The 72089-nt window shown below is 44.5% G+C and overlaps 1 protein-coding gene across 1 annotated transcript; it reads left to right on the forward strand.

Annotated features, from left to right (window-relative positions):
* Nucleotides 1-12935: 12935 nt before the first annotated feature.
* LOC132898648 (interferon-induced very large GTPase 1-like) lies at nucleotides 12936-46631 on the forward strand. Its single transcript, XM_060940367.1, has 12 exons — nucleotides 12936-13025; nucleotides 27305-27373; nucleotides 27542-27610; nucleotides 27837-27905; nucleotides 28008-28076; nucleotides 33093-33161; nucleotides 33330-33398; nucleotides 33625-33693; nucleotides 33794-33862; nucleotides 35892-36851; nucleotides 41850-43351; nucleotides 43448-46631. The coding sequence occupies exons 1-12, from the start codon at nucleotides 12936-12938 to the stop codon at nucleotides 46629-46631; spliced, it is 6288 nt and encodes a 2095-aa protein (XP_060796350.1).
* Nucleotides 46632-72089: the final 25458 nt, after the last annotated feature.

A 72089-nucleotide genomic window follows, 5' to 3' on the forward strand; every position in this document is an offset into this window, starting at 1 on the left:
TCCACACTCCCATAACTCACACACCCCCATAACCCACACATCCACACTCCCATAACTCACACACCCCCATAACCCACACATCCACACTCCCATAACTCACACACCCCCATAACCCACACATCCACACTCCCATAACTCACAATCACACACCCATAACTCACACCCACACACCCATAACACACACACCCATAACTCACACACCCATCACCCACACCCCCATAACCCACACCCCCATCACCCACACACCCATAACCCACACACTCACACACCCATCACCCCCATAACTCACACACTCACACACCAGTGGTGGCTGCTGGTCTTTAAAACAGGGGAAGCCCATTTTACGCATTCATCGTAAAACCTGTAGGCCGGATATCAAAGTATAGAAAGGTGTGCCCCATTAGCATAGTGAACTAGACAACCCTACCTAGTGGCAGAAAGTATTTTTGCTTGTACATTTCATGTTATAGTCTGGCTTGCCAGGCTAGTGCCTCATATCCTTAATCAAAAATATCAAACATCCAAAAATCACTGGCTATTCAATGAAGAGCCTTGAACATCATACCCTGATATGCAACACAGAGTCTTTAACACAACACCCAGCTGTGCAACACATCCTTGAACATCTTCTGCAACACAGTCTGGAAATTCATAACCAGGTAGGCTATGCAACACACAGAACCTTGAATATTATACCCAGGTATAACCTATAACACAGAGCCCACCATTCTCTTAACATTACTGAACAATATACACACTTCACATTCATGAACATTATATGATGCACACTATTTATACACAAATTCTGCCCTCCGCTCCTTTTCCAGAAAATGGTCTGTGACCCTGTCATACTAGATGGTTGTGCTTTCCAGAGACTTCACCAATTTCTGTTAGCAGCTAGCACTGCAGATCCCAGTAAGGCTCAAGCTAGCCTACAACCAGATTGAACTACAAATGAAATAAACGAGTGAATTCATGAATGATCAAACTGATAGAATGGATGAAAGTTAACGGAGCACAACGAGTAATATTTACATTTATTTACAGAGTAATGTACAGAGACATCAATGAGAAGAAACGTTTATATGAAAAGAAATTCGGACAGCACTTTGGCACACGACTACACTTTCTCGACATCCGCTAGGGACTGACTGATCATGCTTCTGTGTTCCTCGCCGAAGTACAGCGACCCCGCCCTCCTCATGTCTTTCAAACACCACCTCCAATAATCCTTTATCAGCCCGGCTTCTTGCCCCTCCCACTGTCTCGTTTAGTCCCAGAGAAGCCCGGCTTCCCTGGAAGTGACGATTTTGTTGATTTTAACCAATAACAACTAGCTGAAATTGGCTGTTCAGAGCTGGCTCATAGACTGCAATGGATACCCGGCTGCCAGTCAGTGTTGCCAGATACTGCTGACGTTTTCCTTCCCAAAATATGTTCAAAACCCGCCAAAATGCACTTAAAACCGCCCAATCTGGCAACACTGCTGCCAGTCCAAAGAGCCCATTGAAATAAGAAAGGTTACAGCCTGGCAGCAAAGGTGATTCTCGTAGCGAACTGCAAGTTCGTCAGACATCACTCAAATAAGTTACAGGATAGATATGAACGTAAATATAATCTTGGGCATATATTATGTTATGCAAGTTATTGTTTTAATGAGAATTCAACATCGTAGATGCCGCAGTTTGGGGAGAGAATTTTAGGGGAAGCTCGGCTTCCCTTGTTGTCTCTGAGAAATCGCCCCGTCACACAAACATAACTCACACACCCCCATAACCCACACCCCCATAACCCACACCCCCATAACTCACACCCACACCCCCATAACTCACACCCCCCCATAACCCACACACCCATAACCCACACATCCATAACCCACACACTCATAACCCATAACCCACACACTCATAACCCATAACCCACACACTCATAACCCATAACCCACACACTCATAACCCATAACCCACACTCTCATAACCCATAACCCACACACCCATAACCCACACACTCACACACCCATAACCAACACACTCACACACCCATAACCCACACACTCATAACCCATAACCCACACACTCATAACCCATAACCGACACAGTCATAACCCATAACCCACACTCTCATAACCCATAACCGACACACTCATAACCCACACACCCATAACCCACACAGCCATAACCCACACACTCACACACCCATAACCCACACACCCATAACCCACACACTCACACACCCATAACCCACACACCCATAACCCACACACTCACACACCCATAACCCACACACTCATAACCCATAACCCACACTCTCATAACCCATAACCGACACACTCATAACCCACACACCCATAACCCACACACCCATAACCCACACACTCACACACCCATAACCCACACACTCACACACCCATAACCCACACACTCATAACCCATAACCCACACACTCATAACCCATAACCCACACACTCATAACCCATAACCCACCCTCTCATAACCCATAACCGACACACTCATAACCCACACACCCATAACCCACACACCCATAACCCACACACTCATAACCCACACACTCATAACCCATAACCGACACACTCATAACCCATAACCCACACTCTCATAACCCATAACCGACACACTCATAACCCACACACCCATAACCCACACACCCATAACCCACACACTCACACACCCATAACCCACACACTCATAACCCACACACTCACACACCCATAACCCACACACTCATAACCCACACACTCACACACCCATGACCCACACACTCATAACCCATAACCCACACTCTCATAACCCATAACCGACACACTCATAACCCATAACCCACACTCTCATAACCCATAACCGACACACTCATAACCCACACACCCATAACCCACACACCCATAACCCACACACTCACACACCCATAACCCACACACCCACACACCCATAACCCACACACTCATAACCCATAACCCACACTCTCATAACCCATAACCGACACACTCATAACCCACACACCCATAACCCACACACTCACACACCCATAACGCACACTCTCATAACCCATAACCGACACTCTCATAACCCATAACCCACACACTCATAACCCATAACCCACACTCTCATAACCCATAACCGACACACTCATAACCCATAACCCACACTCTCATAACCCATAACTGACACACTCATAACCCACACACCCATAACCCACACACCCATAACCCACACACTCACACACCCATAACCCACACACTCATAACCCACACACTCACACACCCATGACCCACACACTCATAACCCATAACCCACAGTCTCATAACCCATAACCGACACACTCATAACCCATAACCCACACTCTCATAACCCATAACCGACACACTCATAACCCACACACCCATAACCCACACACCCATAACCCACACACCCACACACCCACACACCCATAACCCACACACTCATAACCCATAACCCACACTCTCATAACCCATAACCGACACACTCATAACCCACACACCCATAACCCACACACTCACACACCCATAACGCACACTCTCATAACCCATAACCGACACTCTCATAACCCATAACCCACACACTCATAACCCATAACCCACACTCTCATAACCCATAACCGACACACTCATAACCCACACACCCATAACCCACACACTCACACACCCATAACCCACACACTCATAACCCATAACCCACACACTCATAACCCATAACCCACACACTCATAACCCATAACCCACACACTCACACACCCATAACCCACACACTCATAACCCATAACTGACACACTCATAACCCATAACCCACACACTCATAACCCATAACCCACACACTCACACACCCATAACCCACACACTCATAACCCATAACTGACACACTCATAACCCATAACCCACACACTCATAACCCATAACCCACACTCTCATAACCCATAACCGACACACTCATAACCCACACACCCATAACCCACACACTCACACACCCATAACCCACACACTCATAACCCATAACCCACACACTCATAACCCATAACCCACACACTCATAACCCATAACCCACACACTCACACACCCATAACCCACACTCTCATAACCCATAACCGACACACTCATAACCCACACACCCATAACCCACACACTCACACACCCATAACGCACACTCTCATAACCCATAACCGACACTCTCATAACCCATAACCCACACACTCATAACCCATAACCCACACTCTCATAACCCATAACCGACACACTCATAACCCACACACCCATAACCCACACACTCACACACCCATAACCCACACACTCATAACCCATAACCCACACACTCATAACCCATAACCCACACACTCATAACCCATAACCCACACACTCACACACCCATAACCCACACACTCATAACCCATAACCCACACACTCATAACCCATAACCCACACACTCATAACCCATAACCGACACACTCATAACCCACACACCCATAACCCACACACCCATAACCCACACACTCACACACCCATAACCCACACACTCACACACCCATAATCCACACACTCATAACCCATAACCCACACTCTCATAACCCATAACCAACACACCCATAACCCACACACTCATAACCCATAACCCACACACTCATAACCCATAACCGACACACTCATAACCCATAACCCACACACTCATAACCCATAACCGACACACTCATAACCCACACACCCATAACCCACACACTCACACACCCATAACCCACACACTCATAACCCACACACTCACACACCCATAACCCACACACTCATAACCCTCACACTCACACACCCATAACCCACACACTCATAACCCATAACCCACACTCTCATAACCCATAACCGACACACTCATAACCCACACACCCATAACCCACACACCCATAACCCACACACTCACACACCCATAACCCACACACCCATAACCCACACACTCACACACCCATAACCCACACACCCATAACCCACACACTCACACACCCATAACGCACACTCTCATAACCCATAACCCACACTCTCATAACCCATAACTCACACACCCATAACCCACACACTCACACACCCATAACCCACACACTCATAACCCATAACCCACACACTCATAACCCATAACCCACACACTCATAACCCATAACCGACACACTCATAACCCATAACCCACACACTCATAACCCATAACCAACACGCTCAAAACCCATAACCCACACACTCACACACCCATAACCCACACACTCATAACCCATAACCCACACGCTCATAACCCACACACTCAAACACCCATAACCCACACACTCATAACCCATAACCCACACACTCACACACCCATAACCCATAACCAACACACTAATAACCCACACACTCATAACCCATAACCCACACGCTCATAACCCATAACCCACACACTCACACGCCCATAACCCATAACCGACACACTAATAACCCACACACTCATAACCCATAACCCACACGCTCATAACCCACACACTCAAACACCCATAACCCACACGCTCATAACCCATAACCCACACACTCACACGCCCATAACCCATAACCGACACACTAATAACCCACACACTCATAACCCATAACCCACACGCTCATAACCCACACACTCAAACACCCATAACCCACACACTCATAACCCATAACCCACACACTCACACACCCATAACCGACACACTAATAACCCACACACTCATAACCCATAACCCACACACTCATAACCCATAACCCACACACTCATAACCCATAACCCACACGCTCATAACCCATAACTGACACACTCATAACCCATAACCCACACACTCACACACCCATAACCCACACACTCACACACCCATAACCCACACCCTCACACACCCATAACCCACACACCCATAACCAACACACCCATAACCCACACACTCATAACCCATAACCCACACACCCTTAACCCACACACTCATAACCCATAACCCACACACTCATAACCCACACACTCATAACCCATAACCCACACACTCATAACCCATAACCGACACACTAATAACCCACACACTCATAACCCATAACACACACACCCATGAGCCAATCACCCATAACCCACACACTCATAACCCACACACCCATAACCCACACACCCATCAGCCACACAACCATAACCCACACACCCATAACCCACACACCCATCATCCACACACTCATAACCCATAACTCTCACACCCATAACCCACACACTCATAACCCACACACCCATAACCCACACACCCATAACCCACACACCCATAACCCACACACCCATAACCCACACACTCATAACCCATCACCCACACACCCATAACCCTCACACCCATAACCCTCACACCTATAACCCATAACCCTCACACCCATAACCCATAACCCTCAAGCCCATAACCCAGACACCCATAACGCACACACTCACACATCCATAACCCACACACCCATAACCCACACACTCACACACCCATAACCCTCACACCCATAACCCACACAGTCATAACCCTCACACCCATAACCCACACACCCATAACCCACACACCCATAACCCTCACACCCATAACCCACACACCCATAACCCACACACCCATAACCCACACACTCACACACCCATAACCCTCACACCCATAACCCACACACTCACACACCCATAACCCACACACCCATAACCCACACACTCACACACCCATAACCCACACACCCATAATCCATAACCCACACGCTCACACACCCATAACCCACACACTCACACACCCATAACCCACACACTCACACACCCATAACCCTCACACCCATAACCCACACACTCACACACCCATAACCCACACACCCATAACCCATACACCCATAACCCACACACCCATAACCCACACACTCACACACCCATAACCCACACACCCATAACCCACACACTCACACACCCATAACCCACACACCCATAACCCACACACCCATAACCCACACACTCACACACCCATAACCCTCACACGCATAACCCACACACCCATAACCCACACACTCACACACCCATAACCCTCACACCCATAACCCACACACTCACACACCCATAACCCACACACCCATAACCCTCACCCCCTGCTCTCATCACCCAGGAACAGTGAAAAAGTGACAAAACACTGTGTAATCTCAAAACCCAGAGAAACTGAACAGGAATTATTTATAAAAATGAGAAAATTTGGATTGAATGAAATAAAATGCAGTGGCTCTGCTCTCTTCATTCACTGCTTTACACTTTCAGACAGCTTTGTGTTTGTTTCAGTCCCATCAGGTGGTCCACAGGCCGGGGGCGCAGATGGTCGTGGCGGACTTTCTCTCCCGCCAAGGGGGGGGAGTCGGCTGCAGGCCGGACAGCCGCCCGGCCTGAGTCGGGCGGTGGGGATATGTGGCAGCGGGGGCGTGGTCAAGCGCCGGTCTGTGACAGGAGGGGGGAGTAAGGGAAGGTGAGTGGCAAAATCACTACACCTGAGAGCAATTAACCTGTGTTTATGTCTTCCCAGTGACCGCACCCTACTTAAGGAGGGAGAGTGAGAGCAGAGGAGCTCATCCCTGAACCAGACGCCGGTTGTGTGTGTGTGTCTGTTTGAGTGAATGAATTATTGTTAAAGCTGAAAAGTCTAGCAATAAACGCACTGTCAAACCTGATCTCTGTCCTGCTGTCCTCTGTGCTCCACCCACGAATGCGGAACCGTTACACCGGCCTACAGGTTTTACGATGAATGCGTAAAATGGGCTTCCCCTTTTTTAAAAACCAGCAGCCGCCACTGCTCATCACCTTTATAACTCTCTGCAGTTCTCCTCAGTTCTCCTCCTGTGGGCAGCTCCATTCACCGAGAACCAAAAGCGACTCCCAGAAGTGTCAGTGCTCTTGTCGAGCTCTTCTCCACACATCTTTAGCTTCATTTTCTCACTGAGGAAACACATTTCATCTTTAAAAAACAGCGCGTCTCAGACCTTTGGCAGTCCTGCAAATCCTAAAAAATATCTAAACATCTAAATGTTCTTTATTCTGTAGATCCAACAAGATAACAGATGCTTACAAAAGTCAAGATCACATTCTCCTAAACTAACATCTGCACCTGCCCGAACCCTGCCCTGTCTCTGCCTCCCTGATGATGAGAAGCGGATCTCTGTGATCATCATCACCTGCCCTTATTCATGTTAAAGTGGATCATCAGTGTCCAGCAGTGAACAGGACACCAGGGTTTGGACTTCAATCCAGGAGAGACTCTGTGGCATGAACTGAAAACCTTCTGTTCAACAACATTCTCCATTTCCTTTTCAGAGTTGGAATTTTGCAGTGAGTTATGGAAGAAAATACCAAAATCACAATGTGCAACTTTTCTATATTTAAAAATAAAACAAATCTGAAACATCTCATTAATAATCAGTGCAAAAGCACAGTTCACACTGACGGGGTGAAGAAAAATCAACTGAGCCATTTTTATGTTTTATATTCAAATAAATCTGAGGAGATAATAATAATAATAATAATAATAATAATAATAATAATAATAAGTTCAATTTATATAGTGCCTTTCAAAAAACCCAAGGACGCTTTACAATTATAGACAAAGAAAAAAAAAGACAATAAAAAATAATAAATAAATAAATGAATAAATAATAAAAAATAAAAGTAAAAAGTCCACCAAGTAGGGGTCAAGATGTAATTTCAGTGGTGTACCAGCCACAGTCCCACCAAAAGGCACATGAAAACAAGTCCCACATCTCCAGCACAGCCGCCGTGACGTCGTCAGCCACATCGCGCGAACACCATGCCGTGGATCCACAAAGTGAGCACAGAAGCTCCGCCACGCAGAGCGCTGGTGTCCCAAACCACCTGCACAGCTGCCGCGACCCCACCGAGCAACATCGCTCGGAACATCACGCCAAGCGTTAAAGCACAGAGCGCTGGACAACCACGAATGTTAAATGAGCAACGAGCTCACTGCAGTCCACAGCTGGGAGCGCAGGCATCGCCCACGGCGAACCAAGGCCTGGAGGGAACCAACGCCCAAAACTAGATCCGGAGCTACACCACAACCGGCGGACAAAACACTCAAACAAACATCAAACTACACAAACACACAGAAAAAAATAAATAAATAAAATGAAAAATTGAAAAAGAAAGAAAATAAAAATAAAAAAGCTCTGGTGAGAAGCGGCAGCCAGAATGCGCACGACGTACTCTCAACCGGAAACGGAAACGGAAAAAAAAAATCCAGTGATTTGATAAAATAATTTATTTAATTCTGTTTCTATAGAGATTCATTTCTGAAGGAGCAAGAAAAAAATCCTATACTATAAATTAAAAAGATTAATAATCACAGGGGGTCAATACTTTCTCGAGTCACTGTAAAAGCTTAAAGGAATAAATCCATCCATTATCTATGCCACTTATCCATTACGGGTTGTGAGGGAAGCCGGAGCCAATCCCAGCTGGCTTCATGTGACCCTTATGAAAAAATCCTATAGTTATATACTATAGTTATACTATAGTCATCGTGACTATAGTATTTTGATGGTATTTTCGTCACTATAGGACTATACTATAGTAATACTATAGTTCTGGAGACTATAGTATTACAGACTATAGTTATAGAAACTATAGTTCTCGAACTATAGTAATGCTATAGTTCGCCAGACTATAGTCAGATAACTATAGTATTACTATAGTTCGAGTACTATAATTGTTAGGCTGGGAATTGAACCTGGGTCGCTGGTGTAGTAACCCAGCAAACACCCACTAGGCTAAGCAGAGGAATTACTCAAGTGCAGAGGAGTGAGATCAAAGCTAGCGTTCAATAAAGTTTATTTGCCAAAGTTCAGATGTCCAGATAAATCCACAGCTTGTGATAAAGCAAAATCCACAAAGGTAAAATATCTTCCAGTCAGGCAAATCCAAACACACAGGAGATACAAGAAAAAAAAATCCAAAAGTTCCAACAGTCCAAAAAATCCAACACCAAGGGAGAGAAAATCCAAACGCTCAGAAGATACAAAAAGGGCAAAGTTCCAAGAAAACAAAAACAGTCCAAATGTCCCAAAAGAGCAGTATTCCAAAAATAAAAGTCAACAGACCAAGGTACGCAGTACAAAAGTGACTAACCATTAAACAGCACAAAGACTCAGTGACTAGAAAACACAAAATGGAGTAGTATAAATACCCAAAGTAATAGAACACATGACCAGGTCAGAATTGGCAATTAAGACTAGGCGGGACAGTTAACTAAGAACAGGTGGGGCACGAGGCACATGACTAACAAAACAAAGAAGCACATGGCTGTCAAAACAAAACACAAATCCCCTAGCTGTCAAAACAAACATGACATGACAAAGATACCATAGCGGCCTCTAGAGGCCAGGATAGTTACAAAGCCTAACAGGACCCCCCCCCCCCCCCCCCCCCCCCCCAAGGAGTGTCTCCTGACGTTCCCAGGGTGATCAGGGTGGGCCAGATGGAAGTCCCGACAAAGTCCTTTGTCCAAAATGTCCCGAGCGGGGACCCAACAGCGCTCCTCAGGCCCATAGCCCTCCCAGTCAACTAGGTCCTGGAGACCGCCGCGGACCAGGCGGGAGTCCAGCAGGCGGCGCACAGTGAACACAGTCTGAAAACGGAGGATGCGGGGAGGCGGGGGATTCCTAGGGGCAGGGGCATAAGGGGACGACAGTATGGGCCGCAACAGGGACACGTGGAATGTGGGATTGATTCTCAGAGACCGGGGCAACTGGAGCCGGTAGACAACAGGGTTCACCCTGCGCACTACCTTGAAGGGGCCAACAAAATGAGGGGCAAGTTTGCTGTTCTCCACCCATAGAGGAAGGTCTTTGGCGGACAACCAAACCCGCTGCCCAGGGCGAAAACTGTGGGCAGGCCGTCTGTGGCAGTTGGCCTGAGTCTGGTTGGCCCTGGAAGTATGGATGAGAGTCCTCCGAACCGTGTTCCAGGTCTTGCGACACCGTCTCAGGAAGTGATTGACCGAGGGCACCCCAGCATCCTCCTCCTGTTCAGGAAACGAAGGTGGCTGGAACCCGAATTGGCATTGGAATGGAGACAACCTGGTGGCCGATGACTGAAGGGTGTTATGGGCGTACTCTGCCCATGGCAACCAGGTGCTCCACGATGTCGGGTTGTCCATAGCCAGGCCTCGCAGGGTGGTTTCCAGGTCCTGGTTGAGCCTCTCAGTCTGGCCATTAGACTGGGGATGGAACCCAGAGGAGAGGCTGGCAGTGGCCCCGATCAGCTTGCAGAACCCCTGCCACACTCGGGAGGAGAACTGGGGCCCCCGGTCGGAGACGATGTCCTGCGGGAGTCCAAAGACTCGGAAGACATGAGTGAACATTAATTTGGCAGTCTCAAGGGCAGAAGGGAGCTTGCATAAGGGTATAAAACGACAGGCCTTTGAGAACCTGTCGACTATAACTAGAATGACAGTGTGACAGTGTTACCTTGTGAAGCTGGAAGGCCTGTGATGAAGTTGACCGCCACATGGGACCAGGGACGCCGAGGAATGGGCAGAGGGTGCAGGAGACCCTGGGGACGCTGCCGTGGGTTCTTGCTTCTGGTGCACACTTCACAGGACAGGACGAATGACCTCACTTCTTTCTCCATGTCTGGCCACCAGAAGCGTCTCTTCAAGAAATCCAAGGTCCTCCAGGCCCCCGGGTGAGCAGTGAGAGGGGATGAATGACCCCACTGGAGAACCTTGGCCCGAGTTTGACGTGGAACGTACAAGAGACCAGGTGGACCCATCCCAGGACCAGGGTCCTGGTGTTGAGCTTGTCGGACAGCCTCCTCAACACCCCAGCGGACCGGGGCCACAATCTGGGACACAGGGATAATAGGCCCAACTTCGCTCTCCCTGTTAGTGGAAGAGAACTGTCTGGAAAGAGCGTCAGGTTTGGTGTTCTTCGAGCTGGGGTGGTACGACAGGGTGAAATCAAACTGACTGAAGAACAAGGCCCACCTAGCCTGTCGTGGATTAAGTCTCTTGGCTTGCTGGAGGTACTCCAGGTTTTTGTGGTCCGTCCAAACCAGGAATGGATGTTGAGCTCCCTCCAGCCAGTGCCTCCACTCCTCAAGGGCCAGTTTGACAGCAAGCAGTTCTCGATCACCCACGTCATAACGGGACTCCGCAGGACTCAGACGGTGGGAGAAGTATGTGCAGAAGGGAGTCTGACGTTTTTTCTGGTTTTTGTGGTCCGTCCAAACCAGGAATGGATGTTGAGCTCCCTCCAGCCAGTTTGACAGCAAGCAGTTCTCGATCACCCACATCATAACGGGACTCCGCAGGACTCAGATGGTGGGAGAAGTATGTGCAGAAGGGAGTCTGGCGTTTTTTCTGGTTTTTGTGGTCCGTCCAAACCAGGAATGGATGTTGAGCTCCCTCCAGCCAGTGCCTCCACTCCTCAAGGGCCAGTTTGACAGCAAGCAGTTCTCGATCACCCACGTCATAACAGGACTCCGCAGGACTCAGACGGTGGGAGAAGTATGTGCAGGGGTGCAACCTTCCATCCGAGCATTGAGAGAGGACAGCGCAGATGCCACTGTCTGAAGCGTCCACCTTGACAATGAAGGGTTGCGATGTGTCAGGGAGGACCAGAATAGGTGCAGTACAGAAGCGGTGCTTGAGTCCTTGAAAGCCTTCTCTGCCTGAGGAGACCAGACAAAGGGCCCTCCTGTCCTTTTGGTGAGGTCAGATATGGGCGCTGCTACCGAACTGAAGTTTCTGACAAACTTGCGGTAGAAGTTAGCAAATCCTAAAAACCGCTGAACTCCTTTCACGGACTCTGGGGTGGGCCAGTCCCAGATGGCCAGGGTCTTGGCTGTATCCATCTGAAGTTGTCCCATCCGTAGAATAAAGCCCAGAAAGGAGACCTCTGGGACATGAAATTCACATTTCTGGGCTTTCACAAACAGATTATTTTTCAGCAGCCTCTGAAGAACCTGACGGACATGGTGGCGGTGCTCATGCAAGTACTTGGAAAATATTAAAATGTCGTCAAGGTAAACAAAAGCATATCTGTTGATCATATCCCTCAGGACGTCATTGATAAGGGCCTGAAAGACTGCTGGTGTGTTGGTAAGTCCAAAGGGCATCACTTGGTACTCATAGTGTCCCGATGGGGTGTTAAAAGCAGTCTTCCATTCGTCTCCCTGACGGATACGAATGAGGTGGTATGCATTCCGTAAGTCCAACTTAGTGAAGACTGTAGCACCTTGGAGCAGGTCGAACGCTGTGGACATCAGCGGAAGGGGATAGCGGTTGCGTACTGTGATCTTATTCAGGCCCCTGTAGTCAATACATGGTCGCAATCCCCCATCCTTCTTGCCGACAAAGAAGAAGCCTGCACCAGCAGGTGAGGTGGAGGGGTGGATGAATCCCGAGGCCAGGGCGTCCTTGATGTATTCATCCATGGCCTTGCGTTCTGGCTGAGAAAGGGAGAACAGCCTGCCCTGAGGAGGGGTAGCACCGGGGAGCAAGTCTATGGCACAGTCATAGGCATGGTGAGGAGGAAGAGTGGCGGCCCTACTCTTGCTAAAAACCTCCTTCAAATCCCAGTACTCTGTGGGAACTTGAGATAACTCGGTGAGATCAGGGGGCTCAGCAGGAGACACAGGAGAACTAGAGAGCAGACAAGAGGCATGGCATGTAGGGCCCCATTCCACAACCTGGCTTGTTACCCAATCTATGCGAGGGTTGTGGCGGGTGAACCAAGGAAAGCCTAGAATCACTGGGAACTCTGGTGAATGAATCAGGTGCAGGGATATTTCTTCTCTGTGACCTTGAGCATGGAGAAGAACTGGAGAAGTAACTTGGGTGACTCTTCCATCACCTAAAGCTTGGCCATCCAGAGCAGACACAGACAAAGGAACTTCAAGAGGTACAGTCGGGACATTGATTCTACGGGCAAAGTGAACATCCATAAAATTTCCAGCAGCGCCGGAGTCTAACAATGCTTGGCACGAGTGGATGGACTCACCCCAGGAGATGGAGACAGGGATGCAGACTCCTTGGCCAGGAAGTTCGGGAGAGAGGGTAGTCCCCGTCACAACCCTCCCTCGGCTGGACAGGATGGTCCTTTTCCCAAGAGCTCGGGACATGATGCTCAGAAATGGCCAGGCTTGCCACAGTAGATGCAGCACTTGTCCCTCCTTCTGCGCTCCCTCTCAGATGCGGAGAGGTGAGTACGGCCAACCTGCATGGGCTCCGGACAATCACTGGAGGAGGTGGACGAACTCCAGGTCAAAGCAGTGAGGTAAGGAAGCTCAAGTTTTGGCTACGCTCTCTAATCCTGTTATCCAGGTGAATGGCATGTGAGATCAGAGTTTCAAGGTCACTTGGGCAACCTATAGAGGCCAGAACGTCTTTGATGGGGTCAGACAGACCATGGTGGAAAGCTGAAACCAGGTCAGTCTCATTCCATCCACTGACTGCTGCGAGCATCTGGAACGAGATGGTGTAGTCTGCGACACTTCCTCCCTGCCGGATGGACATGAGCTTCCTGGCTGCACCTTTGCTGATGTCTGACTGATCGAAGACACGAAGCATCTCCTCCGCAAACATCTTGAAATCGGAACACTCGGGTCCCTGTCTCTGCCAGATGGCTGTTACCCAAGCTCATGCCTTATCAGCTAACAATGTTATCACATATGCAATCTTGCTGCGGTCAGTAGTGTAGGTGGTAGACTGTTGCTCAAAGGTGAGTTGACAATGGGTTAGGAACTCCCGGCACTCACCGTGCTTGCCGTCATACCTCTGTGGTGCAGGAAGGCGGGGTTCATGAGGTGAAGGAGGCAGCGTGGCCGGAGGCACTAGAGCTGGAGCAGATGGTGGAGCAGGAGCAGAGGGAGGATCCGGAGGAGGAGATGGGGGCAGAGGAGTCAGCTGTGCAAGGGCATTCCCAATTTGCTGAAGCCGTGCATCGTGGCAAGCAAGGGTCTCTTCTTGGCTTACAAGTGCTTGTCCATGAGCGTCCATGGTAGCTCCAAAGCTTGTTAAAGCAGCCATTATCTTCTATAGTTCTGTCAGGTAGACAGCTGAAGAAGTCTCTGCTGAGTCAGTCATGACTGAGTCTTTCTGTTAGGTTGGGCTGGGAATTGAACCCGGGTCACTGGTGTAGTAACCCAGGAAACACCCACTAGGGTGAGCAGAGGAATGACTCAAGTGCAGAGGAGTGAGATCAAAGCTAGAGTTCAATAAAGTTTATTTGCCAAAGTTCAGAAGTCCAGATAAATCCACAGCTTGTGATAAAGCAAAATCCACAAAGGTAAAATATCTTCCAGTCAGGCAAATCCAAACACACAGGAGATACAAGAAAAAAAAAATCCAAAAGTTCCAACAGTCCAAAAAATCCAACACCAAGGGAGAGAAAGCAAAAAAATCCAAATGCTCAGAAGATACAAAAAGGACAGTTAACTAAGAACAGGTGGGGCACGAGGCACATGACTAACAAAACAAAGAAGCACATGGCTGTCAAAACAAACACAAATCCCCTAGCTGTCAAAACAAATGACATGACAAAGATACCATAGCGGCCTCTAGAGGCCAGGATAGTTACAAAGCCTAACAATAATATTACTAAAGTCAGATAACTATAGTATTACTATAGTTCAAGTACTATAATATTACTATAGTCAGATAACTATAGTATTACTATAGTTCGAGTACTATAATATTACTATAGTCTGGAGAACTATAGTTTCTAAAACTATAGTATAGTTATAGTCTGTAATACTATAGTCTCCAGAACTATAGTATTACTATAGTATAGTCCTATAGTGACAAAAATACCATCAAAATACTATAGTCACGATGACTATAGTATAACTATAATATATAACTATAGGATTTTTTCATAAGGGGTGGCTTATTAATCTATAGTGATGCTATAGTATTTCTAAATAAGTATAGTACTTCTATAGCACTAAATAATACTGCAGTCTTTATTGGGTAACTATAAGAATCCTATAGTTACTAGGTCAGTGTTTTGAATAGCTTTGGTAACTCTACTGTGCTGATAGTAAAACTATAGTAATCCTATAGCTACTACTATAGTATTTTTGTATAACCATAGTATTATTATAGTTTTAATGATAATACCACTGTGCCACGGGCGATTGCTCTAAGACAGCAAGGGAGGCTCAGCCTCCTCTAAAAATGACGAACATCTTGTAGGATGAATTGCGCTAGGCTTATGTTAAAGCCCACCTTATAACATTGCTATTTCAGATCCAGAATCATAGAAATATATGTGCTCAACCCACTACAGTGTGAAATCATTCCGTTATAACTTTCCCCAGTTCGCCTAATGTGCGCGTGAGTTTTTCCCCCTCGTGACAGCGTGATGCAGCCCAGCCTCAGTGGACTTCAATGGCATTTGGGAGCTCTGCGCTTTCAATTTCAAAATGCAAGACGATTATTGGACAAATACTGTGAAAACGCCTGCCCACTGGACTCCCAGCCTCACAGTGGACTTCAATGGCATTTGGGAGCGATGCACTTTTCAAAATCAAAATGCAAGACGATTATTGGACAAATACTGCGAAAACGCCCGCCCACCGGACTCCCAGCCTCAGTGCACTTCAATGGCATTTGGGAGCGATGCGCTTTTCAATATCAAAATGCAAGACGATTACTGGACAAATACTGTGAAAACGCCTGCCCACCGGACTCCCAGCCTCAGTGGACTTCAATGGCATTTGGGAGCGATGCGCTTTTCAATCTCAAAATGCAAGATGATTATTGGATAAATACTGCAAAAATGCCCGCCCACGGACTCCCAGCCTCACATGGGAGGGACATGGCAGTTTCCGCAAGGAGACTGGTGATTGGTGAAAGCGGCCGGATATTTTCTTTGATTGACAGCTCGTTTCAACTATAGACAGGCAGCGGTACAGTGTTGCCAGATTGGGCGGTTTCCCACCCAATTGGGCGGTTTTAAGTGCATTTTGGCGGGTTTTGAACATATTTTGGGCTGGATAACGTCAGCAGTATCTGGCAAGATCAGTTCAGTCCCATGCGTATTCGCAAGTGCCGTGGTGTATTGTAAGAGATCGGCTTACATTTCGATTTCATTCATTACATACGGTTTCTACCAGCTTTTTTAGTTTGTATATATTTTCATTGTAAATAAAGTGTAAATATAGTGTTGTCAAGTTTGCTATCTTAGTTCCAGAAATTTCGTTTATTTGAGTGACTGAACTTGAGGGGGCTAGTCAGCTAGCAAGAAAGCTGCACACGGATGCCAAGCATTGCTGATTTAATTTTGGCGAAGCCATTTGCCAGTCTTCCTTTCGAGGAAAAAATTAAAATTAAAGAGCAGGGTAGACCAACGCCTCAAATTGACTTGGTGAAAAAGGTAGGGAATAATACTCGTTCCTTTCTGCTCTCCTGGTACGAGAAAGTGAATTGGCAAACAGCAAGTGACCCACATCAACAACAGTAAATAGGCTACTTTAGTAATATGTCATGGATGGACCAAAAATATAGAATCTATTTAAAATGTTTATGCTGCATATATTATATTGGAATATATGTTTTTTCTGGATATGAATTAAACACCGCTACAATTTGGAAAACATTTTTAAACAAAAACACAGCCGAGGTCAATTTTTAAACAACATGCCACAATTTTAAAATATAAAATGTTAAAATATAACCCCCCCCCCCCCCCCCCCCCAACACCACCATCATGTATATTGGACAGTAGGGTAATGGGCCAAAAGAACCTGTTATTTCACAGTTTGTGACCCTGCCAACAATCAGCCAGATCAGAGGCAAGAGTATGGGCAAAATTGATGAGTTTTTTCTTTTAAAATCTGGAAATATCATAACCGACCAGCCTCCCCTGTTTGAAAGACTACCAGCCGCCACTGCACTGTGCTGACAGTAAAACTATAGTAATCCTATAGGAAATAATATAGTATTTCTAGAAAACTACAGTTTTACTATTGTTGTTATAGTAATACTATAGTGATACTATAAAAACTATAGTTATACCATAGTATAACTATAGGATATTTTCATAAGGGTAGGGGCGGGGTTCACCCTGAGCAGGTCACCAGTCTGTCACAGGACTAATAGAGACACACAACCCTCACACACACACACACCCCTTCACACTCACACACACACCTTCACGCTCCCTCACTGTCACTCTCTCTCTCTCTCTCTCTCTCTCTCTCTCTCTCACACACACACACACACACACACTCAATAAAACAACAACGTGCCCCTTTAAAGCTGTAGGCATGGTGTGTAAATCAAATGGTGCTAACAGGAAAAACACCGGGGGGTGAATACTTTTGCAAGACACTGTATCTGTTCATTGTTGGCTTGAATTAACCCTGAGGTTAATGTGACCCTGTTCTTGTTCCCTACACCCGGAGGTGCCCTCTGTGGGGGGGCTTTGGCTCGTTTGCCCCAAAACTAAAGCTTACTAAATATCAAGCGGAGCAAAGAAAAGCTGCACATCACGAAACAAACCAAAACACACACAAAAATATAAAATCACCATCATAAAAATACAGATCTCATAACATTCAGCAATAATCCCTGTTCCTACAGCCACACCTGTGGGATTGTTAAAGAGTGTGATGAAGGTGTTGGGTCTGAGTGCAGATCAGTGTTAGTGAGAGTGATTACTAACAGAGAGCACGAGCTGATGGGACTGAAACAAACACAAAGCTGTCTGAAAGTGTAAAGCAGTGAATGAAGAGAGCAGAGCCGCTGCATTTTATTTCATTCAATCCGAATTCTCTCATTTTTATAAATAATTCCTGTTCAGTTTCTCTGGGTTTTGAGATTACACAGTGTTTTGTCACTTTTTCACTGTTCCTGGGTGATAAGAGCAGGGGGTGAGGGTTATGGGTGTGTGGGTTATGGGTGTGTGAGTGTGTGGGTTATTAGTGTGTGGGTTATGGGTTATGAGTGTGTGGGTTATGGGTTATGGGTTATTAGTGTGTGGGTTATGGGTTATTAGTGTGTGGGTTATGGGTTATGAGTGTGTGGGTTATGGGTTATGGGTGTGTGGGTTATGGGTGTGTGGGTGTGAGGGTTATGGGTGTGTGGGTGATGGGTGTGTGGGTGTGTGGGTTATGGGTGTGTGAGTGTGTGGGTTATGGGTGTGTGGGTGATGGGTGTGTGGGTGTGAGGGTTATGGGTGTGTGGGTTATGGGTGTGTGGGTGTGAGGGTTATGGGTGTGTGGGTTATGGGTGTGTGGGTGATGGGTGTGTGAGTGTGTGGGTTATGGGTGTGTGGGTGATGGGTGTGTGGGTGTGAGGGTTATGGGTGTGTGGGTGATGGGTGTGTGAGTGTGTGGGTTATGGGTGTGTGGGTGTGAGGGTTATGGGTGTGTGGGTTATGGGTGTGTGGGTGATGGGTGTGTGAGTGTGTGGGTTATGGGTGTGTGGGTGATGGGTGTGTGGGTGTGAGGGTTATGGGTGTGTGGGTGATGGGTGTGTGAGTGTGTGGGTTATGGGTGTGTGGGTGATGGGTGTGTGGGTGTGAGGGTTATGGGTGTGAGGGTTTTGGGTGTGTGGGTGATGGGTGTGTGGGTGTGGGTTATGGGGGTGTGTGGGTTATGAGTGTGTGCGTTATGGGTGTGTGGGTGTGGGTTATGGGGGTGTGGGGGTTATGGGGGTGTGGGCGTGTGATTGTGGGTTATGAGTTAACTCCACATTAATGCCCGTAGTTTTGGAACAGGATGTCCAACAAGTTCATCCAGGTGTGATGGTCAGGTGTTGGGATTCGCTCCCCAATAGACCTCCATTAGTGATTCAGATTATTCCCATTTTTGACCCCTAGGTGCAATAATCACTCTAAATGGGGCTGTGAACGCAGAGCACAATGATTACACAACGCTGAGAAAGATGAGAAAATCGACAGAACACGGGCTTACCTCTGTCAAACAGCAACATTGTTGTTTTATTGAGTGTGTGTGTGTGTGTGTGTGTGTGTGTGTGTGTGTGTGTGAGAGAGAGAGAGAGAGAGAGAGAGAGAGAGTGTGTGTGAGTGACAGTGAGGGAGCGTGAAGGTGTGTGTGTGTGTGTGTGTGTGTGTGTGTGTGTGTGTGTGTGTGTGTGTGTGTGTGTGTGTTATAGTTCTCCAGACTATAGTAATACTATAGTTATCTGACTATAGTAAGACTATAGTCTGGCGAACTATAGCATTACTATAGTCTAGAGAACTATAGTTTCTAAAACTATAGTATATCTATAGTCTGTAATACTATAGTCTCCAGAACTATAGTATTACTATAATATAGTCCTATAGTGACGAAAATACCATCAAAATACTATAGTCACGATGACTACAGTATAACTATAGTATATAACCATAGGATTTTTTCATAAGGGTCACCTGAAGCCAGCTGGGATTGGCTCCAGCTCCCTCACGACCCGTAATGGATAAGTGGAATAGATCATGGATGGATGGATGGATTTATTCCTTTAAGCTTTTACAGTGACTCGAGATCGGTCCCCTCGTGTCACCCAGAGCTCTGGGGCAAATCGCGAAACAAGACAGGAACCCCATAGTTTCACAGTCTTTATTCACAATTCCCCAGAAAATGAAGAGAAAACAGATTTTATATATATATATATATATGTGGGTGGGTGGGTGGGTGAGTGCAGACTGCGTGCGAGTGAGGAGACCTTGCAAGTTATCTGCAGCAGAGCAGGACACGTTATCGCAATGGTATGCAATAATAAGCAAAATGTTCAGACATCTCTGATGCACAGCCTGTTCTTAAGATAGCACAGGGCAATGGAATGTTCCACAAAATATTTGCACATGTCAGTAGAGCATATAAGAACAAAAGGTTCCAAATAAGTTAATACCTTCTTGGTTAAACTGAGATCAAGAATAAATCCTTGCAATTATCTAAAAAAGCCAGCACAGTTCTGGAAGAACATTCTTTGGACAGATGAAACCAAGATCAACCTCTACCAGAATGATGGAAAGAAAAAAGTATGGTGAAGGTGTGGTACAGCTCATGATCCAAAGCATACCACATCATCTGTAAAACACGGCGGAGGCAGTGTGATGGCTTGGGCATGCATGGCTGCCAGTGGCACTGGGTCACTAGTGTTTATTGATGATGTGACACAGGACAGAAGCAGCCGGATGAATTCTGAGGTATTCAGAGACATACTGTGTGCTCAAATCCAGCCAAACTGATTGGTCGGCGTTTCATAATACAGATGGACAATGACCCAAAACATAAAGCCAAAGCAACCCAGGAGTTTATTAAAGCAAAGAAGTGGAATATTCTTGAATGGCCAAGTCAGTCACCTGATCTCAACCCAATTGAGCAGCATTTCACTTGTTAAAGACTAAACTTCAGACAGAAAGGCCCACAAACAAACAGCAACTGAAAACCGCTGCAGTAAAGGCCTGGCAGAGCATTAAAAAGGAGGAAACACAGCGTCTGGTGATGTCCATGAGTTCAAGACTTCAGGCAGTCATTGCCAACAAAGGGTTTTCAACCAAGTATTAGAAATGAACATTTTATTTACAATTATTTAACTTGTCCAATTACTTTTGAGCCCCTGAAATGAAGGGATTGTGTTTAAAAAATGCTTTAGTTCCTCACATTTTTATGCAATCATTTTGTTCAACCCACTGAATTAAAGCTGAAAGTCTGAACTTCAACTGCATCTGAATTGTTTTGTTCACAATTCATTGTGGTAATGTACAGAACCAAAATTAGAAAAATGTTGTCTCTGTCCAAATATTTATGGACCTAACTGTATGTGAACCTTTGCTTTCAGTATCTGGTGTGACCCCCTTGTGCAGCAATAACTGCAACTAAACGTTTGCGGTAACTGTTGATCAGTCCTGCACACCGGCTTGGAGGAATTTTAGCCCGTTCCTCCGTACAGAACAGCTTCAACTCTGCGATGTTGGTGGGTTTCCTCACATGAACTGCTCGCTTCAGGTCCTTCCACAACATTTCCATTGCATTAAGGTCAGGACTTTGACTTGGCCATTCAAAAACATTCACTTTATTCTTCTTTAATCATTATTTGGTGGAACGACTTGTGTGCTTAGGGTCGTTGTCTTGCAGCATGACCCACCTTCTCTTGAGATTCAGTTCATGGACAGATGTCTTGACATTTTCCTTTAGAATTCACTGGTATAATTCAGAATTCATTGTTCCATCAATGATGGCAAGCCATCCTGGTCCAGATGCAGCAAAACAGGCCCAAACCATGATACTACCACCACCACACTTTACAGATGGGATAAGGTTCTTATGCTGGAATGTAGTGTTTTCCTTTCTCCAAACATAACGCTTCTCATTTAAACCAAAAAGTTCCATTTTGGTCTCATCCGTCCACAAAGCATTTTTCCAATAGCCTTCTGGCTTGTCCACGTGATCTTTAGCAAACTGCAGATGAGCAGCAATGTTCTTTATGGAGAGCAGTGGCTTTCTCCTTGCAGCCCTGCCATGCACACCATTGTTGTTCAGTGTTCTCCTGATGGTGGACTCATGAACATTAACATTAGCAATTGTGAGAGAGGCCTTCAGTTGCTTAGAAGTTACCCTGGGGTCCTTTGTGACCTCGCCGACTATTACACGCCTTGCTCTTGGAGTGATCTTTGTTGGTCGACCACTCCTGGGGAGGGTAACAATGGTCTTGAATTTCCTCTATGTGTACACAATCTGTCTGACTGTGGATTGCTGGAGTCCGAACTCTTTAGAGATGGTTTTGTAACATTTTCCAGCCTGATGAGCATCAACAACGCTTTTTCTGAGGTCCTCAGAAATCTCCTTTGTTCGTGCCATGATGCCCTTCCAAAACGTGTTGTGAAGATCAGACTTTGATAGATCCCTGTTCTTTAAATAAAACAGGGTGCCCACTCACACCTGATTGTCATCCCATTGATTGAAAACACCTGACTCTAATTTCACCTTCAAATTAACTGCTCATCCTAGAGGTTCACATACTTTTGCCACTCACAGATATGTAATATTGGGTCATTTTCCTCAATAAATAAATGACCAAGTATAATATTTTTGTCTCATTTGTTTAACTGGGTTCTCTTTATCTACTTTTAGGACTTGTGTGAAAATCTGATGATGTTTTAGGTCATATTTATGCAGAAATATAGAAAATTCTAAAGGGTTCACAAACTTTCAAGCACCACTGTATGTGTGTGACTTCAGAGAGGAGCTCAGTGTGGTGATAGATTTGGGATAGAAACTGTTTTTGAATCTTGTGGTGTGTGCTTTGTTCTGTAACACTTGCCTGAGGACAGACATTCGAACAGCTGATGGGCGGGGTGGGATGAGTCCTTTAGGATGCAGTGTGTTTTCTGCAGGCAGTGGGACGTGTATATGTCCTCAAGAGCAGGCAGATGCTTGTTGATGATTTTTTTCTGCAGTCTTTCTGACTCTTCACAGTGCCTTCTTATCCGCTGCAGAGCTGTTACCATACCATATCAAGATGCCACGTGTGAGGACGCTCTCAATGGTACAGCGGGAGAAGGACATCAGCAGCTGTTGGGACAGATTGATTTTCCTGAGAGTTCTCAGGAAATAAAGTCTTTGTTGTGCTTTTTTAATGAGGCAGTGTGTGTTGTATGTCCACGTCAGGTCCTCTGATATGTGTGAACCCAGGAATCTGAAACTCGAAACTCTCTCTCCACTTCTTCTCCATTTATGTTCTGTAGCAGATGAACATCTTGACGTCTCCTGAAATCAACTATCAGTTACTTGGTCTTTTTAGTATTCAGAGCTAAGTTGTTCTCAGCACACCAGTCTGTCAGCCTCTGAACCTCCTCTCTGTCGGAGTTTCACTTCCACAAACTACCAGCACGTCAGCGTTTCTCATCCGCAAACTACCAGCATGTCAATGTTTCTCCTCCACAAACTACCAGCAGGTCAGCGTTTTGCATCCACATGATACCAGCAAGTCAATGTTTTGCACAGGGTTCCTACACATTTTCAAATTTAAAATTCCAGACTTTTTCCATACTCAAATTCTCAGGTTTGGAGACTTCAGCGAACAAACTACTCATATATTTAAAAGAATTACTTGAAAATCAAACAGGTACTCACATTATAACATACCACCAAAATGCATACCATATTTAGCTTGGCCTAAAATTTGTATCAGTGCCCTGTTTTTGTCATAAATATATATACACATTACACAAAATACAGGATGCCACTCTGACGCACACGTATCTGATGCACACTTCAAGACATTAAAACACAGGTGTGTGAAGATGTCAAGCACATACAGGATGTCCCGAAAAAAAATGTATACACACGTTTAATCACTGTAAAGTACTGTATGTGTTTATTAAAATCCATGTAATTTTCAAAGAGTAATAGAATTTACAGACATTTTATTATTTAGTCACAGCCTGTTCTCAAACTGACATCCATTCTGGTCCAGTCACTGCTGACAATGCAAATCACATTCAATTCTCTTGGTATTTTTGGACATTCACTTTCAGTGACTGTTGCAGGTCTCGTAGCGTAGACTATAAACATCAGTTAGAGGCAGTGATAAAACAATAAAGTGATGTCTGTAAATTCTATTACACCTTGAAAATGAAAGGAATTTTAATAAACACCTACTTCACAATGATTCAAAGTGTGTATACATTTTTTCGGGACACCCTGTATGTTGTGCACACACACAAGTTTACTGAAGCTTCTAATTTGAAAACAGTCATTATGGCATTTTTTGTATTTACTATTGTGTTTTATGAAGGCCCTGTGTTAGTTCCACTGTAGATCACATTTTGTCCACATACCAAGAGATGGCAGACGTGGCCGAGACGTGGCCACCCTAACCAGTATGTAATGGCTGCAGTGCCCTTGAGCAAGGCATTTAACCCCACATTGCTCCAGGTTGTAACCATGTTGTACCCTGTAATAACTAAGTGGCTTTGGATAAAAGCGACAACTAAATGTAATCAGAGATGCCTACCCCAAATTTTCAATTTCAGTATTCTTGAAAACATTTTTCAGTATTTTGGAATGACTTTCAGTAACATTAATTTATGCACATTTCCATTATAAAAGAGGTGTATATACCAATATGTTTAACATTTAAATTATTAAAAAGAACTGTTTTGTGTGAATTGAATAAACAAAACACGAGCAGCCATCTCAACTGAATTTCCACTCAACAAATTTCTAGATCATACAATATATCACATTTTTCTAAATACAATAGTGTTCCCTGTTTGCAGACATTACGGTTGACTACCAATCATTGGTATTGAATGTAACTCCTCAAAAGTATTATATTATATTGCCTGGCAAAATGTTCTACCTGTTTACGGATTCTAATAAAATTAAAAAAAAAAATTCTTATTTCATGCCAAAGAGAGTCCGACATTGTTATCTTAATGTCCCAATATATAAATACTTCAGCATAATGCTTCAGAAGAGACACTGAATAAAATGACATTTATAATTGTATTTAAAACAGTGGAATGATCAATTTTTTGCCACAATCCCAACAGCACTAATCATAAAATTCTGTTTTTGATCATACTACATGTACATTTCTACTTGCAACACTGAAAAGACTTTGAATTAAAGAAGCACAGCCAGTGTTTGATATTTCAGTGAATAAAAATCAGACATGTAAAAAGAAACTGAATAAGTTTAACTCACATTTCATGGCACTAATTGGCAAGTTCAACTCCAAGCACAGGTCAACCATCACCGCTTCAGCACGTGTCACGTTCCGTGTCTTTTCATCCACAGATTTCGTAAAAAACTGCTGGATACCCCCAGATTTACTTTCCGCCTGACTCGCCATTTCAGCATACTCCATATGTTTTTGTTTTTGTAGTTGACATGCCGCGTGCAGTCATCGCGACCATCATGAGTGATGTTAATGTCAGTTCTACACAGTTTGCAGTGCGCGTATCCATTGCCCTTTTGACTGGGTGTAACGCACGGCCATTCTACCGTATCGAAAATAGCGCGAGCAAATGTGCGGAATCTGCGCATGTCACACACAGCATGTGCGGTTGTCGTAAAAATAAATAGACATGAATTGCGCATGGATTGAAAAAGTCGCTTGGACATTTAAAAACAACTCACTGGAATTTTTTAAGACTTCATAATAATTCCGTACAGAATAACACTGTTTGCCGTAACATCGTATTTACGTAACTTTTCCGTACAAAATACGGCCAATCCGTACTAGTAGGCATCTCTGTGTAATGTAATTATAATAATAATGTAATAACAGCATTGTTCAGTTTATATGTATGTTTGCGTACACAGCCTTCATATTTTTGTTGGCAGTTTTTTTTGTCTTGGGTCGCTTGTTTTCAGGGTCCATGTGCCTTATTTTTCTAGCAAATTCTGGCAACACTGCCAAATAAGCCATAAGCATTTTTACACTGACTGGAGCTATGATGCGTGTTCACGCGTGTTCAAGAGGCGTTTTGTAGCAGGGGGTTTTCCTGCGTCTTGTCCAAAGTCTTGCAAGAAGCAAGCAGGTTCAGGGGGTGTGGCGGAGCGCATGCCAGTACAACAGAACACCCGTTTCCCTCCCTCCGCATTTCAACACATTTCTTTGGCAAAATTCAACTGAATGTCGGAATGTTGAGCTTCATTTTACTATGTAGCGGCAAAGGTCTGGAAACACAAATATTTCTCCATACCCTAATTTCCATTTTCCATACTTTTCCAGACCTGGAAAATACTAAAATCAAACTCCATACTTTTCCATACTGCGTAGGAACCCTGAGTGCGCCCAGAAGTTTGATATTTAGCTGTGTCACGCAACACAATTATTGCAGCGTTCAGTGAAGGCTTAGCTAGTGTTATATTTCCTCCTCCCCTCCCGTGTCTTTTTGGAGTGCTAGTTTTAACTGTCTGTAGTAGCCAACAGGATAAAGCCTGGCAGATACATGCAATAAACACGGGCAGTCATGGAAAGATGCTGATAGCTCCTGTTTTAATTAGTTAGTTAGTGCTAGTGTAGCCTGGTGGCTATAAAGCTTGCCAGTTGTTGTTGCTAATTAATGAAAACTCTGTGCATGAAATTAGACAACAGAAGACAGATGCAAGCCTTGTGCAGGTTAAGAATCTGTGCTTTTGTCACTATAGTTTTCTTTTTGCCCAGTTTGAACTCAGTCATAGCATAATTTCTTTTCACCTGAGCTAAATACATCATGGCAACATGTAGGCTATATTCCAGTCCTCATGTTTGTTAAAAATGGGTTCATGAATCTTTTTCATGAACATTCTGTTTGATTACATAGGACACAAAGAAGTGTAGTGCCAACCAGGAGGAGGTTTCGACAGAGGAAGCAGAACCTACAGGTGGTCAGGTGAGGTGTAAAGTTAAGAACAGGCATAAGTAGGTCAGCAATGACACTGAATGTGATATATGTTGAATAGGGCAGCCAAAAGTTAATTCACATTGGTCTGAAATAAGTAGAGCTCTGAGACACAGCTCCCAAGATATGTCTACTAATTATATGTTCTTTTTCACATAGGATGTTCAGACATCCAGTGAAGGGGCAGGACAGATAGAAGGAGAGGTGGCTGGAGCTTCAGGGCTCCAGGTGAGGTTTTGGTTCTCTGATGTGACATATATGGAATATACTAACAAATGATCTTAGTAAACATATGTTATTTTGCCAGTTACTTTGAACTCAGTCATGAAATAATTTATTTTCTATAGCCTGAGCTAAATACATCATGGCAACATGTAGGCTATATTCCAGTCCTCGTGTTTGTTAAAAATGGGTTCATGAATCTTTTTCATGAACATTTTGTTTGATTACATAGGACACAAAGAAGTGTAGCGCCAACCAGGAGGAGGTTTCGACAGAGGAAGCAGAACCTACAGGTGGTCAGGTGAGGTGTAAAGTTAAGAACAGGCATAAGTAGGTCAGCAATGACACTGAATGTGATGTAGAATAGGTCTACTAATTATATAATATTTTTGTTTTTACATAGGATGTTCATACATCCAGTGAAGGGGCAGGACAGATAGAAGGAGAGGTGGCTGGAGCTTCAGGGCTCCAGGTGAGGTTTTGGTTGTCTGATGTGATATATATGGAATATACTAACAAATTATCTTAGTAAATATGCCATTTGAAGTGTTAGTCTTTATTAAGTATGAGTGTGGTTGTGTACACGTGATGTATGATCAAGTTTTTTTTGGGGGGGGGAGTAAGCTGTAATGTCCCTACCAAAGCTTAGACCAAACCTACGCCCTTGCTTAGAATACCCAGATGATTTAGCTTTAAGGCAGAGAAGCTGTAATCCGCGGCTAGCCTCTACAAATGACGCAAAAGATGCCACTGTTTATTAAGAACGTGCAGAAGGCATCTAGCTTCATCTAACCTATTCTGGGATAAACTGCGGTCGTGTACTCACTGATATAGGTCAGTCTGAAAATCCATCTGGCTGAGGAGCAGCTGCCTTTTCTGTTCTTTTTCTTCTTTCCCATGTCTTCTATTGTAAATTGGCTTGCAACGCCTTGTGGTAGCTTGCATTGCGCCATCTTCTGTACAGGAGGAACCTAGCAGTCACAGACTTCAATGCAACTGGCTTTTCTCATGCGGTGCCGTAACATGTCAATCATCTGGGGGGGCACCTGGGGTAGCCAATCAGATTCCAGGGGAGGCTAGTGCTCCCCTTAAATAGGGCGCGGTCACTGGGAAGACACACAAACACATTAATTAATGACAGGTGTAGTGATTCTGCCACTTACCTTCCCTGACTCCACCCTCCTGTCACAGACCGATGCTTGACCACGCCCCCGCTGCCACAGCTAGAGTCAGTCATGACATGGTACCCTTAGAACCAATTAAACCCCCAGCCTTCTGATCAGTATCCTAGAGGCAGAATCCAGGACTCAATGGCGTAGATTTATATAGGGATGGTAGGGACATATCACAATCAATATTTGGGGAATACAAAATGGTCCCTACCAATATTTACCATTTTATTTTAATATAGCAAAAATCTACATTTATTAATGTAATATTTCAATAGGGGCGGCACGGTGGTGTAGTGGTTAGCGCTGTCGCCTCACAGCAAGAAGGTCCTGGGTTCGAGCCCCGGGGCCGGCGAGGGCCTTTCTGTGTGGAGTTTGCATGTCCTCCCCGTGTCCGCGTGGGTTTCCTCCGGGTGCTCCGGTTTCCCCCACAGTCCAAAGACATGCAGGTTAGGTTAACTGGTGACTCTAAATTGAGCGTAGGTGTGAATGTGAGTGTGAATGGTTGTCTGTGTCTATGTGTCAGCCCTGTGATGACCTGGTGACTTGTCCAGGGTGTACCCCGCCTTTCGCCCGTAGTCAGCTGGGATAGGCTCCAGCTTGCCTGCGACCCTGTAGAAGGATAAAGCGGCTACAGATAATGAGATGAGATGAGATATTTCAATATACTACGCAGTGGTAGCATTAATTTAAACGTTTTGTTTATGAGAGGTTCCGAGATGTATTCGGAGCTATGACGACCCATGCCGCTATTTCATTGGCTGCAACAGAGCGATGGCCATCAGTGGTGCCAGTCAGGCAGCCTCACGCCAAAGCAGAGGTCCATGTGCTGTGGTGCTGAAAGCAGCAACGCATCTGGCTCGTAATGGCCTGAAACTGTATAAATTTGTCATTCTGAATTTGACCACTGTTCTACTTTATAAGCTTAAGAGACAACAATGCCATTGCCACCAAAAAAGAAACGGGACATTAGAAGTTATTTCACCACCGCGACAGTAAGTATACAGGGTTCCTACACATTTTCAAATTTAAAATTCCAGACTTTTTCCATACTCAAATTCTCAGGTTTGGAGACTTCAGCGAACAAACTACTCATATATTTAAAAGAATTACTTGAAAATCAAACAGGTACTCACATTATGACATACCACCAAAATGCATACCATATTTAGCTTGGCCTAAAATTTGTATCAGTGCCCTGTTTTTGCCATAAATATATATACACATTACACAAAATACAGGATGCCACTCTGACGCACACGTATCTGATGCACATTTCAAGACATTAAAACACAGGTGTGTGAAGATGTCAAGCACATACAGGATGTCCCGAAAAAAATGTAGACACACTTTTAATCACTGTAAAGTACTGTATGTGTTTATTAAAATCCGTGTAATTTTCAAAGAGTAATAGAATTTACAGAAATTTTATTATTTAGTCACCGCCTGTTCTCAAACTGACATCCATTCTGGTCCAGTCACTGCTGACAATGCAAATCACATTCAATTCTCTTGGTATTTTTGGACATTCACTTTCAGTGACTGTTGCAGGTCTCATAGCGTAGACTATAAACATCAGTTAGAGGCAGTGATAAAACAATAAAGTGATGTCTGTAAATTCTATTACACCTTGAAAATGAAATGAATTTGAATAAACACCTACTTCACAATGATTCAAAGTGTGTATACATTTTTTCGGGACACCCTGTATGTTGTGCACACACACATGTTTACTGAAGCTTCTAATTTGAAAACAGTCATTATGGCATTTTTTGTATTTACTATTGTGTTTTATGAAGGCCCTGTGTTAGTTCCACTGTAGATCACATTTTGTCCACATACCAAGAGATGGCAGACGTGGCCGAGACGTGGCCACCCTAACCAGTATGTAATGGCTGCAGTGCCCTTGAGCAAGGCATTTAACCCCACATTGCTCCAGGTTGTAACCATGTTGTACCCTGTAATAACTAAGTGGCTTTGGATAAAAGCAACAACTAAATGTAATCAGAGATGCCTACCCCAAATTTTGAATTTCAGTATTCTTGAAAACATTTTTCAGTATTTTGGAATGACTTTCAGTAACATTAATTTATGTGCATTTCCATTATAAAAGAGGTGTATATACCAATATGTTTAACATTTAAATTATTAAAAAGTACTGTTTTGTGTGAATTGAATAAACAAAACACGAGCAGCCATCTCAACTGAACTTCCACTCAACAAATTTCTAGAGCATACAATATATCACATTTTTATAAATACAATAGTGTTCCCTGTTTGCAGACATTACGGTTGACTACCAATCATTGGTATTGAATGTAACTCCTCAAAAGTATTATATTATATTGCCTGGCAAAATGTTCTACCTGTTAACGGATTCTAATAAAATAAAAAAAAAATTCTTATTTCATGCCAAAGAGAGTCCGACATTGTTATCTTAATGTCCCAATATATAAATACTTCAGCATAATGCTTCAGAAGAGACATTGAATAAAATGACATTTATAATTGTATTTAAAACAGTGGAATGATCAATTTTTTGCCACAATCCCAACAACACTAATCATAAAATTCTGTTTTTGATCATACTACATGTACATTTGCACTTGCAACACTGAAAAGACTTTGAATTAAAGAAGTACAGCCACTGTTTGATATTTCAGTGAATAAAAATCAGACATGTAAAAAGAAACTGAATAAGTTTAACTCACATTTCATGGCACTAATTGGCAAGTTCAACTCCAAGCACAGGTCAACCATCACCGCTTCAGCACGCATCACGTTCCGTGTCTTTTCATCCACAGATTTCGTAAAAAACTGCTGGATACCCCCAGATTTGCTTTCCGCCTGACTCGCCATTTCAGCATACTCCATATGTTTTTGTTTTTGTAGTTGACATGCTGCGTGCAGTCATCGCGACCACCATGAGTGATGTTAATGTCAGTTCTACACAGTTTGCAGTGCGCGTATCCATTGCCCTTTTGACTGGGTGTAACGCACGGCCATTCTACCGTATCGAAAATAGCGCGAGCAAATGTGCGGAATCTGCGCATGTCACACACAGCATGTGCGGTTGTCGTAAAAATAAATAGACATGAATTGCGCATGGATTGAAAAAGTCGCTTGGACATTTAAAAACAACTCACTGGAATTTTTTAAGACTTTATAATAATTCCGTACAGAATAACACTGTTTGCCGTAACATCGTATTTACGTAACTTTTCCGTACAAAATACGGCCAATCCGTACTAGTAGGCATCTCTGTGTAATGTAATTATAATAATAATGTAATAACAGCATTGTTCAGTTTATATGTATGTTTGCGTACACAGCCTTCATATTTTTGTTGGCAGTTTTTTTTTGTCTTGGGTCGCTTGTTTTCAGGGTCCATGTGCCTTATTTTTCTAGCAAATTCCGGCAACACTGCCAAATAAGCCATAAGCATTTTTACACTGACTGGAGCTATGATGCGTGTTCACGCGTGTTCAAGAGGCGTTTTGTAGCAGGGGGTTTTCCTGCGTCTTGTCCAAAGTCTTGCAAGAAGCAAGCAGGTTCAGGGGGTGTGGCGGAGCGCATGCCAGTACAACAGAACACCCGTTTCCCTCCCTCCGCATTTCAACACATTTCTTTGGCAAAATTCAACTGAATGTCGGAATGTTGAGCTTCATTTTACTATGTAGCGGCAAAGGTCTGGAAACACAAATATTTCTCCATACCCTAATTTCCATTTTCCATACTTTTCCAGACCTGGAAAATACTAAAATCAAACTCCATACTTTTCCATACTGCGTAGGAACCCTGAGTGCGCCCAGAAGTTTGATATTTAGCTGTGTCACGCAACACAATTATTGCAGCGTTCAGTGAAGGCTTAGCTAGTGTTATATTTCCTCCTCCCCTCCCGTGTCTTTTTGGAGTGCTAGTTTTAACTGTCTGTAGTAGCCAACAGGATAAAGCCTGGCAGATACATGCAATAAACACGGGCAGTCATGGAAAGATGCTGACAGCTCCCGTTTTAATTAGTTAGTTAGTGCTAGTGTAGCCTGGTGGCTATAAAGCTTGCCAGTTGTTGTTGCTAATTAATGAAAACTCTGTGCATGAAATTAGACAACAGAAGACAGATGCAAGCCTTGTGCAGGTTAAGAATCTGTGCTTTTGTCACTATAGTTTTCTTTTTGCCAAGTTTGAACTCAGTCATAGCATAATTTCTTTTCACCTGAGCTAAATACATCATGGCAACATGTAGGCTATATTCCAGTCCTCATGTTTGTTAAAAATGGGTTCATGAATCTTTTTCATGAACATTCTGTTTGATTACATAGGACACAAAGAAGTGTAGTGCCAACCAGGAGGAGGTTTCGACAGAGGAAGCAGAACCTACAGGTGGTCAGGTGAGGTGTAAAGTTAAGAACAGGCATAAGTAGGTCAGCAATGACACTGAATGTGATATATGTTGAATAGGGCAGCCAAAAGTTAATTCACATTGGTCTGAAATAAATAGAGCTCTGAGACACAGCTCCCAAGATATGTCTACTAATTATATGTTCTTTTTCACATAGGATGTTCAGACATCCAGTGAAGGGGCAGGACAGATAGAAGGAGAGGTGGCTGGAGCTTCAGGGCTCCAGGTGAGGTTTTGGTTCTCTGATGTGACATATATGGAATATACTAACAAATGATCTTAGTAAACATATGTTATTTTGCCAGTTACTTTGAACTCAGTCATGAAATAATTTATTTTCTATAGCCTGAGCTAAATACATCATGGCAACATGTAGGCTATATTCCAGTCCTCGTGTTTGTTAAAAATGGGTTCATGAATCTTTTTCATGAACATTTTGTTTGATTACATAGGACACAAAGAAGTGTAGCGCCAACCAGGAGGAGGTTTCGACAGAGGAAGCAGAACCTACAGGTGGTCAGGTGAGGTGTAAAGTTAAGAACAGGCATAAGTAGGTCAGCAATGACACTGAATGTGATGTAGAATAGGTCTACTAATTATATAATATTTGTTTTTACATAGGATGTTCATACATCCAGTGAAGGGGCAGGACAGATAGAAGGAGAGGTGGCTGGAGCTTCAGGGCTCCAGGTGAGGTTTTGGTTCTCTGATGTGATATATATGGAATATACTAACAAATTATCTTAGTAAATATGCCATTGGAAGTGTTAGTCTTTATTAAGTCAAGCTAGTGTGAATATAAACCAGGTTACGTTTTGTTTGCTCTATAGGAGGCAGTCAGTCAGTGCGTTTACATGCACATAGAGAAAATCGAATTTCTGCCGTTGCTTGACTGAAATCGAAGTTCTAAATGGCATGGAAACACCTTAGCTCGGCTGAAATTGAACCGAACTTGATTCCTCGTAATCGAACTACACGACCTAGATCATGCGATTTTTGACGAGCTACTTAGTGCATGTAAACCCTATCGAGCGAGCTACTTCAGCACTGCCCCTTCCGGAAGTGACGAGTGACGAGACCACAAGCGGGAAACACAACAGCCTCGGTCGAAAAAAAACAACAACAAACAGCCTTGGTCAGCATGACACGTCACCTTAGCTGCCACTTTATTAGGAACACTTGTGTCTGGGCATGTACGCACCCATTTCCAATTAGTTGGTAAGTTATTAGCATGTTAGCAGGCTAACAGTTAATATGTTCATCATTACAGATCAACTTCAACTTAGTGGCCATTTTATTAGGAACAGTTCTGTTCGGACATACAAACTACAAGTACTTCTTGTGAACAGGAACTGATAACTTTGTTTATACAGTGTTGCCAGATTGGGCAGTTTTAAGTGCATTTTGGCGGATTTTGAACATATTTTGGGCTGGATAACGTCAGCAGTATCTGGCAACACTGCTCTTGAATAGCTCTTCTTCATGACAACAACCGGAAGTGTACCAACACAATGGGGCGTGTAGCGCCACCTGTGGCTCGGGTGCACAATGTACCTCACACAATAGCTCGATTTCTTTGTGTGCATGTAGGATTGGATTTCTCTGGCACCCCTGCTGGGACCCTTTGCTCGATTACCGACAGCAGCTCGATTTGGATGTGCATGTAAACGCACTGAGTGTGAGCGCCAGTGACCATCAAGCAAGTCAGGGTAGCAGTGTCCTGGACATTGGGAGTGCACCATACCAGCCTGATGCAAAATTCATTTCAGCACAGCAGCTGTCCAATAGGAGGCTGCTGTTTCAGGCCAAATGGTTTAGTCTCTATCCATGGCTGCATTATAGCCCTACCATACAAAAAGTTCTTTGTTTTGAGTGTGTCAAAGCCTTTACGATCAAAAAGACCTCCCTAGAAAAAAACACGATCCTGCATTTAGCCTAAATGGTTTTGGCAATTGGAAAAATGCTTCTGAGAGCTTTACCCGCCATCAAAATAGCAAAGCACACCTTCATGCGGTCACTGTGAATGCAATGGAGCAAACTCCAGTCCATACACAGCTGGCCAGTGCTTTAGCCAAGACGCAGCAGGAAGCCAGGCATTGTCTTGTGGAAATTATGGAGTGTGTGAGGTATCTGGCTAGGCAGGGACTTGCAGTGAGAGGGCATGATTCAAATGAGGGTAATTTGTTCCACCTTCTGAAGTTAAAGGCAAAGGATGACCCAGTCCTAACTTCCTGGCTGACTCGCTGCCATGATTATGTAAGTCCGCAGTGCCAAAATGAATACTTGGCTTTGTTTGGCAACACAATTGTGAGAGGAATTGCCACAATGATTAGGTCCCTCCCTGTTGTCCAATTTTCCATCATTATGGATGGAACCCAGGACATCCAGGGCAAAGAGCAGGTCTCTATATGCCTGAGATATGTTGATAAAGACCTGGTGCCAGTGGAAGCATTTCTGGGCTTGTACACCAGCAACAACTGGTGAGCAGATGGCAAAACTAACTGTGGACGTGCTCCTCAGACTAAACCTGCCTATCTCAGGTTTGCGAGGACAGACGTATGATGGGGCAGCAAACATGGCAGGGCATTTTTCTGGGGCCCAGGCAGTGCTTAAAAAGGAGCAGCCCCTGGCATTGTATGTACACTGTGGTGCACATTGTGTCAACCTAATTACACAATGTGCATGCAATTCTTCACCGTTACTGCATGATGCGCTTCAGTGGGTCCATGAACTTGGAACACTGAGCAACCAATCCGGCAAATTTAAAGGCATACTGGCACAGCATACTGTACCAGAGGGGCCCACCAGGACAGTTAAACCACTCTGTCCCACAAGATGGACTGTCCGTGGGCAAGCTGTGCAGGCAATCCTCAATGAATATGAGGCTATCCTAAACAGTCTGGAGGAAATGGCCTCATTTGGTTCGGACACAGGCACTAGGGCAAATGGTCTATTGGAGCGATTCCAAAAGGGGAAGACCATTCTGGGCCTCTTTCTAGCCACAGAGGTGCTCGGAGAGCTTGAGTGTTTGAACAAATTCCTGCAGAATCGTTCCCAAACAATTGCCGGCATGCAGACTGCAGTTCTATATGTAAGCTCAACTATTCAGGAGAAAAGGACTGAGGAAAAGTTTGCAGAATTGTTTGAGAAGGCAGTGCAGATGGTGGATACTTTAGGGATTGAGGCTATTGAAATTCCTCACCAAAGAAAACCCCCTAGAAGATATACTAGTCAGGCTAGTCATCATCAGCCAAAGACAGCAGAGGAGTTCTACAGGATTGAGTTTTTCAAGGTCTTGGACTGTTTGGATATGCAGTTCAAAGACAGATTCAACCAACCTGATCTGGAGAAATTCAAACAGGTTGAGGATGTGCTCCTCACCGGTAGGCTTAATGACACTATTGGAGAGTATCCAGAGACTGACAGGGAGAGTCTGAGGATTCAGCTTCCCATGTTTCTCAACAAGCATGCATTGAAATCAAGTGGAGAAGCTGCAGATATCCTGAGAGGGATGCCCAGTGAAGTATGTGGCCTGTTTGATGAGGTGGAGAAACTTGTTAGGCTGTTGTTAGTTATCCCTGTGGCATCAGCAGAAGCTGAAAGAAGCTTCAGTGCTTTGAAAAGGCTAAAAACCTGGCTGAGGTCGACAATGACCCAGCAGCGCCTTAACAACGTCAGCGTATGCCATGTGCATCAAACAGCAGTTGACCTCATTGATTTGAAAGAAATTGGGCAGCAGTTTGTGTCTGCTAATGACAGATGGAGGCATGTGTTTGGTGAATTTAAATAACATTCCAGACATATTCATACCCCTGTAAAAATCTGCAGATTACACTGCATTTAGATGGGTGTAAAAGTTCGAAGCATTTATGTTTACATATTTAGTTTTGCCAGTTGATAAACACAGATGCACATAAGCATGCAACAAACACTGCAATAATACAGAGATTTTTATTTATTTATTTTTATATAGTGCAAGATATTATTTATTTGTTCTTTTCTGGATATTTTTCTCTTAAATGCACAATATCCCAATAATGTAGAGATTGCATCATTTACCTGAAGTGCAAGAAGTTATTTCTTTGTTCTTATCTGGATTTGTGTTTGCTGTATAATACAGAAGATCCCAATAATAGTTATTTATTTTGATCTTACCTGGGATGTTTTTCTCTTAACTGCATAAGAGGACAAAATGCAAAATGTATGCTGAATTTGGAAAAGGAATAAGTAAAGTGTTCTTGAGCTGTTCCGCTGAGTATGAGTGTGGTTGTGTACAGGCCAATTTATGCTGACAACCCAGTCCTCGCAGATAGCATCGCAGACAGTGTCTGCGTAGCCCCCCCACCTTTGCAGACGCTCTGCGTGCACCTCCCAAAAATTGTGACCACCGCAGACAGCGTCGCAGACAAGAGGGCTCTGATTGGTCCACTCTACATCCGCTGTACACGCACTTCCGCTTCCCTACTTTCCCGGTTTGGTTTGTTTTCACGACCGCCATTTTTAAAAACACGAGCGAAGATGGAGCAGCACGAAGAGCGGTTGATCGAGGAAGTGAGGAAGTACGTACATCTATACGACTCCAGTTCTAGTCATTATAAGTAACCGGAGGATAAACACTCCACTAACCACACCCACCAACTACTCCTAGCGACTTCGCGCCCCCTTGCGTTGTGCCGGTGAATAACATCACGCACGCCTATTACTCCCCACTCAACGATAAATTACAACTGTCTGCGAAAAGCTATCTGCAAAAGCCTTGTCGCAAGAGCATGCAGAGGCCTTAAGGCCAATTTATGCTGACAACCCAGTCCTCGCAGACGGTGTCGCAGATAGTGTCTGCGTAGCCCCCCCCACCTTTGCAGACGCTCTGCGCGCACCTCCCAAAAATTGTGACCACCGCAGAAGCCTCGCAGACAGCGTCACAGACAAGAGGGCTCTGATTGGTCCACTCTACATCCGCTGTACACACACTTCCGCTTCCCTACTTTCCCGGTTTGGTTTGTTTTCACGACTGGCATTTTTAAAAACACGAGCAAAGATGGAGCAGCACGAAGAGCGGTTGATCGAGGAAGTACGTATCTATACGACTCCAGTTCTAGTCATTATATAAAAAAAAAGTTCTAGTCATTATAAGTAACCGGAGGATAAACACTCCACTAACCACACCCACCAACTACTCCTAGCGACTTTGCACCCCCTTGCGTTGTGCCGGTGAATAACATCGCGCACGCCTATTATTCCCCGCTCAACAATAAATTACAACTGTCTGCGAAAAGCTATCTGCGAAAGCCTTGTCGCAAGAGCATGCAGAGGCCTTTACATGTGATGCATGATCAAGTTATGGGGGGGGGAGTGGGAGTAAGTTGTAATGTCCCTACCAAAGCTTAGACCAAACCTACACCCTTGCCAGGACTATTCAAACTTTTACCCCGTAAGCCGCACTTCCCATGTATTTTTTGGGAACTCCCATTCCCAAAATTTTGATTTTAATGTTGTAATATTGTCTCTATGTATTTAATGATTTTTTATAATGTATGTCTGTAACAGTTTTCAATGTTGCCTATCTTGGCCAGGTCTCCCTTGAAAAAGAGATTTTTTAATCTCAATGGGACTTCCTGGTTAAATAAAGGTTAAAGAAAGAAAATTCCCAGTTTTTGAGGGTGAACCACATTACTTTTAATTATTTTAACCTCTGCATGTTTTCACTCATAAAGCTTTCTATGCAATGAGCATAATTGTAATAGCTGCAGACTATAATGTAGCCACCTTTAGTGTATTATCAGATTTACAGCTCAGTGTTAATAAATACTGTAAAATGTTCTAATAATTTACTGGCAGATTTGTCAGTAGAGTTCTGCAAATTTACAGTAAATAATTGTAGTATCTGTACCTTTTAGTGTAATTGTTGTGGGGTTTTTTTGTTTTGTTTTTTGCCGAATACCACTGTATGTTTTGAGTAATATAGTGTAAATTTAAAATAAATAATAATACCCTACATTTGCTCATTTGGCTGACATTTTTAAGGTTAAGGATCCTGCTCCAGCATCCAAACAGAGCAATTTGGCAATACTGGTGTGGACGTGGGACCGCAATGTCCACGGCCAAAACAAAATTGGAGTAGAATCACAGTAGCGACTGCACCACCCTGAGAAAACCAGGGAATCTATTGATTTGATCCAATGGCAAATAGAACAAGAAGACAGAGTCGTCTATATCCCCGCTCTATACACCAAGTTTCAAGATATTATTTGTCACATTTTTCAAGTTGTGCTGCAGGAACCCAACCCGACCTCTTTACACTGACCTCAGCAGCCCATGGCATAAACCCACTGGGTCTTTGGTCCAGGGGAGCTAAAAATTAACATCTCTCACATTTCTTAGTATCAAAAGGCACAAATACATTACTGAATCAACACATTTACCAACTTTCAACACCAAACCACTCATAGCTTTCAAGTTCTGCTCCGGAAACAAAACCTGCCCCTAAGACTAACCTCAGAGACTAAGTCTGAAATTGTTTCCATGGAAACATTAAAAATTAAAATTTCTCAAATTTCTTAGTATGAAAAGTCACATCTACATCACCTTGTTAACATGTATACCAAGATTCAAATCCGTATCAGCAATAGTTTTGGATATATGCTCCAGAAACGAACATTGCTCTTAGAAACTAAGTCAAAATAAAATTTTTTATGTAAAAATTTGAAAAATACTTTTTTTCAAAAATCCAAAATGGCAAAAGGCACCAGTTCACATGTTGCTTGATATGTATACACATTTTCATGAAGATATCTTCAGTAGTTTTAAAGATATGGCCTGGAAATACAGATGGAACCCATTTCTATATCCCCCGCTCAACTTCATTTGGGCAGGGGATAACAAGTACGAGCTGTGTTGCTGCCCAATCACAAGCCTTTTAACTGAATGAAAGAAGACAAGCAGAGATGTGAATTCTCAAATATGTTCTTATTTATTGCAAGGAAAAAGAGTAAAAATAAATAAATAAATAAAATCCACTGCAAAAAAGAAATCGCATTAACAGTAATTAAAAACTCTCTACAGCTTTACTATGGTCGAACAATATTATCAGCTGCTCAGGTCTTTCCCAGCAGTACCCCAACCTACCTGTGGAGGGGTCCAACACCAACATGCTAGGAGCAATCCAGTAATTCACACCTACTCAATTTTATGACATACACACCAATTCTAAATTCCACTACATTGACCCACACAATACTGTAGCCCCAGGCACTGCATAAAGAAGCCCTCCATGTTGGCTCGGGCCCCGACTGGGTGATGCTCCTGGAACAACCAAACAACAATTACAAATTTGATCATTCCAGTTGGCAAGACAGTAGAAGAAAATGTTTGCCTTTGTCCTATTGAGAGAAGCCAAACATCCAGTCAACAGGAACATACTGAAATATAATAACTAAAAATATTTTTAAGGGAGGGTGGCGTCGTGGTTAGCGCTGTCGCCTCACAGCAAGAAGGTCTGGGTTCGAGCCCCGTGGCCGGCGAGGGCCTTTCTGTGTGGAGTTTGCATGTTCTTCCCATGTCTGCGTGGGTTTCCTCTGGGTGCTCCGGTTTCCCCCACAGTCCAAAGACATGCAGGTTAGGTTAACTGGTGACTCTAAATTGACCGTAGGTGTGAATGTGAGTGTGAATGGTTGTCTGTGTCTATGTGTCAGCCCTGTGATGACCTGGCGACTTGTCCAGGGTGAACCCCGCCTTTCGCCTGTAGTCAGCTGGGATAGGCTCCAGCTCGCCTGCGACCCTGTAGAACAGGATAAAGCAGCTACAGATAATGAGATGAGATGAGATGAGAAATATATATGAATTTTGTTTTCAGCAAATATCTTTATTCTGGTCACCATGCTGCAAGTGTGCTGTGAAAGTCAGAAGGCCTGTAGAACAATTTACTATACTTCAGGAGGCTCTCCTTCCATGCTAACTGGAATACTACCAATTTAGTTTGAGGCCATTTACGTTCTAATTTTTCAGTGGTTTGTCTTCAGGTGTAAGTGTGATCATTATACCAGGGTGCAAGTTGAAAAGTAAAATAAGTGAAAAATTTCCCCTCACACAAACTTCGTGTTGCATCCTGTGGGATCCCAGCCCTGATGATCAAGTCTGGTCTTATCTAGATCTCCTGTGAAGCTTTGGAAAGCTTCATTCAAAAAAAAGCCCACAACCTCTTTGTTTCTGCATTTGTATTTGTTTATAAAGCATCACCTGTTCAATCTGGATCAAGTATTCACACTGATTACATCCCAAACCTCAAACATTACCAGTGACTCTCTTCATTGGGATTGCAAGCTGAGAACTTGCTAGTAGTGAAAAATGTTTATTATTATTTATTATTGGTGGTGACAGACATTAATTAGTGCATTTCGTTGCTTTAGTACTTGTCACTTGTCAAATGACGATCAAGTTGAATCTGATCTGATCTAATCTAATCTGTTCTCAGCATCCAGGAAAGCAGTCTGTCCAACACGATAAGTTGAGACCGCAACATTCACTGGAAGAAAACAAAGAGCACCAGATGGTGAGCAACACCACAACACAGAAAGATGTCCATCCTCAGCTTGTCTACATGTCTAGCATGTGGAGAAAAAGGCATTTCGGTTATTTATTTTAAATGCTGGTGATATTTTGTGTGATTTTTTTTTCTCAGGAGAGAAAATCAAATGGAGTAGAAGACCTGTTGCTTCGACTTGGTCTGAAGAAGAAATATAAAGACAAACTTACCAGCACACACTTTCTTGAAATATCCAAATCCACTTTAGAGTACAAAGAGCCCAGTAAAGAGAACGAACTGGTTCATGTTTTCATGCAGCGGCTTTTGACAGGAGATTACAGAGCAAGACACATCTCTGTCAGAAACGAAACCAACGTACCTAAATCTCTGACAGGAGCTAAAGGAAGTGCTTTTGTTGCTCTTTGTAAAAAACAGGATGTAAAGACTGAAAGGAAACAGGCTGAGATTCACCCAATGGATGTTCAGATGGCAGTGTTCCTTTGTGCAGATCATTTTCTTCAACAAATCATGGTGACTAAACTGGCACAGTGTCAGTATGCAATCCCTCTGCTGGTACCCAATCTCTCTAGTGGGAAAATTGAATTTCCTTTCTGGACAATGCGGCAAATCAACAAGAGTTGGAAGTCGACTGATGCTTCAGGACAAATCATCAGCGAGACTCGACCTGTTTCCAAAGCAGAAACTCCAATGGTGGCATTCTTCAAGCTTGGGTCTGTTTCCTCATCCAAGTCTCAGCTGATTAACAACCTGATTAATGACAAGCACAACACATTTTTCCACAGACACTGTCCAGGCAGCAGCAGAAACCGTCTACTGATGGATGGAGTGGTGGAGATCGCTTGGTACTGTCCATCTGGGAAAAGCTCTGATCATTTCACTGAATGTGTTGCTTTCTATAATCTTCATGGTGATTCCAGCAGAGCTGTAACTCAGAGAGAGATACTTATGACCACGGCCTCTGTAAATGTTGTACTTTTGCCTAAGCTTGATGAGGATGATAATAATATGAGACTTGTAGAGGAGCTTTGCGAATCCCCAACACCTCTCATTGTTGTTCTTACTGATGAAGAGAATGATGATGAAGATGCTGAGTGTGAGATCGGTACAGGAAAATACAGAGTGGAACTAAAAAGTGGAAGTCAGTCTAATGCGTCTAATGTACTCAGAAATATTATCAGGAAATGTCTCTCACAAAAACACAGGACCTTCAATCTTGAGAAAATGACCAACAACTCAGAGGTCAGTGTGGATGAGCACAATGAGGCCTGTAAGAGAGGAAAGGAAGCTGCACAAAATATAATGGGTTTTCTCAAAAGAAAAGATCCACTGAGGGTAAAAGAGAAATATCTGCCCTGCCAGGGAAAACTGTGGCATGACTGGTGCCAAACGAGCAAAGACTTACGGCGACTTCAAAGTAACAACATAGAAAACGAGCTCAGCAACAAGAAAACTGAAATGAAGGATCTCAGAAGGGAACAACAGGAACATGGATTCAGTGACCTCATGAAGTTATTTGTCGATGGTTTGATCAGTGAGAAATTAAACCTGTCAGTCAGTGAGAGAGTGTATTTCCTCAGATGGACTGTAATTGGGCTGACTGAATTCACTTCAGAGAAACTCTCTACCATCCAACAAGAATATTACCAAAAATGGATAGATATGCATGACTTAAAAAAGCAAGACAAACCTGAAAAGCAAAAAACTGAAAGAAAAAATCTGGACAAACTGAAGACTGAAGAATCAAACTTAAAAAAAAAATCAAAAGAACTGAATGCTGCCAACTTTGGCTTGGAGCACATGCTGAGAGAGATGGGCCAGATTTATGAAGCCTCAGTCTCTGAAGAAAAAAGCATGAGAGGGAACCGGGTTGGAAACGTGAATAAACTGCCTGAACTTGCTGCTAAGCTCATGATATCTGGGCACCCGATGGAGCTGATGGACGGTGATGCAGCTTATGTTCCTCTAACCTGGGTTTCAGCTGTTTTAGATGAAGTCATCAGGATACTGGGAGACCAGAGAGTTTTTGTGTTGTCGGTTTTGGGAATTCAGAGCTCTGGGAAATCCACCATGCTGAACGCCATGTTTGGGCTCCAGTTTGCAGTCAGTGCAGGCAGATGCACCAGAGGAGCCTTTATGCAGCTGGTTAGAGTTTCTGAGGACATGAAGGAAGAGTGGAAGATTGACTACATTTTGGTTGTTGATACTGAAGGTCTCAGAGCTCCAGAACTGGCTGGAAGCAACACCATCCATCATGACAATCAACTTTCCACATTTGTGGTAGGATTAGGAAACATGACTTTGATTAACATCTTTGGAGAGAACCCAACTGAGATGCAGGAAATACTTCAGATTGTTGTTCATGCATTCCTGAGGATGAAGAAGGTCAGGCTAAACCCCAGCTGCATGTTTGTGCATCAGAATGTTTCTGATATTACAGCTAGAGAGAAAATCCTGGATGGAAGGAGAAATTTGCAGGAAACGCTGGATAAAATGACTAAATTAGCAGCTAAAGATGAAGACGACTGTGCAGAAAATTTCACTGATGTCATTGCATTTGATGTAGAGCATGATGTGAAATATTTTTCACAGCTCTGGGAGGGTTCTCCACCCATGGCACCACCAAACCCATGCTACAGCGAGAACATCCAGGAACTAAAGAGAGATATTCTTTCTCATGCAAAAACTACAGATGGCCTGAAATTATCACAGTTTCAAAAGCGTGTGAAAGATCTGTGGAATGCTTTACTGGACGAAAATTTTGTTTTCTGTTTTAAAAATGCACAAGAGATCTCAGTGTACAGGAGACTGGAGCAGAAGTATGGGAACTGGACCTGGAGTCTGAGGCGTGAAATGATGACTGTAGAAAACAAAATGCTGAACAGAGTAGCCAGTGGAAACATAGAAACAGTCCAGAGGAAAGTTCTGGAAGAAGAAATGGCAGGAACACTAAAGGATGTCCAAAATGCATTTAAACAATATTTTGAAGAAGACAATGAAAAGGAAACACTGATTCAGTGGCAATGCAGATTTGAGACCCAAATCCAGAACCTCCATGATGATCTAATAGAGGAAGCAAAGAGGAAAGTGGATGATAGCATTAAGCAGGGAAGCATGAGACAAAACCTTGATCAGCAACGTGTGAAATATGAGAAGACACTCTTTGAAAAGAGCAAAGAGCTTGCTTCAAGACTTAAAAGACAGACTAACTGTAAAACGGACACAAGTAAGGAGTTTGATTCCATGTGGGAACAATGGGTCTCTGAAATAACTAAACAAGCTCCAAAAATCAAAGATGTTAACATCTCAAACGAGATAATGGAAGTTCTGGGAGAGGTCTACAAACATGACTTGGTTTCAAATCGAAAGCGTTCTTCAGAGTATAGAGGAATTGGACGTGTCCGTGATTACAGCAGCTATATCCCAACTTACAAGAGCATGTTCAAATGGATTATGGATAAATTTTTGTGGAGAAATCCTCTTACACCAGAGAACTTAAACCAATCAATACGTGAGCTCATTAATCAGGTCACTGAAGAAACCAAAAAACAGGTGGAGTCATTTCCGTTCTCAACACAGGGATACAATTCACATTATATTCAACGCATTGCACATGACGTCAAAACCCAGGTGCAGGAATTTGAAACACGATTCAAGAAAGATCAAAAGTTATCTGACGATGTCTCTGTCTTTAACCAAGATTTCTATGTTGATCTCTCACTTTATGTGTGTGAACAGTCAGCACAAAGCATCTCAGAGCTTCACAGGAAATTCAGAGAAGTAAATGATCCACTTAATTATTTTAAAAAGAAAAGGGATGAGTATTTTAACATCTTTCAGAAATACTATGAGGGAGCAACATTAGCAGCGATACTTGAAGACCGGGTTTGCAGTAAACTGAAAGAAGCGATTCTTCAGAGTGTCTACAACAAGATCGCTCTATTTGTGTCTGGACAGATGAGAGAGAAACCACCATTTAATGGGAACAGAGCTGATCTGGAAAAACACATTCTCAAGTCTTTAGCAGAGCAGAAGGGAGATAAGGATGTGAGGTTTAAAAACTACTTAACGTACATGTACCGTCCTAAAGTCCACTTTGAGGAGTTCATCAAGGCCAGGGTTAAAGAGTTCATGGCAGCTGAAAACCCAAAAGCAGTTTCTGTAATTGAAGAGTGCATTGATCAGAAACAGACCAGCATCATCACTGCTGCAAAAAAGACGACAGATGATGTCAAACGTGCCAAAGGTGATGCAAATCAGTGGCTGGATGTTTTTACTAAGAGCCTTGCAGATGAGTTAGGAGATACGAAAGTTCAGTTGTGTGATGAAGAGTGTAAGAATAGCATTGACTTCGATGTTCTTGTGGAAGCCATAAGGAAGGAACTCCCAGCTGTTGTTGAAGAGTTAAAGAAACGTCTCAGTAAGATGTCAGACTTTTCCATGGAGAAGTTCAGAGAAAGACCTGATGAGATTCTAATCAAACATTTCTGTGGGTGCTGCTGGAAACAGTGTCCTTTCTGTGGAGCCGTCTGTACCCACAGCCAAGAAGGTCATCCTGGAGATCACAATGCTGATTATCATCGCTCGTCTGCAGTGAGAGGAATCAGTTATAGGGGCACAACAGAATTCGCCATAGAGTTTTGCACAACAGATGTAGCAAGTGGCTGCTCCTTTTACCCATCCAGTGAACCTGAGACTCCTGTTCCTTATAAAGATTACAGGAAAGCAGGTGGGGTGTTTGCTGAATGGGGAATCTCCCCTGATTTTTCCACGTTAGCTTACTGGAAATGGTTTGTTTGTGAATTTCAGGAAAATCTTGAAAAACACCATAACAAACAGTTTTGTGGTGACGGGGAGATTCCTGCTGAGTGGAAAGAGTTTACCCTGTCAGATGCTGTTAAAAGTTTAAGAATACATTAATACATTTTAATGAAATGGCACTTTTCTCTGCTTTCTGACACAAAAAACATCTGGATCTGATTGAAGAGAGTCCAGCTTACCTGAATGAGAAGACTTCATCCACATCCCACAATACCCAACAACACATTCAGCTTCATGACCAGATTCTAGTGATGTGTACGAGTATCACAGTGGCTGATAATTCATTTCACGAGACATTACTCATTTAACAGGACGACAGTTTTCAGCATTCTTTGCATGTGTTTTATTTTGGATTAATCTATTAATATATGAGTGATTAATTTACTCTAGATAGGAAACTGAGGTTTATTGATTTGTCAAAGATTCTCATAATTATTTTTAATGTAAAGTGGATATAAAAATCTACACGAACTTGTGATTAAAAAAATAATTAAAATCAAAAATTGAGAATGAAATTTCCAACCTTTTACATTTATATAGAAACCAACAAAAATGCAACCAGTTTATTCTTTTTCCCCCTAAAACATTTTTTGTTTTTCACTTGTTGGTGGTTACTATATCACATTTAAAGGTGGAAAAAAATCAGACATAATTTTTTTGTTTTATTTATTTTTTTAATTTAAAAACCCTGTGATTTTAACAGGGGTGTGTAAACTTTTTATATCCACTGTAACTGTATTGTGAAGAGGCTTTTTGGGTTCCAATAATTACATATTTTGAAATTATAGAATGTTTATCAGATATATTCTCTAATCTTTTAACTAATAACACAAACTGATTCCTCTGCTTATAAATCTGTCTTCAAAACTTTACCTGCAGTTTCACTGTTTGTCCAGTAGATGGAGCAGAGAAAGTTATTCTCCATGGCAGGACAGGAAATAGTCCGGGAGCCATGGGGTCGGACCCGGAATTTTTGGTTAAAGTTTTTTTTTTTGCTTTATCTTATAGATTTGAGGTAGCTCTTCAAGATTTAAGAGGGTGCCCGGTGATATCCCTTGGGCAATTTAATATATTAACCCTTTAATGCCCTATATGCCCAAATAATGGAAGAAAATACAAAAAAATAATATCAGTGTAAATACTGATATTAAATGCACCAAGTTGGCTGTATCTGATAGGTATTCACATTTTTCTCTATATTTGTCATTCAAATACATCAAATGTGGATTAATTAACCCTTTCATAACTTTTCCAAATTAGCGATTTTTATACAAGTATTACATAAACTCTACAGTTAATACAAAATAATGATCAATATCTATGTAAGAACTATACAGCATGCAAAAGAATTATATACAGCATGCACACACACACACTAATGACCAATAACTATGTAAAAGAACTATATACAGCATGCATACACTCACACCAATGATCCACTATGTAAACGAACTATATACAGCATGCATACACTCACACCAGTGATCCACTATGTAAAAGAACTACAGCATGCAATAGAACTATATACAGCATGCATACACTCACACCAGTGATCCACTATGTAAAAGAACTACTGTATATACAGCATGAAATAGAAATATATACAGCATGCATATACATTCACACCAGTGATCCACTCTGTAAAAGAACTATATACAGCATGCAGTAGAACTATATACAGCATGCATATACACTCACACCAGTGATCCACTATGTAAAACTACAGTATGCAATATATCAAGCATGCAAAATGGCATATACAGCATGCGCACACACACACACAAGAATAGCAAAAGATACTGATTTTCAATTAACCAAATTGGCTGTACAGTATTCACGCTTTACTGTCATTCAAATTAGTCAAACGTGTAATTGACCCTTTCATAAATTTGCAAAATTAACAATTTTGATACAAGAACTACAGTACATAAAGCATGTACGTGCATGCATGCATGCACACGCACACACATACACACGCACACACACTAATGAGCAATAATTATGTAAAATAATTACATACAGTATGCAAACACACACACAAAACACAAAAACTATTTAAGGAAAGAACTAAGAGTTCAGATGAAAAAAAAACCCTCTAAACCCTTTTTCTGAAATTCTGTGGTGCTAAATCTCTACTCTGGAGCATCCTACTTGAAAGCAAGCACAAAAAATTGTGCAAGACACACTATTGACAGAACAACTGCATTTAGAGTTGCAGGGATTTTTACTCTTGCAGCTACATCTGATCATCTTCAAAATGTAATCCGGTGCCAGTTTGATATTTCCAGGTACACTTGTTGGGATCAGTGCTTTGTTCTGTGTGTCTTTAGTCCATCCAAATTCCTCAGGATTTAGTTCAAGTGGACAATTATCCAGAGTTCTCCATAATATTGCTTGAAAATGTGCTCTTTTCACATTTTCAAGAAATGCCTCTGTTGTTGGTGGAAGAGCAGCCAGGTTTGGTGAGGATAAATAACCTTTTCCATTCTTTTTCCCCCATACCACCAACCTTGTGTGTGACATGCTGTTATGTTAACAAACACAAAAATAAGTATGATATATAGACTTTGGTGAACATAAAGTGAAGAATGTCAAAATGTCAGAATTTAGGCTATGACTGCAGCACATCCAACAATAAAGGGCCAGTATCCGGAATTGCCCAAGGGATATCACCGGGCACCCTCTCTTATCTTAATGAGTAGACCTTGGACAACAACAAACAGCAAAAAAAAAAAACTTTAACCGACGAAGCCAGGTTCAGCCAAATTTGGGCCTTTGGCTCCCGGACTAAAAGGGTTAAAATCACTGACCAACTTTCTAACTTGCTCTGTGAAATATATCTTTCTGCATTTGTGTTTTTTTCATATAATATTTTCCTTCTCATGTATCTGTAAGTTTAGTGATCATTAGTGTTAATTAGCCTTTTGATTGTTTTGGAGAATCTGAACCTTGTGAGAAATAAAATCTGGAATACTTTACATTGGACGTTTAATCCTTTTAATCATGTTGTTATCATTCACAATGTCATTCTCTGTGTAATGCAGTCAGATTAATACAGTGGTGGTTTGTCTATAAGGGCAGGTTGTGCAGAGCCCCGCCCTTTATATCATCCATTTAACCAGGGCACAGATAGGATTTTTGAACTGGGGGGGACTGAGCTGTCAGCAAATGATTCCATTTTGTGTATATATATATATATATATATATATATATATATATATATATATATATATATACACACATACGTATATACACACTACCGTTCAAAAGTTTTGGGTCACTTTGAAATGTCCTTATTTTTGAAAAAAAAGCACTGTTCTTTTCAATGAAGATCACTTTAAACTAATCAGAAATCCACTCTATACATTGCTAATGTGGTAAATGACTATTCTAGCTGCAAATGTCTGGTTTTTGGTGCAATATCTCCATAGGTGTATAGAGGCCCATTTCCAGCAACTCTCACTCCAGTGTTCTAATGGTACAATGTGTTTGCTCATTGCCTCAGAAGGCTAATGGATGATTAGAAAACCCTTGTACAATCATGTTAGCACAGCTGAAAACAGTTGAGCTCTTTAGAGAAGCTATAAAACTGACCTTCCTTTGAGCAGATCGAGTTTCTGGAGCATCACATTTGTGGGGTCGATTAAATGCTCAAAATGGCCAGAAAAATGTCTTGACTATATTTTCTATTCATTTTACAACTTATGGTGGTAAATAAAAGTGACTTTTCATGGAAAACACAAAATTGTCTGGGTGACCCCAAACTTTTGAACGGTAGTGTGTATATATGTTATTTCACCTCCCTCACTGCCATCACCAGGAACTACCTGCAGGCCAGGACAATGATAACATTTTAACATAGCCTATGGAAATCCAAAGTTTACACATTATCATCACGCACAGAAATTGCAAAACTGCAAAACTAGTTTTAAAACTGCTAAGTTCCAACTGTTAACCATAGCGAGAGGCTGGGCTACGTGTGTGTGTGTAAAGTGTAAACCAGTGCATCCTGACTTTCTAACTATGCCTGTGTGTTGCGTGAGCGGCAGTCAGTCAACAACTCTTCGCAAAGTTTCCTTATGAAACAATATGCTCGCTGAAATTATGGCAGGGAACGCCAGATTAAACATTAAAACTGGCTTCTGAGCACTGTATCTACAGGCTGCCACCGAAAGAAGGAGGCTACCAGAAAGGCATCTCTACTCCGTACGATTTTACTTTCACTACGACATTACTTTGAACAGACGATCAAAAAATTGCAAGGTGATATGATAAAGTAAGGCACAGTTTACTTACAGTCATTTTTTTTTTTTAAACAATGCAATCGTTTTCTGCCTTTTGGCACCCTTCATCATGCCGTGTTGGGGTCCTGAACTAGGAGGAGCTGTCCCCGATATGCCTGTCAAACTTGTGGGTAACCATAGCAACCAAGCTCGAGCTCGCAACCTGTGCAGTCTGTGCAGTTGCAACTACTGTATGTCTGTACTGCTGTGCACCTCAATAAGCCGAATGGTAATTAGTCTTTTGATTTTTCCGTGAGGTTTGCCTTATGCAAAGAAAGACAGCATAGACGTTTTTTTCCTCCCTATAAGTGGGGGGGACCGAACGAGGTGAATTTAAATCTGGGTGAGACGAATCCCCCCCCGTCCCCCCCTCTATCTGCGCCCGTGCATTTAACAAATATTAATCTTCCAGTCCTCATTCACAACTCCATACATTTTAAACGCCACTGAAATATTAATTACCTTATGAATGACCAAAGATTTTTAAAATGTTGCTGTTTGACAGATGTAAGCTCATGTTCTGTCGATTTTCTCGTCTTTCTCAGCATTGTGTAATCATTGTGCACTGCATTCACAGCCCCATTTAGAGTGATTATTGCACCTAGGGGTCAAAAATGGGAATGATCTGAATCACTAATGGAGGTCTATTGGGGAGCGAATCCCAACACCTGACCATCACACCTGGATGAACTTGTTGGACATCCTGTTCCAAAACTACGGGCATTAATGTGGAGTTAACTCATAACCCACAATCACACGCCCACACCCCCATAACCCACACACCCCAATAACTCACACCCACACACCCATCACCCACACACCCAAAACCCACACACCCATAACCCACACACCCACACACCCATCACCCACACACCCATAACCCACACACTCATAAACCACACACTCACACACCCATCACCCACACACCCACACACCCATCACCCACACACCCATAACCCACACACTCACACACCCATCACCCACACACCCATAACCCACACACTCACACCCATGACCCACACACTCATAAACCACACACTCACACACCCATCACCCACACACCCATAACCCACACACCCATAACCCACACACCCATTACCCGCACACCCATCACCCACACACTCATAACCCACACACTCACACACCCATCACCCACACACCCATAACCCACACACTCACACACCCATCACCCACACACCCATAACCCACACACTCACACACCCATAACCCTCACACCCATAACCCACACACTCACTCACCCATAACCCTCACACCCATAACCCACACACTCATAACCCACACACCCATAACCCACACACCCATAACCCATAACCCTCGTCTAGTCTCGTCTTCTTCCGCTTATCCGGGACCGGGTCGCGGAGGCAGCAGTCTAAGCATGGAAGCCCAAACTTCCCTTTCCCCAGACACCTCGGCCAGCTCCTCGGGAAGAACACCGAGGCGTTCCCAGGCCAGCCGAGAGACATAGTCCCTCCAGCGTGTCCTGGGTCTTCCCCGGGGCCTCCTCCCGGGGGGACATGCCTGGAACACCTCCCCAGGGAGGCGTCCAGGAGGCATCCGAAAAAGATGCCCGAGCCACCTCAGCTGATTCCTCTCGATGTGGAGGAGCAGCGGCTCTACTCCGAGCTCCTCCCGAGTGACTGTGCTTCTCACCCTATCTCTGAGGGAGCGCCCAGCCACCCTGCGAAGGAAACTCATTTCGGCCGCTTGTATCCGCGATCTTGTTCTTTCTGTCATTACCCAAAGCTCATGACCATAGGTGAGAGTCGGAACGTAGATCGACTGGTAAATCGAGAACTTCGCCTTTTGGCTCAGCTCCTTCTTCACCACGACGGACCGGTAAAGCGACCGCATCACTGCGGAGGCTGCACCTATCCGCCTGTCGATCTCACACTCCATCCTTCCCTCACTCGTGAACAAGATCCCGAGATACTTAAACTCCTCCACTTGAGGCAGGACTTCTCCACCAACCTGGAGAGGGCAAGCCACCCTTTTCCGGTCGAGAACCATGGCCTCAGACTTGGAGGTGCTGATTCTCATCCCAGCTGCTTCACACTCGACTGCAAACCGCCACAGTGCATGCTGAAGATCCTGGTTTGAAGAAGCCAACAGGACAACATCATCCGCAAAAAGCAGAGATGAAATCCTGTGGTTCCCAAACAGGATTCCTTCCAGCCCCTGGCTGCGCCTAGAAATTCTGTCCATAAAAATTATGAACAGAACCGGTGACAAAGGGCAGCCCTGCCAGAGTCCAACATGCACCGGGAACAGGTCTGACTTACTGCCGGCAATGCGAACCAGACTCCTGCTCCGTTCGTACAGGGACCGGACAGCCCTTAGCAAAGAGCCCCGAACCCCATACTCCCGAAGCACCCCCCACAGAATACCACGGGGGACACGGTCGAATGCCTTCTCCAGATCCACAAAGCACATGTGGACTGGTTGGGCAAACTCCCATGAACCCTCGAGCACCCTATGAAGGGTATAGAGTTGGTCCAGTGTTCCGCGACCAGGACGAAAACCGCATTGTTCCTCCTGGATCCGAGGTTCGACTATTGGTCGAATTCTCCTCTCCAGTACCCTGGAGTAAACTTTCCCTGGGAGGCTGAGAAGTGTGATTCCCCTATAATTGGAGCACACTCTCCGGTCCCCTTTCTTAAAAAGAGGGACCACCACCCCAGTCTGCCACTCCAGAGGCACTGTCCCTGACTGCCACGCGATGTTGCAGAGGCGTGTCAACCAAGACAGCCCCACAACATCCAAAGACTTGAGATACTCAGGGCGGATCTCATCCACCCCTGGTGGCTTGCCACCGAGGAGCTTGCAAACCACCTCAGTGACTTCGGCTTGGGTAATGGACGAGTCTACCTCCTCAGTGGAAGACATGACGGTGGGATTGAGGAGATCCTCAAAGTATTCCTTCCACCGCCCGACAATGTCCCCAGTCGAGGTCAACAGCTCCCCACCCGCACTGTAAACAGTGTTGGCAGAGTACTGCTTCCCTCTCCTGAGGCGCCGGACGGTTTGCCAGAATTTCTTCGAGGCCGACCGATAGTCCTTCTCCATGGCCTCCCCGAACTCCTCCCAGTTCCGAGTTTTTGCCTCCTCAACTGCCTGAGCTGCAGCACGCCTGGCCTGCCGATACCCGTCAGCTGCCTCAGGAGTCCCGGAGGTCAACATGGCCCAATAGGACTCCTTCTTCAGCTTGATGGCAACCCTTACTTCCGGTGTCCACCACCGGGTTTGGGGATTGCCGCCACGACAGGCACCAGAGACCTTGCGGCCACAGCTCCGAACAGCTGCGTCCACAATGGAGGTAGAGAACATGGTCCACTCAGACTCAATGTCCCCTGCCTCCCTCGGAAGCTGGGAAAAGCTCTCCCGGAGGTGGGAGTTAAAGACCTCCCCAACAGAGTGCTCGGCCAGATGTTCCCAGCAGACCCTCACCATACGTTTGGGCCTGCCAGGTCTGTCCAGCTTCCTCCTCCGCCAGCAGATCCAACTCAACACCAGGTGGTGATCAGTTGACAGCTCAGCCCCTCTCTTCACCCGAGTGTCCAAGACATAGGGCCGGAGATCAGATGAAACGACTACAAAGTCGATCATCGACTTCCGACCTAAGGTGTCCTGGTGCCACGTGCACTTATGGACACCCCTATGCTCGAACATGGTGTTCGTTATGGACAAACTGTGACTAGCACAGAAGTCCAATAACAAAACACCACTCGGGTTCAGATCGGGGAGGCCGTTCCTCCCAACCACGCCCCTCCAGGTGTCACTGTCGTCACCCACGTGAGCATTGAAGTCCCCCAGTAGCACAATGGAGTCCCCAGTCTGAGCACCCCTCAGTACCTCTCCCAGGGACTCCAAGAAGGCTGGATACTCTATACTGCTATTTGGCCCGTAGGCACAAACAACAGCAAGAGCCCTTTTGATTACGTTCATTATGTCTTATATTAAATATAGTTAGTTTTTTTTTTTTCTTTTTTATCAGACATCTAATTTTTGGGTTTGTTTACCTGACATGTTTCGACGTACAACTTCCGTCTTCCTCAGAGTGTCACCGGATGTTAATTGGTGACGCATCTTTTAACAGCTGCTGCTGTTGTAGTTAGAACATTACATGAACGCACAGCAATAATTACAGATCCACAGGACAAAGAACAGGAGGAACAACATATACAGCACGCACTGAAGGCATGTCAATATCCACAATGGGCAATATCCAAAGGGGTGGAACAGGTTAAAAACAACAAAACACAGAAGAAAGAGAAAAAACAAACTAACAAACAAGAACACAGGGGAGTAGTTACATTACCATACATCAGGGGAATAACTGAATGCATTCAAAGAGTAATGAGGAAACACAACATTAACACACCTGTCAAACCACACACAACACTCCGTCAGATCCTGGTTCATCCCAAAGACAGAATACATCCGGACAACAGATGCAACACCATATATGAGATTCCATGTAAATTATGCAATAAAACTTATATTGGGGAGACAGGAAGGAGTTTCAACACAAGAAAACATGAACATAAGAAAGAGTGCGAAAAGGAGACAGCTACAAGACAAACCCGAACAATAAAAGAAAAGGCACAACAGGAAAATTATAAGTCAGCTATAACAGATCACTGTAAAAGGGAAAATCACATTATGGACTGGGGGAATGCCAGAGTCATCCGCACAGAAGACAACAAACATCAGCGCTGGATCAGGGAGGCCATAGAGATCCGTAAGTGAAGCCCGAGGACCATCAACCGGGATGAGGGAGCATACATGCTCTCCCATACCTGGAGTGCCATCTTGCAGGGGACGAACAGACAGTATAAGGCGTGACCGACCTGTCAAACCAGACAGGAAGGCCACGCCTTCAGAAACAGCAGCTGATAAAAGATGCGTCACCAATTAACATCCGGTGACACTCTGAGGAAGACGGAAGTTGTACGTCGAAACATGTCAGGTAAACAAACCCAAAAATTAGATGTCTGATAAAAAAGAAAAAAAAAAACTAACAGCAAGCGCCCTCTCCCCAATCCGAAGGCGCAGAGAGGCGACCCTCTCGTTCACTGGGGTAAACTCCAACACATGGCGGCTGAGCTGGGGAGCTATAAGCAAGCCCACACCAGCCCGCCGCCGCTCACCACGGGCGACTCCAGAGAAGTGGAAAGTCCAGCCCCTCTCGAGGAACTGGGTTCCAGAGCCCAAGCTGTGCGTGGAGGTGAGCCCGACTATCTCTAGCTGGTACCGCTCAACCTCCCGCACAAGCTCAGGCTCTTTCCCCCCCAGCGAAGTGACATTCCATGTCCCAACAGCCAGCCACTGTGTCCGGGGACCAGGTCGTCGAGGCCCCTGCCTTCGACTGCCACCCAATCCACACTGCACCAAACCCCTACTGCTACCTCTGTGGGTGGTGAACCCACAGGAGGTCGGGCCCACGTCACCTCTTCGGGCTGAGCCCGGCCGGGCCCCATGGGCAAAGGCCTGGCCACCAAGCGCTCGCATATGAGCCCCAACCCCGGGCCTGGCTCCAGGGTGGGGCCCCGGCTGCGTCTTACCGGGCGACGTCACGGTCCTTGCTTTTTTCTCCATAGGGGTTTTTGGTGAACTGATCTTGGTCTGGCCTGTCACCTAGGACCTGTCTGCCTTGGGAAACCCTGACAGGGGCATAATGCCCCAGACAACATAGCTCCTAGGATCATTCAAGCACACAAACCCCTCCACCACAATAAGGTGGCAGTTCTAGGAGGGATAACCCACCTACACACTCACACACCCATTACCCACACACCCATAACCCACACCCACACATCCATAACCCTCACACCCATAACCCACACACCCATCACCCACACACCCATAACCCACACACCCATAACCCACACACTTATACACCCATAACCCACACACCCACACACCCATAACCCACACACTCACACACCCATAACCCACACACCCATCACCCACACACTCACACACCCATAACCCTCACACCCATAACCCACACACTCACTCACCCATAACCCTCACACCCATAACCCACACACTCATAACCCACACACTCATAACCCACACACCCATAACCCATTACCCACACATCCATAACCCTCACACCCATAACCCACACACTCATAACCCATAACCCTCACACCCATAACCCACACACTCACTCACCCATAACCCTCACACCCATAACCCACACACTCATAACCCACACACTCATAACCCACACACCCATAACCCACACACCTACACACCCATAACCCTCACACCCATAACCCACACACTCATAACCCACACACCCATAACCCACACATCCATAACACACACCCATCACCCACACACCCATAACCCACACATCCATAACCCACACACCCATCACCCACACACCCATAACCCACACACTCACACACCCATAACCCTCACACTCATAACCCACACAACTATAACCCATAACGCACACATCCATAAACCTCACACCCATAACCCATAACCCACACACCCATAACCCACACACCCATCACCCACACACTCATAACCCACACACTCACACACCCATAACCCACACACCCATCACCCACACACTCATAACCCACACACTCACACACCCATAACCCACACACCCATAACCCACACACCTACACACCCATAACCCTCACACCCATAACCCACACACCCATAACCCACACACCCATCACCCACACACCCATAACCCACACACTCACACACCCATAACCCTCACACTCATAACCCACACAACTATAACCCATAACGCACACATCCATAACCCACACACTCACACACCCATAACCCACACTCACACACCCATAACCCACACACCCATAACCCACACACCCATAACCCACACACCCATAACCCATAACCCACACACTCACACCCCCATAGCCCATTACCCACACACCCATAACCCACACCCATCAGCCACACACCCATAACCCACACACCCATCAGCCACACACCCATCACCAATAACCCACACACCCATCAGCCACACACCCATCACCAATAACCCACACACCCATCAGCCACACACCCATCACCCACACACTCACACACCCATAACCCACACACCCATAACCCACACACTCATACACCCATAACCAACACACCTATAACTCACACACCCATAACCGACCCACACACTCACAACACCTATAACCCATAACCCACACGCTCATACACCCAAAACCCACACACCCATCACCCATAACCCAAACACTCACACACTTATCACCCACACACCCATCACCCAAACCCACACACCCATAACCCACACACCCTGCTCTCATCACCAAGGAACAGTGAAAAAGTCACAAAACACTGTGTAATCTCAAAACCCAGAGAAACTGAACAGGAATTATTTACACATGGGTGTTATGGGTGTGTAGTCAGGCAGAGGTCAAGCCTGACTACCACTTATTTCCAGTTTAATGAAAGTTTCTACAGACAGAAGCATGGATGCACTATGGGATCACCAGTGTCCCCTACTGTGGCAAATTTATACATGGAGGAAGTGGAACATATAGCTTTGACCACTTTTGCAGGAGTTGCTCCCAGCCATTGGTTTAGATACGTGGATGATACCTGGGTTAAAATCAAAATCCAGGAGGTGGAAGCTTTCTCAAAACACATCAGTGCAGTGGATAGCAACATCAACTTCACTCGGGAGGATGTCAGTGGGAATAATCTAGCCTTCTTGGATTGTGATGTACACATTAGACAAGACAGAAGCCTTAGTATCGAGGTCTACCGGAAACCCCCACACACAGACCAGTACCTACTTTTCGACTCTCACCACCCACTGGACACATAAATTGGGGGTCATTAGGACCTTGCAACACAGGGCTCAGAACATTCCTACAACATTAGAGGGAAAAGAGAAGGAGCAGAATCATATCAAGAAAGCACTTCAGAACCGCGGTTATCCCAACTGGGCTTTCCTAAAGAGCATAAAAAGGAACATAACTGACAAGGATGATAACAGGAACAAACGCAAGAACATTGTCATTCCCTACATTTCTGGTCTATCTGAGAAACTCAGGAGGATCTTCTACAAACACAACATTCTGGTACATTTCAGACCCAGTAACACCCTGAAGCAAAAACTGGTCCACCCTAAGGACAGAATACCCGGACACAAACAGGACAACGTAGTGTAGGCAATTCAGTGCAGTGAGGATTGCACGGATTCGTATATTGGTGAGATGAAACAACCGCTATACAGGTGCTTGGCCCAACACAGGAGAGCCAGCTCCTCAGGCCAGGACTCGGCTGTCTACATTCATCTTAACAACAAAGGACACTCATTTCAGGATTGTAACGTATGCATTTTAGCCAGAGAGGATCGTTGGTATGAGCGAGGAGTTAAAGAAGCCATTTTTGTCAACCTGGAACGGCCATCACTGAACAGAGGTGGGGGTCTAAGACATCATTTGTCAACCATCTACAAGGCGGTATTGGACACTCTTCCCAGACGGCGTACGCCAGGACCCAGCTGTTTTCGGTGACTCACAGGAGGACAGAGAGAATCAGATTGCCATTGATCACCCTAACGGGCAATCCTTTGATCACCCTAATGACTCGCCGTTCACACCCAGCCTCCAGTGACCCACACCAACATGATGCCTCAATGACACCTTAGATGAGCTGGTCATCAGAATTCTGATTCTGATCCAGGAGAGGATAAATATCTGATACTCCCTATTAGTCAGACAGAACTGAGGAAGCATTTTGGACAAGAGGTGAAAAGTTTTCAAGAATCTTCAAGCAAGTCCAGTTGCCCGTTTCTACCACCCACAGTTTACTATGACCTGGATGATTGAGAATCTTCACAGACGTGTGTGTGTGTGTGTGTGTGTGTGTGTGAGTGTTGTGTGTCTCTATTAGTCCTGTGACAGACTGGTGACCTGCTCAGGGTGAACCCCGCCCCTCCCCTTATGAAAATATCCTATAGTTATACTATGGTACAACTATAGTTTTTATAGTATTACTATAGTATTACTATAACAACAATAGTAAAACTATAGTTTTCTAGAAATACAATAATATTTACTATAGGATTACTATAGTTTTACTGTCAGCACAGTGGTATTATCATTAAAACTATAGTAATACTATGGTTATACAAAAATACTATAGTAGTAGCTACAGGATTACTATAGTTTTACTATCAGCACAGTAGAGTTACCATAGCTATTCAAAGACTGTAGTATTATTTAGTGCTATAGAAGTACTATACTTATTTGGAAATATGATAGCATAACTATAAATTAATAAGCCACCCCTTATGAAAAAATACTATGGTTATATACTATAGTTATACTATAGTCATCGTGACTATAGTATTTTGATGGTATTTTCGTCACTATAGGACCATACTATAGTAATACTATAGTTCTGGAGACTATAGTATTACAGACTATAGTTATACTATAGTTTTAGAAACTATAGTTCACCAGACTATAGTAATACTATAGTACTCGAACTATAGTAATACTATAGTTATCTGACTATAGTAATACTATAGTCTGGCGAACTATAGCATTACTATAGTCTGGTGAACTATAGTATTACTATAGTTCGAGTATTATACAACCCCGATTCCAAAAAAGTTGGGACAAAGTACAAATTGTAAATAAAAACGGAATGCAATAATTTACAAATCTCAAAAACTGATATTGTATTCACAATAGAACACAGACAACATATCAAATGTCGAAAGTGAGACATTTTGAAATTTCATGCCAAATATTGGCTCATTTGAAATTTCATGACAGCAACACATCTCAAAAAAGTTGGGACAGGGGCAATAAGAGGCTGGAAAAGTTAAAGGTACAAAAAAGGAACAGCTGGAGGACCAAATTGCAACTCATTAGGTCAACTGGCAATAGGTCATTAACATGACTGGGTATAAAAAGAGCATCTTGGAGTGGCAGCGGCTCTCAGAAGTAAAGATGGGAAGAGGATCACCAATCCCCCTAATTCTGCGCCGACAAATAGTGGAGCAATATCAGAAAGGAGTTCGACAGTGTAAAATTGCAAAGAGTTTGAACATATCATCATCTACAGTGCATAATATCATCAAAAGATTCAGAGAATCTGGAAGAATCTCTGTGCGTAAGGGTCAAGGCCGGAAAACCATACTGGGTGCCCGTGATCTTCCGGCCCTTAGACGGCACTGCATCACATACAGGCATGCTTCTGTATTGGAAATCACAAAATGGGCTCAGGAATATTTCCAGAGAACATTATCTGTGAACACAATTCACCGTGCCATCCGCCGTTGCCAGCTAAAACTCTATAGTTCAAAGAAGAAGCCGTATCTAAACACGATCCAGAAGCCCAGACGTCTTCTCTGGGCCAAGGCTCATTTAAAATGGACTGTGGCAAAGTGGAAAACTGTTCTGTGGTCAGACAAATCAAAATTTGAAGTTCTTTATGGAAATCAGGGACGCCGTGTCATTCGGACTAAAGAGGAGAAGGACGACCCAAGTTGTTATCAGCGCTCAGTTCAGAAGCCTGCATCTCTGATGGTATGGGGTTGCATTAGTGCGTGTGGCATGGGCAGCTTACACATTTGGAAAGACACCATCAATGCTGAAAGGTATATCCAGGTTCGAGAGCAGCATATGCTCCCATCCAGACGACGTCTCTTTCAGGGAAGACCTTGCATTTTCCAACGTGACAATGCCAAACCACATACTGCATCAATTACAGCATCATGGCTGCGTAGAAGAAGGGTCCGGGTACTGAACTGGCCAGCCTGCAGTCCAGATCTTTCACCCATAGAAAACATTTGGCGCATCATAAAACAGAAGATACGACAAAAAAGACTTAAGATAGCTGAGCAACTAGAATCCTACATTAGACAAGAATGGGTTAACATTCCTCTCCCTAAACTTGAGCAACTTGTCTCCTCAGTCCCCAGACGTTTACAGACTGTTGTAAAGAGAAAAGGGGATGTCTCACAGTGGGAAACATGGCCTTGTCCCAACTTTTTTGAGATGTGTTGTTGTCATGAAATTTAAAATCACCTAATTTTTCTCTTTAAATGATACATTTTCTCAGTTTAAACATTTGATATGTCATCTATGTTCTATTCTGAATAAAATATGGAATTTTGAAAATTCCACATCATTGCATTCCATTTTTATTTACAATTTGTACTTTGTCCCAACTTTTTTGGAATCGGGTTTGTAGTATTACTATAGTCAGATAACTATAGCATTACTATAGTTTGAGCACTATAGTATTATTATAGTCAGATAACTATAGTATTACTATAGTCTAGAGAACTATAGTTTCTAAAACTATGGTATAACTATAGTCTGTAATACTATAGTCTCCAGAACTATAGTATTACTATAGTATAGTCCTATAGTGACGAAAATACCATCAAAATACGATAGTCACAATGACTATAGTATAACTATAGTATATAACTATAGGATTTTTTCATAAGGGTCACCTGAAGCCAGCTGGGATTGGCTCCAGCTTCCCTCACGACCCATAATGGATAAGTGGCATAGATGATGGATGGATGGATGGATGGATGGATGGATGGATGGATGGATTATTCCTTTAAGCTTTTACAGTGACTCGAGAAAGTATTGACCCCCTGTGATTATTAATCTTTTTAATTTAAGTGTATTAGAATAGGATTTTTTTCTTGCTCCTTCAGAAATGATTCTCTACAGAAACAGAATTAAATAAATTATTTTATCTCCTCAGATTTATTTGAATATAAAACATAAAAATGGCTCAGTTGATTTTTCTTCACCCCGTCAGTGTGAACTGTGCTTTTGCACTGATTATTAATGAGATGTTTCAGATTTGTTTTGTTTTTTTAAATATAGGAAAGTTACACATTGTGATTTTGGTATTTTCCTCCATAACTCACTGCAAAATTCCAACTCTGAAAAGGAAATGGAGAATGTTGTTGAACAGAAGGTTTTCAGTTCATGCCACAGAGTCTCTCCTGGATTGAAGTCCAAACCCTGGTGTCCTGTTCACTGCTGGACACTGATGATCCACTTTAACATGAATAAGGGCAGGTGATGATGATCACAGAGATCCACTTCTCATCATCAGGGAGCAGTGTTGGGAGTAACGCATTACAAAAGTAATTAATTACTGTAATGCATTACTTTTTGGTGTAACGCAGTAATGTAAGGCATTACAGGAGAGAAAACCGGTAATATTTACTCGTTACAGTGCCAGTAACGCACGTTACAATGCATTTTTAACCTGGATTGTTTTGTGGGTTTTGTGGGTTTTCTTCATACAAAGTTCGCGGATCACCGCGAGATCAGCTACTGATAAAAGTCCACGCAGAACCACTTCCTTTTACTAACTAGCAGGGGCGGACTTACCATTAGGCAAACCAAGGTGGTTGCCTACAGTCAGCCCCGTCACGGTAAACACCAAACAATATATATGTAAATCAAATCAAATCAAGTTTATTTGTATAGCACTTTTAACAATAAGCATTGTCGCAAAGCAGCTTTACAGAATTTGAACGACTTGAAACATGAGCTAATTTTATCCCTAATCTATCCCCAATGAGCAAGCCTGTGGCGACGGTGGCAAGGAAAAACTCCCTCAGACAACATGAGGAAGAAACCTTGAGAGGAACCAGACTCAAAAGGGAACCCATCCTCATTTGGGCAACAACAGACAGCCTGACTATAATATTAACAGTTTTAACAGGTATAACCCTCAACTGTCCTCATGGGGCCGTCCTTCACAGGAGCGGTGCGATAAAACTCCGACCAGACACAGGGCACCAGGATGGATCAAGCAGGTCCGAGGGGCAGAAGAGGCCAGCATCTCAATCCCAGGATCAACATGTAACTCAGAGGGACAGATTGGGGGGGGGAAGAGAAAGAAAACACATTGTTAGGTATGCCCTAAAAATGACAAGTATTAAATCTGTGTGGTAGGCTCACAGAGACGAGAGTCTTTACATCAGGCATAACACACAACAATGGCATGTTAATATGGTAAAATATATCATGACCTGCTCTGGCTGGATGCTTGATTGGGTGATGGGAGCACACTCCTCAGCAATGATGAGATGCAGATGGGACCCTTAGGGCTGGCCAAGACAATTCAGTTACATTTCACCGGGTCTGGGACATGCGACAGAATGTCTGATGGCCGATTCCCTGCAGGCTATGATAGCCAGTCGATGCCTCCACCCTCTCCACCAAAAGATTTCCTGTTGACTCCATGTAACTCAGAGGGACAGATTTGGGGTGGGGGGGAGGGAAAGAAAACACAGATGGTTAGGTATGCCCAATGTCACCTGAATAAGTAGGAACAGTATACATATTGCACCGAGTACAAGCAGGGACTCCAGCAACTAACTATGACAGCATAACTAAAAGGAGAGAGCCAGAAGGTAACACAGGCATGAGGGGCCCCGGGACATAAAGCAGCCAGCCACTACACCGTCAACAAACTCGAGTGAGCAAGCAAGTGGGGACTTACAGCATCCATACATCCCAGTTTACCAAAACACTCTATGTCTGAGGACCCTCCAGATCTACTCCTTTACCTCATAAACACCATTAACAAAAGGCTTGACTAAACAGATATGTTTTCAGCCTAGACTTAAATGCTGAGACTGTGTCTGATTCCCGAACACTACTTGGAAGGCTGTTCCATAACTGTGGGGCTTTGTAAGAAAAGGCTCTGCCCCCTGATGTAGCCTTCACTATACGAGGTACCAGCAGATAGCCTGCACCTTTTGATCTAAGTAGGCGTGGCGGGTCATAGAGGAGCAGAAGTTCACTCAGGTACTGTGGTGCGAGACCATTTAGTGCTTTAAAGGTCAATAGTAGTATTTTATAATCAATACGAAATTTGATTGGGAGCCAATGCAGTGTGGATAAGACAGGCGTGATGTGGTCATATTTTCTAGTTCTAGTAAGGACTCTTGCTGCTGCATTTTGAACTAACTGGAGCTTGTTTATGCACTTATTGGAACATCCAGACAGTAAGGCATTACAATAATCCAACCTGGAGGTAACGAAAGCATGGACTAGTTTTTCTGCATCATGCAATGACATTAAATTTCTTATCTTTGCAATATTTCTGAGATGAAAGAAAGCTATCCGGGTGATGTTATCAATGTGAGTTTCGAATGAAAGACTGGGGTCAATAATCACGCCGAGGTCTTTTACTGCTGCACGTGAAGAACCAGAAAGGCCATCCAGAGTTACTGTGTAATCAGAAAACTTACTTCTAGCTGTATGTGGTCCTAGCACAAGTACTTCAGTCTTGTCAGAGTTAAGCAGAAGGAAATTAACAAGCATCCAGTGTCTAATGTCCTTAACACATACCTAAATTCTACCAAGCTGGTGTCTCTCATCAGGTTTTGCAGAGACATACAACTGTGTGTCATCAGCATAACAGTGGAAACTAATACAATGTTTACGAATAATATCGCCCAGAGGTAACATATATAGAGAAAAAAGCAGTGGACCCAAGACAGAACCTTGTGGAACACCAAACTTTACCTCGGTACGTCTAGAAATATCACCATTTATATCAACATACTGATAACGATCAGTTAGATAAGACCTGAGCCAGGAGAGGGCCATTCCCTTAACTCCCACAACATTTTCTAGTCTTTCCAGAAGAATGGAATGATCAATGGTATCAAATGCTGCACTAAGGTCAAGCAACACAAGTAGCGAGACACAGCCCTGATCAGACGCCAACAGTAGGTCGTTTACTACTTTAACCAGTGCTGTCTCTGTGCTATGATGAGGTCTAAATCCTGACTGATACATTTCATGGATGTTATTCCTATGTAAATATGAGTATAACTGCTGTGCCACAGCTTTTTCAAGGATCTTGGAGATAAAGGGGAGGTTTGATATTGGCGATAATTGGACAGCTGACAGGGATCAAGGTCAGGTTTTTTAATCAGGGGTTTGATAACTGCTAGTTTAAAGGATTTGGGTACATAGCCAATCATAAGAGAAGAATTTATTATTTTTAGAAGCGGTTCAATTACTCCAGGCATTATCTGTTTGAATAGATGTGTCGGTAAGGGATCTAGTACGCAAGTTGAGGCTTTTGATGTAGAGATTAATGAAAGTAATTCAGTTTCTTTTAGGGGAGTAAAACATTCTAACTGATGATCTGATACAGTTATATTGTTAACTACAAGGTCACTTTCATTGTCTAACCTTAAATTAGTAGTTTGAATTTTTTGTCGGATATTCTCAATTTTGTCATTAAAAAAATTCATGAAGTCGTTGCTACTACATACTGCAGGTGTGCATGTGTCTATAGTGGACTTATTCCTGGTTAATTTTGCTACAGTATTAAATAGGAATCTAGGATTATTTTTGTTATCTTCTATTAGGGAGGAGAAATATGTTGATCTCGCAGCACTAAGAGCTTTTCTGTTAGGACTTGGACTGTTTTGGCCTCTAGAGGCCGCTGTTATTTCCTTTTCGTGTCATGTTTATTTTGGCCTCTAGAGGCCGCCACTGTTCCTGTGTTTTGTGTTTTTTGTTAATTGCCTGTTTGTCCTGATTATCTTCACCTGTGTCCTGAATTAGTTTGTGTATTTATACCCCTGAGTTCAGTCCTCTTGTCACGGAGTCTTTGTGCTGTTATGTTTATCTCCAGTTTCCTTTGTACTGTGTTTTGTGGATCTTCTGAGCTTTTGCATTTTTGCCTTTTTCTTTTTGAATTATACTCTTTGTTTTTGTTTTTTTGTTTTGCCCTGGATTGTATATAGTGTACATAGTATAAATAAACCTTTTGTTACTTTTTCTACTTCCGCCTCACGCCTCTGCATTTGAGTCATTCCCCTGGTGGCCTAGTGGGGGTTTGCTGGATCATCACACCAACGAACCAGGTTCGAATCCCAGCAAAACCCTAACAGAAAGACTCCGTCATGACCGACTCAGCAGAGGCTGCTTCAACTGTCTACCCGGCCAACCTTCAGGGAATTATGGCAGCTTTGATACGCTTCGGAGCGACCATGGACGCTCATGGACGTACGCTCACCAGCCAACGTGAGGCCCTCGCTCGCCACGAGGAACTGCTTCAGCAAATTGGGAAAACCCTGGCACAGCTGACATCTCTGCCTGCATCTCCTGCTCCTGATCCAGCTCCCACTCCTGCTCCAGTGCCTCCTGCCATGCTGCCTTCTTCACCTCGCGAACCCAGCCTTCCTGCACCACAGAGGTATGACGGCAAGCACAGTGAGTGCCGAGAGTTCCTTACCCAGTGTCAACTCACCTTTGAGCTTCAGCCTACCACCTACACTACGGATCGCCGCAAGATTGCCTTTGTGATCACCTTATTAGCTGGTAAGGCGCGAGCCTGGGCTACTGCTATCTGGCAAAGACAGGGACCTGAGTGCTTTGATTTCCAGCTGTTTTCTGAAGAGATGCTTCGGGTCTTCGATCAGGCAGACATCAGTACCGACGCAGCCCGAAAGCTCATGTCCATCCGGCAAGGAGGAAGCGTCGCAGATTACGCCATCTCGTTCCGAACACTCGCAGCAGTAAGTGGATGGAACGAGACTGCCCTGGTGTCAGCCTTCCACCATGGTCTGTCTGACCCCATCAAGGACGGTCTGGCCTCTATTGGATGCCCAAGTGACCTCGAAACCCTCATCTCACATGCTATTCGTCTGGACAACAGGATGAGAGAACGCCACCAAGCCTTGAGCCCCCCCAGCCTCCCTACCTCTACCTGGAGACCGTCTACCTCCTTCAGTGACTGTCCAGAACCCATGCAAGTGGGTCGTACTCGCCTCTCCGCATCTGAGAGGGAGCGCAGAAGGAGGGACAAGTGTTGCATCTACTGTGGCAAGCCTGGTCACTTCCGAGCATCATGTCCCGAACTCTTGGGAAAAGGACCGCCCCGTCCAGCCGAGGGAGGGTTGTGACGGGGCCTACCCTCTCTCCCGGACTCCCTGGCCAAGGAATCTACATCCCGGTCTCCATCTCCTGGGGTGAGTCTGTCCACTCTTGTCAAGCTTTGATAGACTCAGGGGCGGCTGGGAACTTTATGGATATTCACTTCGCCCAAAGCATCAATATACCTACTGCACCTCTTGAAGTCCCTCTGTCTGTGTCTGCCCTCGATGGCCAAGCGTTAGGTGATGGAAGAGTCACTCAAGTTACTTCTCCAGTCTTCCTCCAGTCTCAAGGTCACAAGGAAGAAATATCCCTGCACCTGATTCCTTCACCTGAGTTCCCAGTTATTCTAGGCCTTCCTTGGCTTACTCGCCACAACCCTCGCATAGACTGGGTAACAAGCCAGGTTGTGGAATGGGGCCCTGCATGCCATGCCTCTTGTCTGCTCTCTAGCTCTCCTGTGTCTCCTGCCGAGCCCCCTGATCTCACCGAGTTATCTCAAGTTCCCACAGAGTACTGGGATCTCAAGGAGGTATTCAGCAAGAGCAGGGCCGCCGTTCTTCCTCCGCACCGGGCCTACGACTGTGCCATCGACTTGCTCCCTGGGACTACCCCTCCTCGTGGCAGACTGTTCTCCCTCTCTCAGCCAGAACGCAAGGCTATGGAGGAATACCTCAAAGACGCCCTGGTCTCTGGGTTCATTCGACCCTCCACCTCACCTGCTGGTGCCGGCTTCTTCTTTGTCGGCAAGAAGGATGGGGGGCTTCGACCATGTATTGACTACAGGGGCCTGAACAAGATCACTGTGCGCAACCGATATCCCCTTCCGCTGATGTCCACTGCTTTCGACCTGCTCCAAGGCGCCACCGTCTTCACCAAGTTGGACCTACGGAACGCATACCACCTCATCCGTATCCGACAGGGAGACGAGTGGAAGACTGCCTTTAACACCCCGTCTGGGCACTACGAATACCAGGTGATGCCCTTCGGACTCACCAACGCACCAGCTGTTTTTCAGGCCCTAATCAACGACGTCTTAAGGGATATGATTAACCTGTACGTCTTTGTCTACCTCAATGACATCCTTATCTTTTCCAAGACCGTGCAGGAGCACCGCCACCATGTCCGCCAGGTTCTCCAGAGGCTGCTACAGAACAATCTGTTCGCCAAGGCCCAGAAATGCGAATTTCATGTTCCCGAGGAATCCTTCCTGGGATTTATTGTACGGACAGGCCAACTCCAAATGGACCCTGCCAAGACCCTGGCCGTCCGGGACTGGCCTACTCCCAAGTCCGTTAAGGAGGTTCAGCGGTTCTTAGGATTCGCTAACTTCTACCGCAAGTTCATCAGGAACTTCAGTTCTGTGGCAGCACCCATGTCAGACCTCACCAAAGGGACAGGTGGATCTTATGGCTGGTCTCCTCAGGCAGAAAAGGCGTTCAAAGACCTCAAGGCCCGCTTCTGCACGGCACCCATTCTGGTCCTCCCGGACACCTCCCAACCATTCATCGTAGAGGTGGACGCCTCGGACAGTGGTGTCGGCGCGGTACTCTCTCAACGTTCGGAAGGAAAGCTGCACCCCTGCGCTTACTTCTCCCACCGCCTGAGTCCTGCGGAGTCCCGGTACGATGTGGGGGATCGAGAACTGCTAGCGGTCAAACTGGCCCTTGAGGAGTGGAGGCACTGGCTGGAGGGAGCGCAACATCCATTCCTGGTTTGGACTGACCACAAGAACCTGGAGTACCTCCAGCAAGCCAAGAGACTGAACCCTCGACAGGCTAGGTGGGCCCTGTTTTCCAGTCGGTTTGACTTCACCCTCTCGTACCGTCCCGGCTCCAAGAACACCAAACCTGACGCACTGTCCAGGCTGTTCTCTGCCACTAACAGGGAGAATGAAGTCGGGCCTATTATCCCGGTGTCCCGGATTGTGGCCCCTGTCCGCTGGGGTATTGAGGAGGCTGTTCGACGAGCCCAACGCCAGGACCCCGGTCCTGGGACGGGGCCACCGGGCCTCTTGTACGTCCCACATCAAGCCCGGGCCAAGGTTCTCCAGTGGGGTCACTCTTCCCCTCTCACCGCCCACCCGGGAGCTCGGAGGACCCTGGACTTCCTGAAAAGACACTTCTGGTGGCCTAACATGGAGCAGGAAGTAAGGTCATTTGTCCTGTCCTGTGAGGTTTGCACCAGAACCAAGAACCCACGACAGCGTCTCCAGGGTCTCCTGCATCCTCTGACCATTCCCCGGCGTCCCTGGTCCCACGTGGCAGTCGACTTCATCACGGGTCTCCCTGAGTCACAAGGTAACATGGTCATTTTGGTCATTGTTGACAGATTCTCCAAGGCCTGCCGCTTCATACCTCTGTGCAAACTCCCCTCTGCTCTTGAAACAGCGAAACTTATATTTAATCATGTCTTCCGAGTCTTTGGTCTTCCACAGGACATCGTCTCAGACCGAGGGCCCCAGTTCTCCTCCCGAGTGTGGCACGGGTTCTGCAAGGTCATCGGAGCCACTGCCAGCCTCTCCTCTGGGTTTCACCCACAGTCCAATGGTCAGACGGAGAGGCTCAACCAGGACCTGGAAACCACCCTGCGAGGCCTGGCTATGGATAACCCGACATCGTGGAGCACCTGGCTGCCATGGGCAGAGTACGCCCACAACACCCTGCAGTCATCGGCCACCAAGCTGTCGCCATTCCAGTGCCAATTCGGGTTCCAGCCACCTCTGTTCCCGGACCAGGAGGAGGACGCAGGGGTGCCCTCGGTCAACCAATATGTGAGACGGTGTCGCAAGACCTGGAGCAAGGTCAGGAAGACCCTCATACAGACCTCCAGAACCAACCAGACTCAGGCCAACCGCCACAGAAGACCTGCACACACTTTCCGCCCTGGGCAGCGGGTTTGGCTGTCCACTAAGGACCTTCCGCTGCGGGTGGAGAACCGCAAGCTTGCTCCTCGCTACATTGGCCCCTTCAAGGTGGTGCGCAGGGTGAACCCTGTCTCCTACCGGCTTCAGTTGCCCCGGACTCTGAGGATCAACCCCACTTTCCATGTTTCCCTGTTGCGGCCTGTACTGACGTCTACGTATGCCCCTGCCCCTAGGAACCCCCCACCCCCCCGCATCTTCCAGGGGCAGACTGTGTTCACTGTGCATCGCCTGCTTGACTCCCGCCGGGTCCGCAGCAGGTTGCAATATCTGGTGGACTGGGAGGGCTATGGTCCTGAGGAGCGCTGCTGGGTTCCTGCTCGGGATGTCCTGGATAAAGAACTGTGTCGGGACTTCCATTCGGCCCATCCGGATCGCCCTGGGAACGTCAGGAGACGCTCCTAGAGGGGGGGGTCCTGTTAGGACTTGGACTGTTTTGGCCTCTAGAGGCCGCTGTTATTTCCTTTTCGTGTCATGTTTATTTTGGCCTCTAGAGGCCGCCACTGTTCCTGTGTTTTGTGTTTTTTGTTAATTGCCTGTTTGTCCTGATTATCTTCACCTGTGTCCTTAATTAGTTTGTGTATTTATACCCCTGAGTTCAGTCCTCTTGTCAGGGAGTCTTTGTGCTGTTATGTTTATCTCCAGTTTCCTTTGTACTGTGTTTTGTGGATCTTCTGAGCTTTTGCATTTTTGCCTTTTTCTTTTTGAATTATACTCTTTGTTTTTGTTTTTTTGTTTTGCCCTGGATTGTATATAGTGTACATAGTATAAATAAACCTTTTGTTACTTTTTCTACTTCCGCCTCACGCCTCTGCATTTGAGTCATTCCCCTGGTGGCCTAGTGGGGGTTTGCTGGATCATCACACCAACGAACCAGGTTTGAATCCCAGCAAAACCCTAACATTTTCTATACTTCAGGAAGCTCTCCTTCCAAGCTAATTTGAACACTACCAATTTTGTTTGACGCCATTTACGTTCCAATTTTCGAGTGGTCTGTTTTAATGTGCGAGTGTCATCATTATACCAGGGTGCTAATTTTTTGTCTCTGACCATTTTCCTTTTTAGAGGAGCTACATTATCTAAAGTATGGCGGAATGTTGACTCTAAGCATTCAGTTGCCTGATCAAGTTCTGCAGGGGCTGACAGTGACCCAATCAAAGTTGATAACTCTGGGAGATCATTTATAAAGCTCTGTGCAGTAGTTGACGTGAAAGTACGTTTAATACAGTAGCGTGGTGAGGTGCATATATTATTATTCAGACATATTTTGAATGAGATGAGATAATGATCTGAGATAACTTCAGACTGTGGAAGTATGACTATATTGTCTACGTTTAATCTGAATGTTAGTATTAGATCGAGGGTGTGACCACCATTGTGGGTCGGTCCTATGACATTCTGATTAATCCCTACT

Source organism: Neoarius graeffei, chromosome 14 (genome assembly GCF_027579695.1).
Source record: "Neoarius graeffei isolate fNeoGra1 chromosome 14, fNeoGra1.pri, whole genome shotgun sequence".
Classification (NCBI taxonomy): domain Eukaryota; kingdom Metazoa; phylum Chordata; class Actinopteri; order Siluriformes; family Ariidae; genus Neoarius; species Neoarius graeffei.

Bases quoted from the DNA above. Each gene is read 5' to 3' on its own strand.
- LOC132898648 (XM_060940367.1), top strand. From the start codon at position 12,936: ATGAAATTCACATTTCTGGGCTTTCACAAACAGATTATTTTTCAGCAG. The intron at 13,026-27,304 runs GTACTTGGAAAA...TTGATTACATAG, and splicing joins TGGTGGCGGTGCTCATGCAA to GACACAAAGAAGTGTAGTGC. The intron at 27,611-27,836 runs GTGAGGTTTTGG...TTGATTACATAG, and splicing joins CTGGAGCTTCAGGGCTCCAG to GACACAAAGAAGTGTAGCGC.